The sequence below is a fragment of the Ictalurus furcatus genome, unplaced genomic scaffold (assembly GCF_023375685.1).
Source record: "Ictalurus furcatus strain D&B unplaced genomic scaffold, Billie_1.0 scf1, whole genome shotgun sequence".
Taxonomy (NCBI): Eukaryota; Metazoa; Chordata; class Actinopteri; order Siluriformes; family Ictaluridae; genus Ictalurus; species Ictalurus furcatus.
The window spans coordinates 1,820,268-1,892,356 of record NW_026521050.1 but is presented as its reverse complement, the minus strand read 5'-3'; the positions used below and the strand labels follow the sequence as shown (position 1 = coordinate 1,892,356).

The 72,089-nt window shown below is 40.6% G+C and overlaps 1 protein-coding gene, 3 long non-coding RNA genes, 1 other non-coding gene and 1 pseudogene across 16 annotated transcripts; all 6 read left to right on the top strand.

Moving 5' to 3' along the window:
• The first annotated feature begins 12,041 nt into the window (after nucleotides 1–12,041).
• On the top strand, nucleotides 12,042–30,466 carry LOC128604646 (NACHT, LRR and PYD domains-containing protein 4E-like). 12 transcript variants are annotated; one of them, XR_008385231.1, is made up of 10 exons: nucleotides 12,279–12,553; nucleotides 13,010–13,126; nucleotides 13,537–13,591; nucleotides 13,826–14,030; nucleotides 14,315–16,082; nucleotides 19,055–19,228; nucleotides 26,861–26,923; nucleotides 28,380–28,526; nucleotides 28,650–29,822; nucleotides 29,991–30,466. XR_008385231.1 is itself a non-coding variant. In XM_053619771.1 (9 exons), exons 2-9 carry the CDS (start codon nucleotides 12,501–12,503, stop codon nucleotides 20,616–20,618), a joined length of 2,586 nt encoding a protein of 861 aa, XP_053475746.1. In that variant the 5' UTR covers nucleotides 12,042–12,272; nucleotides 12,432–12,500; the 3' UTR covers nucleotides 20,619–20,720. The 12 variants fall into 12 exon arrangements, 4 of the variants coding, with proteins under 4 accessions (XP_053475746.1, XP_053475748.1, XP_053475747.1 ...); XR_008385230.1 differs by having other exon boundaries at nucleotides 29,985–30,466; XR_008385228.1 differs by having other exon boundaries at nucleotides 28,650–29,879.
• Nucleotides 30,467–31,161: 695 nt separating this feature from the next.
• On the top strand, nucleotides 31,162–38,941 carry LOC128604657 (uncharacterized). Its single transcript, XR_008385242.1, has 4 exons — nucleotides 31,162–31,300; nucleotides 37,961–38,080; nucleotides 38,234–38,332; nucleotides 38,465–38,941. It is a non-coding gene; the product is annotated as an uncharacterized LOC128604657 (long non-coding RNA).
• A 1,212-nt stretch (nucleotides 38,942–40,153) lies between these two features.
• On the top strand, nucleotides 40,154–42,064 carry LOC128604668 (E3 ubiquitin-protein ligase UBR2-like; annotated as a pseudogene).
• A 93-nt stretch (nucleotides 42,065–42,157) lies between these two features.
• On the top strand, nucleotides 42,158–45,077 carry LOC128604658 (uncharacterized). Its single transcript, XR_008385243.1, has 3 exons — nucleotides 42,158–42,509; nucleotides 42,995–43,567; nucleotides 44,875–45,077. It is a non-coding gene; the product is annotated as an uncharacterized LOC128604658 (long non-coding RNA).
• Nucleotides 45,078–46,498: 1,421 nt separating this feature from the next.
• Nucleotides 46,499–52,555, top strand: LOC128604655 (uncharacterized). The gene is made up of 3 exons (XR_008385240.1): nucleotides 46,499–46,769; nucleotides 46,898–46,952; nucleotides 51,340–52,555. It is a non-coding gene; the product is annotated as an uncharacterized LOC128604655 (long non-coding RNA).
• Nucleotides 52,556–64,291: 11,736 nt separating this feature from the next.
• trnav-cac (transfer RNA valine (anticodon CAC)) lies at nucleotides 64,292–64,364 on the top strand. The gene has a single exon. It is a non-coding gene; the product is annotated as a tRNA-Val (tRNA).
• Nucleotides 64,365–72,089: the final 7,725 nt, after the last annotated feature.

Sequence of the window (72,089 nt, the reverse complement as noted above, 5' to 3'; positions counted from 1 at the left end):
ATAGTTACTATACGGAGTCCCCACAAAGCATGTTTTATTCAGGTGTGTGAGGGAGTCTTGTGATAGCTGAATAGATATGTGAATTTAGAACAGTGTCCCCATAGGTCACTTAAACCTGAACTGTGTTATTACTGTGAATTCGTTCTGAATGCATCGTAATTATCCCAAAGTCTTCCAGAGTATCCCATTTCTAACCCTGAAATAATAAACTTAATTAATAAATAATTATTGTTTTTGTCGTATTGAACAGCATGTTTGCTTTCTGTTGCATATTCCTCTTTTAGATTTTCCAAATGTCTATTAAATATGCAGATTATGGAGGGGGACACTGCTGAGAGAAACGGCCAGGAGAAACAGCAGCCATCACAGTCTACACCTTTTCTGGATCATAAATATCAGAATTGTGTAGTTTGCTGGCACTTTTAATCCTGCCTTTCAAGCACACCTCTCCATAATTTCCAACATAAGCATCCCCTGGGACTCGGTAGGTTCCCTACTGCATCTTCTCCAAGAAAACTGAGTACTCTTAGTTACTATTTGGTACATATGCACAAACTGCAGTCAGAGTTTTCATTCTTGAGACGTGAAATGTAAGTTCCAGTCTGTAAGTTGCCAGACAATAATTTCTGTCGGGTGTAAGGGTGTGTGTTTGCTATGTAACTAATGTTTATTCTTACATTTAGGTACAACATCTACTCTGAAAAAGAGGAAGACTCGGGAAGGAAATGAGGTCCATGCAGTGGAGAGACATATGATATGTCGTGTCCCAGGGAAGTTGGTCTGTGAAAACTGCATTAGATCTGAGCCTTTAGCTCTTAAAGATAGAGACTGGCAAAGTGTCAAATTCTATGTCTATAACTCCACTGTAGCTTACAAAAGAGAGATAAACAAAGATTAAATAACACTTTGATAGTAACACTGTACATCTATATTACAGATACTGTACATCATAACATCTGTAGTAATGCTTTAATAATAAGTTACGTTACACCTCTAGCCTTTTACTTTGTAATGAACCACTCAGCATTTACTTCATCATAAACTAATCAGGAACAAATCAGGCATTTAAAATATCCATTAGAATCTTTACCTACACCGTTATATTGAATTAGATGAAATTGGTTTGGGCCGCCTTCTTCCAGTGGGTCCTTATGCAGTTGGCTGACAAGTTCATGAGTAAGCCTATTGGGCAATAAAAGCTTCAGTGTGCTACCCATTTACATGTTTAGACTGCCTGGAATGAAAATTAGCTACCTCAACATACATTATTAAGTTGTTACTGTCACTTTTTAGCTTAGTCAGTTAAGTGGATATAGAATAAAGAAAAAAATTGTGTTTATGACATTTGGTTGTGTGTCTGTGTTTGGCTAGTATCTTTATTTTTCTCAATATGTTTAACTTTGAGCTGGCTATATGTAGTAAGCAGAAGTGTTATGTCAAACTTAAATGAGTCCAAGTTCATTCATGGCACATGTGAGCTTAGTGGTTGTGCACTTTAATGGGCAAATATTTGTTGTCTTTTACAGTAAAGAAGCTCAAGACTCAAGTTGTCTTTATAATGTTGAATAGACAGGGTTTTTTCATCTGACTGACAATTTTTCACTTGATTAGAGATCCAGACCAATAAACAAATCCTTCATGCAGCTAAAATATCAAAAGGATGAGTTTCTTTGTCATTTTGACTTGCCAAAATGACTGGGGATAGTGTTAATTTGTGATGCATGCCTGTGATAAATAAGTGAGGTTCAGTACAGCTAGTACCTCTACTTTCTATTCCACAAAAAAAATTGTATACTTTGAAATGAAACGCTTCTTAGAATTATAGCCTCAAAACTAACAATAGCACTGGTACCACCTTCCTTAACAAGTTCCTAGGTTTCTCAAAGGGTTCCTCTGTTGGAAATAGAAAGCTCCAAAAAAAATGTAGTCTGTTATCTATTACGTGCAGATATTGAAATTTCTGTAAGAGAGCTTTTTGATAACCAAACTTTCACTGATTGCATATTTCACAAATAAGGCTTAAGAGTCCTTGGTATAAACAATTAAGAACAACTGTTCAATTTAATTTCATGAGAAGCTTAAACCTTCAAATAGAGAAAATACACATCATATCTGCTTTACAGACAGCCCTCTAAATTAGACATACTTAGTTTGTAATTTTGTATAAATAATTATAAAGTTAAATTGACAACTTTGTTTTTTAAAACCATGTCCCCTTGTTGTCATATAAACTACCTGATCTGTGTGTATGCAGATCTGTCTATCTAGTGATGTCTATCTAGTGATGTCCCCCCTACAACATGAAAACCAGTTAATTTGCTGTGTATGCAAATTAGGTCCCCATTAATGATGAGTTCTTGTTATGTCCACATTAGGTATGAAAAAACCAAGCACAGAAATTTTGTGATTTAAATCCAGAATTTGAGATGATATGTGTTCTCAGGCTTAAATTATACATGCCTGATTTTTTTTCACATCTGTAGGACCTCAGGAAAGTGGTGTCCCCACAATACATGGGTGGGACTACTGACCCCAGAATGTTCTAATTACAAGAATGTGTGTGTGTGTGACTGTGTGAGTGTGTGTGTTAAAGGTACAGGAGCAGTCTGGCTGTGCAGCTACAGTAAATGTTAATAATAATAATAGGACGTTATTTAAAAGCTCATACAGCTGATGTGATTTTTATTTAGTAGTTAATTTAACATGCTATGCTAACATGTAAACAATAAGATAATATTACCTGACGTACATTTTACACTCAATATTGTCTGTTTCTGTTCTAGTTCACCATCAAAAATATTTCCAAACAAAGCCACAGCAGGTCCTGCTCCTTTTTCCTCCTAATTCCCTCATTTCTCCATGCTGGGATTAATAAAGTGTTATCTTATCTCATCTTTTGTTCAAATGGGAGATTTCTTATTTATTTTATTTATTTTGTTTATTTTTAAATAGGAGACTTTTTAATACTTTTATTAAAAAATGGCTTCATGTTTCAATTATAATGAAGCATTTGTTCAAACAAAAATGTTTTCAGTCCTTTAAGGATCATTGTAACTGATAATGTTATTATTATTATTATTAATAATAATAATGCTGATGTGGTGTCATGTCCTCTGATTTCTGTGTGTGAGACAAACGCACTCACATTTCTGTTACATGGGAAACTTTAGGGTTAGGGTGCATACATACTCTGCTTTAAATAAACAGCAGGAGAGTGAGCACCAGTGACTTGACACCTACAGCTGACAAAGCTGCAAGCAGGGTTCATACCTGCGCAAGAAAACCCCGTTGGGTTTAGAGTCCGACGCCTCAGAGTGATTTAAGGAAACACTAGGCTATTCTGCTGGAGCCGACGGACGTGTTTGTCCGTGTCTTCAACAACAACTTTGCAGTCTCGTTTATATTCTCAGGTTCCGCACGTGGACGCCCTCTTCAGTACATTTACTTCAGTCAAGTAATTAGAGCCTTTACTAGTTTACATGAACACATTCGGACGACTTACTTTACGTCAAAGCATTTTCCTAGGATAGAAAATTTGTTTTGCACAAGCGTGTTTGATGAATGCCAAGGTGCTTTCCTGCTCATCTGAATAGAGTTCTCTCTGCATTACGACACAGTTTCATAACAGGCTTCAAGTTGCACAGGTGAAACCCCAGTGTAGTTCAAGTCCAGTGCCCTTTTCTCTCTGCAGTCGGCAAGATAGTGCACACGAGTTAGTTGACACAGACCGCTGACATGCCTTGAGCAGGCTTCAAGTTGTGTAGGGGAGACCCCAGTGCATTCCAAGTCCAGTGCCATTTTCTCCTGGCCATCAGAGGAAGGGAGCATGAGACAAGACTTAAGTGCATTTCCTTGGTTCATTTATGTTCTGATGGTTTATGTTTTGATCATTTCAATGTGCCAACCTTCTTTACCAGCCGTAACCGCGATGGAGAATGAGACAAGGCTTAAGAGTGACTCCAAGGCTCATTGACGTTTTGATCGCTCATGGTCTCAACAAGTGTCATGGGTCTTTTCGAATGGCTTCATGTTTCAATTATAATGAAGCATTTGTTCAAACAAAAATGTTTTCAGTCCTTTAAGGATCATTGTAACTGATGATGTTGCTATTATTATTATTATTATTATTATTATTATTATTAATAATAATAATAATAATAATAATAATGCTGATGTGGTGTCATGTCCTCTGATTTCTGTGTGTGAGACAAATGCACTCATATTTCTGTTACATGGGAAACTTTAGCTGTATTATGTCTATGTGTGTGTGTGTGATCAGTGTTCTGAGATATCTTCATTTCTCTTCCAGGCTGTGTGAGTGTGATCTGACAGATGAAAGCTGTAGAGTTCTGTCCTCAGTTCTCAGATCAAACTCCTCCAGACTGAGAGAACTGAACCTGAGTCACAATAACCTGCAGGATTCAGGAGTGACGCTGCTCTCTGCTGGACTGGAGAATCCACACTGTACACTGGACGTACACACACACACACACACACTCACATACTCACAAACACACATCCAGTTTCCATCTGTGGTGATTGTAATTGTAGTGATGTACAGTGCATCTAGAAAGTATTCACAGTGCTTCACTTTTTCTACATTTTGTTATGTTACAGTCTTATTCCAAAATGGATTAAATTCATTATTTTCCTCAAAATTCTACTAACAATACCCCATAATGACAACGTGAAAGAAGTTTGTTTGAAATCTTTGCAAATTTATTAAAAATAAAAAACAAAAAAAAGCACATGTACATAAGTATTCTCAGCCTTTGCCATGACACTCAAAATTGAGCTCAGGTGCATCCTGTTTCCACTGATCATCCTTGAGATGTTTCTACAACTCGATTGGAGTCCACCTGTGGTAAATTCAGTTGATTGGACATGATTTGGAAAGGCACACACCTGTCTATATAAGGTCCCACAGTTAACATTGCATGTCAGAGCACAAACCAAGCCATGAAGTCCAAGGAATTGTCTGTAGACCTCCGAGACAGGATTGTATCGAGGCACAGATCTGGGGAAGGGTATAGAAACATTTCTGCAGCATTGAAGGTCCCAATGAGCACAGTGGCCTCCATCATCCGTAAATGGAGGAAGTCTGGAATGATCAGGACTCTTCCTAGAGCTGGCCGCCCGGCCAAACTGAGCGATCGGGGGAGAAGGGCCTTAGTCAGGGAGGTGACCAAAAACCCGATGGTCACTCTGACAGAGCTCGAGCGTGTCTCTGTGGAGAGAGGAGAACCTTCCAGAAGAACAACCATCTCTGCAGCACTCCCCCCATTCATCCATTATTCATTTCTTTAGCTGTGCTACTGTACGAGGCCTTCAGTGCCTTATTTTGAGCTTTATAATGCGCCACACATCGGAGGCAGGTCAGGACTGCAGGCAGGTCGTGCTAGCGCCAGCACTCTCTTCTTACACAACCATGCGTTTGTGGTTTGGCGTTGTCCTGCTCTGGGTGGCAGCATGTGTAGCTCCAAAATGTGTACATATCTTTCTGCATTAATGATGCCCTCACAGATGTGTGTTACCCATACCATGGACACTGACACGCCCCCATACCATGGGCACTGGCACGCCCCCATACCATGGAGACTGACACGCCCCATACCATGGACACTGACACGCCCCCATACCATGGGCACTGGCACGCCCCATACCATGGAGACTGGCACGCCCCCATACCAACTGACACGCCCCCATACCATGGACACTGACACGCCCCCATACCATGGGCACTGGCACGCCCCATACCATGGAGACTGGCACGCCCCCATACCAACTGACATGCCCCATACCATGGACACTGACACGCCCCCATACCATGGGCACTGGCACGCCCCTATACCATGGACACTGACACGCCCCCATACCAACTGACATGCCCCATACCATGGACACTGACACGCCCCCATACCATGGACACTGACACGCCCCCATACCATGGACACTGACACGCCCCATACCATGGACACTGACACGCCCCCATACCAACTGACATGCCCCATACCATGGACACTGACACGCCCCCATACCATGGACACTGACACGCCCACATACCATGGACACTGACACGCCCCCATGCCATGACAGACGCTGGCTTTTGGACCTGACTCTGATCACAGCTTGGATGGTCCTTTTCCTCTTTGGCTCGGAGAACACGACAGTTGTTTTCCAAAAACTATTTAAAATGTCGATTCATCGGACCACAAAACAAGATTCCAATGTGCTACTGTCCATCTTAGATAAGACCGAGCCCAGAGAAGTGGTCGGAGCTTCGGGACAATGTATGGCCTCTGCTTTACATAATAAAGCCTTAACTTGCATCTTTGGATGCAGCGGCGAATGCTGTCGACTGACTGAGGTTTACCAAAGTATTCCCGAGCCCATGTCAGGATCTTCATTACAGACTCATGACGGTTTTTAAGACAGTGACATCTGAGGGAGCGGAGATCACGCGCATTCAGAAGTGGTTTTATGCCTCGCCCTTTACGCACCGAGATTTGACCGGATTCCTTGAATCTTTTAATTATATTGTGCACTGTAGAAGGTGAAATGACCAAAATCCTACCGATTTGTCTTTGGGGGATGTTCTTCTCAAAGTGTTGGATTATTTGCTGACATGTCTGTTGGCAGATTGGCGAGCTTCGACCCATCCTTACTCTTGAAGGACTCAGCCTTTTTTGAAGGCTCCTTATGTATATGATTAGACGATAATTAGACCTCACCTGTTTCACATCACCTTCTTATTTCAACTCGTCACATCGTATTGACCCCTGTCCCAACTTTTTTGGAACGTGTTGCAGCATCAATTTCAAAATGAATGTTCATCTTCCAGAAACTTTGCAGTTGATTAGGTAAAACCTCAAATACCTCGTCTTTATGTTTTTTGTTTAAATACAAGTCAAGGTACATTTACAAATTACTCCTTATTGTTTTATTAGCATTTTCCCAAACTTTTTCGGTATTGGGGTTGTCTAATGTCACTACATGATGCAGAAATACTAGTTCATGCTTTCGTCACCTCTAGACTAGATTACTGTAATGTCTTACTGTCTGGATGGTCCAGTAGGAACATAAACAAGCTCCAGTTAGTCCAGAATGCAGCTGCTAGAGTCCTAACTAGAACCAGAAGATACGACCACATCACCCCGATCTTATCCACACTGCACTGGCTCCCAGTGAAATCTCACACTGATTATAAAATACTATTATTAACCTATAAAGCACTGAATGGTCTCACGCCATGCAACTTTGATCAAAAGATGCAGGCTCTCTGATGAAACGTTGAATATTGTTTTTGTAAAATGATGTTGAAACACAGACACACACACACACACACACACACACACACAGATATTTAAAATAACAGAGAATGCCACACAAGTTATTATAATTTATGAATGTACAGTCAAAGATTGAATATTTACATTTAGACAGCTTTACCATAAAATGGCAGTTGATTTGTGTAAGTGTGTGAGGAATAGTCTGTAATATATCAGACAGACATGTGTGTGTGTGTGTGTGTGTGTGTGTGTGTGTGTGTATAAAGGCATTAAATAAATGTTATGGGTTTTTTTTTATTACACCGTACCATGTACATCAATGTGTATATATAAACTACATGTGTGTTTGGGGGGGGGGGGGGTGTAGTATGGGGTGTAGGTGGGGGGAGGGGGGGGTGGTGTAGTATGCTAGAGTACGAGGCGTATGAGTTCCACTCTCCTCTGTGAAATCCACCTTCATCTTCTGTTTCTCCATCACTGCCTCCAGCTCTGTTGCCTTTCTGACATCCTGAGAAAAAAACACTCATCATTTATACACATCATTAGCGTGTGTGTGTGTGTGTGTGCGTATGTGTGTGTTTACCTCCAGCAGTGCCTTCTGTACGGCAACTTGGCTGTACACCCTCGCTCCTTCTTCAGGAATGACAGCACAAAGTTCCTCTTTATTCAGAGAGAATATCTGAGCTCCTGTTAACACACAAAGACACTGTGTAGTCCTACACACACACACACACACACACACACACACACGCACAGAGAGATATTAATAAATTAATAGATGATAATATTTTATAAAAATTTGACAAGAGGCAGTGATTGACACAGGCCACTATAGGGAGCCGGAGCACAGACTGCCCTTTTACTAGACCATTAAAAATAAAGAGAATTAGAGTCACACCAGTAACTTTGTTCCAACAAGAGTAACATACACTTTCTGTCAAACTGTCAATCAAAGTAGTGTGTGCTGATTTATAGCCCTTTGTGCTTCTCAGCACACTTTGTGCTTCTCAGGCCGACATTTCTGTAAGTGGCCTAATTTATGACCAGGGGTGGGGTGGGGGGGGTAACCCTATCGATTGTATCAGTGGGTCAATCTAGCTCCTGTGTGTCTGGGCAGTGGTGGAGAGGGGTGTGTGGGGGAGTAGCCCCCCAACAAAGGTGTTTATGTTAATGAGACTAATTTTTTTTTTGGGGGGGGGGGTGAAATACGTCTGAAAAGAGTATCAATGGTTAACATTGGGCATGTGTTTGTGTTACTGTGTGGCGTTATTTCGTTTGTGTAAACACATTGTTAGAAAAGCATGATGTTTGAATGTGTACATATATGAGTAGAATATTTGTTTGTGAAATAAATGAAAACAATTGTTGATTTCGTTTTTAGGAGCCCGGTTTACCTTTGAATAAAAAGTGTAGGAGGTAAAGCGTTTTTAAAAAAAAAAAAAAAAAAAGAATCTGTTTAAAATAATCGTGTGTATTACATACATTCTAAACACAAACCTTTAGGATGTAAAAATGGTTAAAAGAGCTGTTTAAAAAGAATCGCACATATTACACGACTTCTAAACAAAGATCCTTACGAGGTAAAAATGTTAGTGTTGGCTAAAAGAATCTTTAAAAAGAATCTTTTAAAAGAATGTTTAAACTAGAAGACAAAAAACCGAATCACCTCTCTCTCTCTCTCTCTAAACCCCGCCCATACATACATTTCAGACACACCTCTCCCTCTCTCTCTCTCTCTCTCTCTCTCTCTCTCTCTCTAAACCCCGCCCATACATACATGTTTCAGACACACCTCTCCCTCTCTCTCTCTCTCTAAACCCCGCCCATACATACATGTTTCAGACACACCTCTCCCTCTCTCTCTCTCTCTAAACCCCGCCCATACATACATGTTTCAGACACACCTCTCCCTCTCTCTCTCTCTCTCTCTAAACCCCGCCCATACATACGTTTCAGACACCTCTCTCTCTCTCTCTCTCTCTAAACCCCGCCCATACATACATGTTTCAGACACACCTCTCTCTCTCTCTCTCTCTCTCTAAACCCCGCCCATACATACATGTTTCAGACACACCTCTCTCTCTCTCTCTCTCTCTAAACCCCGCCCATACATACATGTTTCAGACACACCTCTCCCTCTCTCTCTCTCTCTCTCTAAACCCCGCCCATACATACGTTTCAGACACCTCTCTCTCTCTCTCTCTCTCTCTAAACCCCGCCCATACATACATGTTTCAGACACACCTCTCTCTCTCTCTCTCTCTCTCTAAACCCCGCCCATACATACATGTTTCAGACACCCCTCTCTCTCTCTTTCTAAACCCCGCCCATACATACGTTTCAGACACACCTCTCCCTCTCTCTCTCTCTCTCTCTAAACCCCGCCCATACATACGTTTCAGACACCTCTCTCTCTCTCTCTCTCTAAACCCCGCCCATACATACATGTTTCAGACACACCTCTCTCTCTCTCGCTCGCTCTCTCTCTAAACCCCGCCCATACATACATGTTTCAGACGCCCCTCTCTCTCTCTTTCTAAACCCCGCCCATACATACATGTTTCAGACACACCTCTCCCTCTCTCTCTCTCTCTCTCTCTCTTTAAACCCCGCCCATACATACGTTTCAGACACCTCTCTCTCTCTCTCTCTCTCTCTCTCTAAACCCCGCCCATACATACATGTTTCAGACACACCTCTCTCTCTCTCGCTCGCTCTCTCTCTAAACCCCGCCCATACATACATGTTTCAGACACACCTCTCTCTCTCTAAACCCCGCCCATACATACATGTTTCAGACACCTCTCTCTCTCTCTCTCTCTCTCTCTCTCTAAAACCCGCCCATACATACATGTTTCAGACACACCTCTCTCTCTCTCTCTCTCTCTCTAAACCCCGCCCATACACGTGTTTCACCGGTAGACAGTACTTTCTGTCAAACTGTCATTCGAAGTAGTGTGCTAATTTATGATGTTTGTGTTTTCCTGACCAACAGTTTGTAGGTAGTCTAATTTATGATCTTTGTGTTTTCCTGAGCAACAGTTTGTAGGTAGTCTAATTTATGATCTTTGTGTTTTCCTGACCAACAGTTTGTAGGTAGACTAATTTATGATCTTTGTGTTTTCCTGACCAACAGTTTGTAGGTAGTCTAATTTATGATCTTTGTGTTTTCCTGACCAACAGTTTGTAGGTAGTCTAATTTATGATCTTTGTGTTTTCCTGAGCAACAGTTTGTAGGTAGTCTAATTTATGATCTTTGTGTTTTCCTGAGCAACAGTTTGTAGGTAGTCTAATTTATGATCTTTGTGTTTTCCTGAGCAACAGTTTGTAGGTAGTCTAATTTATGATCTTTGTGTTTTCCTGAGCAAGAGCTTTGTGTGGAGACACTTATTTTATGACCGGGGGTCGTGGTGTAATCCTATCAGTATGTTTATGATAATGAGTTGGTGTCTGGGGGTGTTAATGGCTTTACGATACCCCCAGCAATAGGTAGACTCTATGTTTAAAAGTGGAGTCAGTTACACAGCAGTTTCTAAGATCTCGGCTGTGTACCAGTGTTTGCGCTGTGTGATTTAAACGAACCTGCGGCTTCTCATTTTAGCACCGCTAAAGTTTTATTTTTATTTTGAGGAATACTTCAAAGAGGAGGTGGCTGTCTATCGTAACAGTAAGTGTTTTATTAGTGGTGCTTGAAAAGCACTACTATTGTTCTCTTGCATACTTATTATTATTATTATTATTATTATTATTATTCCACTTTTTTTGCCTCCATACACGCCCGGCTCTAAAAAGTATTGGCAACCAATCTGTCCGGCTCTCAGAAGTATTGGTGCCCTATCTGGCCGACTCTCAAAAGTATTGGCACCCCACATGGCTGGCTCTCCAAAGTATTTCCGCCCTACACGGCCAGCTCTAAAAAGTATAGCTGCACTACACGGCCGGCTCTCAGAAGTATTGGCGCCCTGTGCCTCCAGCTCTCAAAAGAATTGACGTCCATCGCGTCCAGCTCTCAAAAGTATTGGCACCCTACGCCGTCAACTGTCAAAAGTATTGGCACCCCACTCTTCTGGCTGTCAAAAGGATTGGCACTCTACGCTTCTGGCTATCGAAAGTATTGGCGCCTGATCCAAATTTTGCCATGGCAAGCAGCACACATTTTCTTCAGGAAATGTACTGGTCTAGTTTATTATTATTATTATTGTTGTGTGTGTGTGTCTGTCTTATTATTTCTGTGTCTGTGTTATTATTTCAGACATCAGATATTTCTCATCTATATTAAATGTTTTCTACACATTTGATCATTTTAGAAAATGTCTGAAGGATTTTTACACGCACCCCTGCTCTCATCAGACAGAACCTCGATTGGGAAACACTGGGTTAGTTACTCGTCTGACCAATGTGTTTAACTTACTCTCCATCATCACTTTTATTCTGAGCAACATTCATTATTCACACAAAAACTACTTACACACCAATCCTCACTAATATCAGGATACTCGCTCTCATTAAGGGAAAACCAGAAAAAATACATTTCTGCAGATATTTAAGTAAACTTACTCAGCGTATGAGTTCTGCTTCTTTATCTAATGATCTGCTGAGTGTTTCTAGCTCCTGTTATTTTATTTTAGTTTATATATTTGTATAGAGCTCTGACAGTTGTTCGTGCACAGCTGAATGAAGTCACGAGATAATAAATGAAGGTAATGAAATGATAATGTGTGTGATGTAGATTTTACCAGACTGTTAATTCTGTTCTCTGTATTTGCAGCGTTTTCAGGCTTATACTTTCAGTATTTACAGGCCTGTGCTCGATGGATCAGAAAGCTGTCTGAAAACAAACCATATCTGTGTGTGTGTGTGTGTTTATTACCCTACCTCACTGCCCCTCCCCCTCTGCAGAATAAACGGTTAGTAAGTGAAAGTGAAAGTCAGTCTCCATTTTGTGTCGAGGGGAAAATACACCATTTCAGGAGTAAAAACACAGTGAGTATCTACATCTAAAGCTATAATATATAAACACACTGAATGTACACTAGATGCAGAAGAGTTTTGTGGGTTTGTACTGAAGTTTGAATGTACACAGGTTGTTTTATGACTTGATACAGAGACTATTTCCTGTAAGTGAACTCTGTGCTGATACAGGGTTTGATTTAACACACCGATGTTGGAGTGAAGTAAACGTGTGTCCTGCTGTAATCTGGAGAAGGAGACATGACCTCCAACATGAGTGTGTCTGGAAAACAGGACTTAAAGAGAGACGAGAGGTGAGTTACTTTTCCATTCACCAGCAATAAATGCACACCGTCTCATGGGAACAGATCTGTATCTCTAAACACTCACTAGTTAACAGAGGAACTAGACTTTGGTTTAAGGTGTTTAATAGCAGTGAATATCTCACTGATCTGATCTAAGAACAGTTTAGAGAAATCATTCACTGAGAGAAGAGTAAAAAGGACTGTGTAATGTGGAGAAGAGCAGTGTAGCTTTGAGTCGGTGAACTCTACAGGCTTTAAGACCCAGCTGAGTCAGTTATCTGTGATTGGGACTCCTGACATCAGTGTAATTCCTGAGGTATGGGGCGTGTCTCCTGTTTGAATAAGTGTGCAGACTGGAGCTGAATTAAAAAGATGGAATTATTGGTGTTTAATGATGAACACATTGTGTAACAGTGCTGAGACAGCAGAGTATTAATTATTGCTGATATTTCTGTTTAATTCTAGAATGATGAAGGGAAAGAGATCAGACTCACCAGAACCCAGCTGTGTGTCCATGAAGAGTGACTGGTCAATGGATATTCCAAATCACTTCAGAGACGGAGCCAGTTCTCCTGATGTGAGGTCAGTACAGTGAGGTGTTTTACAGCAGTGTTCCACCTGATCAAACTCACTGGTCTCATTCTGAAGCCCTTCATGATCTTTATCAGGTGTTGAAGCAGTAAAACACTAAACTGTGCAGTGCTGCAGCTCTCGGACTGGCAGTGAGGAAAACTGCTTTAAGAGTTCAGTTCAGCCTGCAGTCCCTGAGCTGGAGGGTCTGTGGTGCTACACAACAACATTTACACCTGGGACATTAATGACTAGATCACTATTTTATTCATGAACATGTTAGTGTCAGTGAGAAATCCTGAAATCAGTGTATTGTGTTAAGAGGATAGTGTTAAATATCTGTCTCTGTATGTATTAGTGTGTGTTGTGCAGCTATGAATACATATAGTCTATATCACATCATGTGTTTTATTTCTTCACAGACCACAACAGAAGAAATCAAACCTCAGCAGAAATCAGCTGGACTCCATATTCAAGGTGTGTGTCTTTTTAATGTGTGTAACTCGTGTGTGAGCAGGTTGCAGGTTTTTTATTTAAGATCATGACAATTTACAGATTTATTGATGTGCAGCAGCATTATGGGTAATCAGGCAGAATTTCAGCTGTAACTGTGGGAATAGAAAGAGACTTTTCTTCTTTTCATAAAATAAAAGCATCTCTCAGTGTGTAACATTATAATATTTAGATGTGTTCCTGTGTGTTTCTAACCAGGAGCTGGAACACAAAGTCATCACCCTGATAAAGAATGAGCTGGAGAGGTTTAGGAAGCTCCTGAGTCCAGATTACCCAGCATGCACTGAGAGGGAGGTGCAGGATGAGGAGGATCTGCACAGTGTCAGAGACGGAGCGCTGAAGATCACACTGCATGTCCTGAAGAACATGAACCACACAGATCTCGCTAACACACTGCACAACAGTAAGAGCTCTGAGTCATGGCTTTATTCCATCAGGTTCACTTTAGAGAGAGGAAATAGTTTTAGATAGGAACACTTTTAGTTTGAAGTTTGAGTTTAGTATCATGTACATCTGCTGCTTTTCTGTTCTGTTCGTGGTCCAGCTTGTGGTGACTCTGTACAATGGTCCTGTTCCTTCAGGAATATTTACTACATGAATCAGGAATGAACAGCAGCATTTGAATTTGACATTTAATCCTGTGTTCAGTGATTTTACATTAAAACATCTTATTACTTTGTTTATTAGAGTCTGTGGCCTCTGTGTATCAGACAAAGCTGAAATCCAGCCTGAGAGAGAAGTTTAAAAGAATTAATGAAGGAATCTCACAGCATGGAAGCTCAGCACTTCTGAATGAGATCTACACAGAGCTCTACATCACAGAGGGTTGGAGTGGAGACGTCAATAATGAACATGAGGTGAGACAGATTGAGACAGCGTCCAGGAGACCAGCAACACAGGAGACACCCATCAAATGTAATGATCTCTTTAAAGACAAGTCCATCAGAAGTGTGCTGACTAAAGGAGTTGCTGGAATTGGAAAAACAGTCTCTGTGCAGAAGTTCATTCTGGACTGGGCTGAAGGAAACGCAAATCAGGACGTCACCTTCATGTTTCCACTTCCCTTTAGAGAGCTGAATCTGATGAAGCAGGAACATCTCAGTCTGATGGATCTTCTTCATCACTTTTTCCCTGAAATGAGAAAACAACAATTAATAGCCTCCTACAAAGTGCTGTTGATCTTTGATGGTCTGGATGAGTGTCGACTTCCTCTAAATTTCCAGAAGAATGAGAGATTGTGTGATGTGACAGAGTCAGCCTCAGTGGACGTGCTGCTGACGAACCTCATCAAGGGGAATCTGCTTCCCTCTGCTCTCCTCTGGATAACCTCTCGACCAGCAGCAGCCAATCAGATCCCTCCTGAGTGTGTAGACCAGGTAACAGAGGTACGAGGGTTCAGTGATCCTCAGAAAGAGGAGTACTTCAGGAAGAGGATCAGTGATCGGAGCCTGGCCAATAAAATCATCTCACACATGAAGTCTTCAAGAAGCCTCTACATCATGTGCCACATCCCAGTCTTCTGCTGGATCTCGGCCACTGTTCTAGAGAGAATGTTGGGTGAAGCAGAGAGTGGAGAGATCCCCAAGACTCTGACTCAAATGTTCACACACTTCCTGATCTTTCAGATCAAACACAAGGACCAAAAGTACCATCAGAAATGTGACCCTGATCCTCAGCAGACCAGAGAGAGTATCCTGGCACTGGGAAAACTGGCTTTCCAACAGCTGGAGAAAGGAAACCTGATCTTCTATGAGGAAGACCTGAGAGAGTGTGGCATTGATGTGAGAGAAGCGTCAGTGTACTCAGGAGTGTGTACCCAGATCTTCAGAGAGGAGTTTGGGCTTCACCTGGGGAAGGTGTTCAGCTTTGTACATCTGAGTGTTCAGGAGTTTCTGGCTGCTTTATACACATTTCTCTCCTTCATCAGCAGAAATGTAACAGAACAACCAACCACTGATCTGTCTGATCTTCTCAACAAGTCAGACATGTCTGATCTCCTCAGGAGTGCAGTGGACAAGGCCTTACAGAGTGAGAACGGACACCTGGACCTGTTCCTCCGCTTCCTTCTGGGTCTCTCACTGGAGTCCAGTCAGACTCTCTTACGAGGCTTAATGCCACAGACAGGAAGCAGCTCTCACAGCAAACAGGAAACAGTCGAGTACATCAAGGAGAAGATCAGGGAGAATCCATCTCCAGAGAAATCCATCAATCTGTTCCACTGTCTGAATGAACTGAATGATCATTCTCTAGTGCAGGAAGTACAACGTTACCTGAACAGAGGAGGTTACAGTCGTCTCAGTGGAACCAGACTCTCTCCTGCTCAGTGGTCAGCTCTGGTGTTTGTGTTACTGAACTCAGATCAGGAGCTGGATGTGTTTGATTTGACTAAATATGACCCATCAGAGGAATGTCTTCTGAATCTGCTGCCAGTGGTCAAAGCCTCCAGAAGAGCTGAGTGAGTATTTTTATTTATAAATGTATTACTGCATGGTTTATTATTTTAATGTAACACTGAACTGCACTGTTTGGATTAATGCTGGTTAATAATTACTCTAATCATCTTTAAACAAACCTCTGGTACTGTTACAGAAGAGTTTCACTTTTTACACCAACACGTTACGTCTGCACTGAGGGCGGGGCCATGAGGACAAAACCTATCACCATTTATTACCTTTTCTCTAAAACTGATGAAGAAATGATCTCTACAGAATAACTGCATGTATTCATCACTGCTTTTTCATCATTTTGTGATCTAAACACCAGTGAAAGGCACTTTTTCTTTTCTCCTTTCATTTGAAAGTGACATTGAACAGAACTTCACAAACGAGAAGAAGAAAAACAGAACACTGTCACCATGGGAACAATATGAATACAACATGTGACATTGGTGATATAGAGGATATAGGAAAATATCTATCAATAGACATGACTGATTATTCTATTTTCTGGTCCTATGATGTGTATCAGCGTATCACACCGCCCAATCTGCACTGAGGGACACGTGAGCGTGTCGTGGAAAACAATCTTTCCAACCTAAGTTAAACACTTCAGAGACAGAGGGTTTGTAGATGCCAAAGGTCATCAAACTTTATTGAAACAACAAAGTGAGACAGTCTGCAGAAAGTCTGGATTATACACACACACATGTCTTTATATACTTTTCTGAAGCAGTAAAATTATCCCTAGGCGGGGCATTAACCTCTTCTTTCTAAAAACAAACCAATCTCCATCGCCTTCATGAATTATTCATATCTATATGATACCTTACATTTGTGGTGCATGCGTTGTGAGTTGGATTTTCTTAAAGGTTTTATTGGGACAAGGTCATTTTTTGCAGCGTATGCGCCTTGCGTTGAATTTTCTGAAAGGTTTCATCAGGACAGGATTTTTTCCCTGTCCCAGATTTCCCCCTTATACCTTAATGACCTTCTGGCTTTAGTCCCAGCCTGGTACACTTCATCCTGGAAGTCTGATCTGTTATTGTGACACTGGTATTGAAGCTTAAAGGGCTTTGATTGGAAACACAGTTCTGGTGAATGTCTAATTGCTCATTTATTGCCAGAGTAAAGCTGCTTTAGACAAAACACACGGTTCTTCTAACTCCGTTTACACAGGACATACAGAGATGCAGAAAAACACCTGATGTTCAGTAACACATAGACGTCTTCTAGCTCACTACACACTTACAACAGAACTTGATTAACACTCTTCTGTGCTTTTTCACTTTCACACCGACCTTGTTTGGTTTGGACCGATCAGACTTTCTCTTTAGATTGGATCTGGTGTGGGATTAGTTTACAGGATGAAAGAGGATTGTCCTCGAGGACGGTTTTCCAGTTAGCAAAAACATCATCATAATCCCTCTGTGCAGATCAAGGGATACGTCCTGTTTATAACTTTAATCCCTAACGAAAAATGTGTGAATATTTACCATAAACAAACAAACAAACATAAATAATGCATGCACTGTGGGAGACGGATTTCCAGTTAGCAAATTAACTCGTCAACTTACTCCACACACACACACACACTCACTCACTCACAAACACACACACACTCTCATTCTCACACACACACACACACAGACTCTCACACACAGACTTTTTTACATGTACTTCCCTTAAAAATGGTTTCAATTATTCAAACAAAAACCCTTCTGTTTTCATTTCAATAATAATAATAATAATAATAATAATAATAATAATGCTGATGTGGTGTCCTGTCCTCTGATTTGTGTGTGTGAGAGAAACACACTCACATTTCTGTTACATGGTAAAGAGTAAGTGTATTATGGCTGTGTGTGTGTTTGAGGTCAGTGTTCTGATATTTCATCATTTCTCTTCCAGGCTGCGTGGGTGTAAACTGACAGAGGAAAGCTGTAGAGTTCTATCCTCAGTTCTCAGATCAAACTCCTCCAGACTGAGAGAACTGAACCTGAGTTACAATAACCTGCAGGATTCAGGAGTGAAGCTGCTCTCTGCTGGACTGGAGAATCCCCACTGTACACTGGAGATACTGAGGTACACACACACACACACACACACACACACACACTGTACACTGGAGATACTGAGGTATACACACACACACACACACACTGTACACTGGAGACACTGAGGTATACACACACACACACACACACTGTACACTGGAGACACTGAGGTATACACACACACACACACACACTGTACACTGGAGATACTGAGGTACACACACACACTCACACACACACACACACACTGTACACTGGAGATACTGAGGTACACACACACACACACACACTGTACACTGGAGATACTGAGGTACACACACACACACACACACACACACTGTACACTGGAGATACTGAGGTACACACACACACATATACACACACACACACTACACTGGAGATACTGAGGTACACACACACACACTCACACACACACACACACACACTGTACACTGGAGATACTGAGGTACACACACACACATATACACACACACACACACATACTCTCTCACACACACAGAAACACACACACACTCTCACACACTCACTCACACACACTCTCTCTCTCACACACACACACGTACTCTCTCACACATACAAACACTCTGTCTCTCTCTTTCTTTCTCTCACACACACAGACTTTTTTTTTTTTTTTTTTTTTACATGTACTTCCCTTAAAAATGGTTTCAATTATTATAAAGTATTTATTCAAACAAAAACCCTTCTGTTTTCATTTCAATAATAATAATAATAATAATAATAATAATAATAATATCAGTAATAATAATAATAATGCTGATGTGGTGTCCTGTCCTCTGATTTGTGTGTGTGAGAGAAACACACTCACATTTCTGTTACATGGTAAAGAGTAAGTGTATTATGGCTGTGTGTGTGTTTGAGGTCAGTGTTCTGATATTTCATCATTTCTCTTCCAGGCTGTGTGGGTGTAATCTGACAGAGGAAAGCTGTAGAGTTCTGTCCTCAGTTCTCAGATCAAACTCCTCCAGACTGAGAGAACTGGACCTGAGTTACAATAACCTGCAGGATTCAGGAGTGAAGCTGCTCTCTGCTGGACTGGAGAATCCACACTGTACACTGGAGACACTGAGGTACACACACACACACACACACACACACACACACACACACACACACACTGTACACTGGAGATACTGAGGTACACACACACACACACACACACACACACACACACACACACACACACTGTACACTGGAGATACTGAGGTACACACACACACACACACACACACACACACACTGTACACTGGAGATACTGAGGTACACACACACACACACACACACACACACACTGTACACTGGAGATACTGAGGTACACACACACACACACACACACACACACTGTACACTGGAGACACTGAGGTACACACACACACACACACTGTACACTGGAGATACTGAGGTACACACACACACACACTGTACACTGGAGACACTGAGGTACACACACACACACACACACACACACTGTACACTGGAGATACTGAGGTACACACACACACACACACTGTACACTGGAGATACTGAGGTACACACACACACACACACACACTCTCTCACACACACACACACACACACACACACTGTACACTGGAGACACTGAGGTACACACACACTCACACACACACACACACTGTACACTGGAGATACTGAGGTACACACACACACACACACACACACACACACACACTGTACGCTGGAGATACTGAGGTACACACACACACACACACTGTACACTGGAGACACTGAGGTACACACACACACACACACACTGTACACTGGAGATACTGAGGTACACACACACACACACACACACACAGACACAAACACGCACACACGCTCACACATGCACTCACATACAGTACACACTCACACTGGAGATACTGAGGTACGTACACACACACACACTCACTCACACACACACACACACACACACACACAGTTTCCCTCTGTGGTGATTGTAATTGTAGTGATGTGATATTGTCATTGTTGTGTGTGTGAGATGAGAGTAAATGTTGTGTATATAAAGATTTTGTGTAGTTGATGTTTTCAGAGCTAAAACTGAGTGTGTTAAGTGTGAAAAGGTTTTCTTTCTTGCAGGATGTGTGACTGCAGGATTACAGATGAAGGTTGTGCTGCTCTGGCTTCTGCTCTGAGGTCAAACTCCTCATCACACCTGAGAGAACTGGATCTGAAGTATAATAATCCAGGAGAATCAGGAGTGAAGCTGCTCTCTGATCTACTGAAGGATCCACACTGTAACCTGGAGACACTACAGTGAGTTACTGACTTACTGTCTCTTTACTCTACTGTATCATACTGAATAATGTGTGTGTGTGTGTGTGTGTGTGTGTGTGTGTGTGTGTGTGTGTGTGTGTTTATGCTGATGTGTGTTTACACTGATGTTCTTCTCTGTCTTACAGCATTAAGGGTAATAAACTCACCAGGACTGGCATATGACGGGAGTCTCACCTCAAACCTCTTCTCCAGGATACTGCAGTCTTGGTGAAGAGTTAGAACCCGTCCCACATTTCCAGCAGTTTGGGAGCTGAATCATTAAACTTAAAGGGGCAGAGCAGAAACAAAGTCAAGAACAGGCAGAAGGTCGTACACAGGAGAAATCAACACACGTAACCAAATATCTGCTGTACAAAGCAACGGCACCCATCTGCCCCGGGGATGGAGACTGACGAGGCTTAAGTACACGTCCGGAAATGTACAGCCAACTCATCCCAAAGGCGGGAGCAGGCGTGTACGAGATGTGATCGTCCAATGGCAAGCAGGAACATGACGCACTGCAGTGGACTGGGCTTAAAAGAGGAGGAGACAAGACACCCATCCCTCCCCCGACATAGACAGATGGAACATAGTACAAACAGAAATACAACTGAGGACGTAACAATGGCCAAGTATCAAATAAAATGTAAACTTGCATTGATGAAGGTAATGTTGTTAGTAATTGTTTATAAATTACCATGGTAACACAGAGCTCCAAGGTATAAAAATATGGAGTTTGTCATCAATCAAACAGTAACCAGTTTTAATACCTAAAAAAGTTTACGTAGCAAAATTTAGCAAAGCGCTTTACAGTAAATTAAAATGTAAAATTAAACTAATGAAATGTTGTGCAGCACATGCTTATGTTAATGTTTGTTACATTATAGGATCATATAAATAAATAAATACTCCCAAAGTCACCAGAATTGAAAGCTTTGGTGCTGTTAAACATTTAGAGATTGAGGTTGTGGTGACTCAGTAGTTCACTCAGTATATCTGGGTAAGACACAGTGAACGACTCACTGCTGGCATTCATGAAGAAGTCATAAACTCCACTGGAATAATAAATAGGATCTAATAAAACCATGAGTGGAAATTACTGGTGTAAGTTTGTTAGGATAGACTTCCTCCAACCTGGAACTATATCCTCCAGTCCACGCGGTGGCGGTAACGCGCCTAACAGCTGCGTCTCCGACCAGTAGAAATCACAGAAGAAGAAAAAGCTGCAGCGGGTATCTCCTGAGCAGTTGAGTTATTACACCGAACTAATCATCTCCAGATTAAATTATTTCTGACAGTTTTACAGTTAGATTTGATCGAGTTTAAACATAAAAGCTGGTTATTTTGTCTGGGTTTGAGGAATTAAAACTCCGTTCTGTTTTTAAACCCGAGGTAAGTTAAACGGAAGCTGTGTGGCCGAATCCCAAATTGATGTCATTTCCGGTTTAAGTGCACTACATTAGGGATGAAATAATGACAGTCTACACCCTATGTAGTGCACTATTTAACTCATGGGGAGAGATTTGTTATTCTGTTTTAGCGGCACTATTTAAGTATAACCTTACTTTATCCTAAAATCCATTGTTTGCTCCCTGCTTATAGCAACTAAAATAAACAACAGTGAGTGTAAAAGTGGCTAAGTCATTTAGCAGCTAAAATAACTATATTTCTGTAATGTTTTTAATGTATAAACTGCTAAACCTAGGTAGAGTTGGGTTTATATTGGACATTTACTGCACATTCGAGCTTCTCTCTTCTATTTCTCAAGAAAAAAACACAAAAAGGACAAAATGTGTGTGTGTGTGTGTAGCTGGCGAGGTGACTTTGTAAAGAAATACTACGCGCATGCCACGTAAGCATTCACGTCAACATGTCCGCCATATTGATGAGGGAAAGACCGCGCTGTAAACAAATACAAGTAAATGGAGCAGCTGTGGTTTTTCTGGATAATAATTTACATGATTTACCGGAGATGATAACGGCATCGTTTTCAAAAACTTGTCCTTTGAAACCCGTTTTCCAAAGTTTTCAGGCCCCGAAACGCCGTCGTCATGGAAACGAACAGCCAAACCGCATCAAAAGTTTTCGGTTTTTATTTGAAAACGTTGTGGTGTAAACGGCCCCTTTACAACTACAGCAAAATGCTGCTTTTATTGCTGAAGCCTTTGTGTAAACAAATAGAAATGAAATAGAAGTTTTATGATTCACACTATATTACACTCCATTCTTCTTCTCAAACACAACTCTATTTTGAAAATATTCAAGATGGTTTTTTTTGTTTAAAAAAACAATTTCATGATGCAGCTTATTATTAGAGCTGCAACTAACGATTATTTTCACAATCGATTAATTGGTCGATTTTTTTTTTCGATTAATCTGATGGGGGCGGGGCAAACTTTCAGTGCCTTTTTTTTGTTTATTTAAAATAAAATCCACAAACTGAGTGTTACAAATATAAATTCAGACTAAAACTTTACACAGATGTTTGTCCAAAACAGAAAAGAACCCAATACATACATATACACACACACACACACACACACACACATATATATATATATATATATATATATATATATATATATATATATATATATATATATAATTAATTTAGGACTGTAGTTTAATTCGGTGCTTTTTGTGAATCCACAAAAAAAATAATGCATAAGTACTTATATATAATATAAATGTAAACTAACTAAATAAGATAAATATATAAACATTTATAAATAGAGTTAGATAGATAGCATTATTTTTTTTATGGATGCACAAAAAGCACAGAATTAAACTCCAGTCCTGAATGAATAATAAAAACTCACTTTCACTGCACCTTGTGGTTTCTGTTCCTCGGTGTCTTTAGACATTATTTTACTTTTGATCATAATGTTTGAATTAGACATTACAGATCTTACTCGCACTACACTCTGTATCAGCGCGTCTACACCGCGCGTGACCAGCAACGCGGCCTCGTTACTAACACTTTGGGCACAGGCCACGCTAATGAAACATCCATTTCAAGTCAAGTTGCTATTGTTAAACTTTTCACTAAAACCTGTATGGAAACGTTGCTGTTCAGTTGTTCTATAAGCGCAATTTCAACCAAATACAGTGGAGTGTAAAAGTTTGTACCCCCTTTTGGTTTCTTTTGGATGGAAGGGTGTTAAATGTCCTAAACACTACAAAATTTGACTGTAAGTAGAAGTTAATTTTATTATCAGACTCAGATATCCATGTTAATATTTTTAATACTGCTCATTAGTGTTAAATGACTTGATGGTTTTGTGGTCAGTAAAGCGTTTTTGTGTTGATTTTGATGTATGTTTTGGATCACTGTCCTGCTGGAAGATCCAACCGGCCCATTTTAATCTTTCTGGCAGAGGCAGTCAGGTTTTTATTTAATATCTGTTGATATTTGGTAGAGTCCATGATGCCATGTATCCTAACAATATGTCCAGGTCCTCTGGCAGAAAAACAGTCCCAGTACATTAAAGATCCACCACCATATTTAACCGTGGGCATGAGGTACTTTTCCATATGGCTACCTATCTGTGTGCTTCAAAACCACCTCTGGTGTTTATTACCAAAAAGCTCTATTTTGGTTTCATCTGACCATAGAACCCGATCCCATTTGAAGTTCCAGTAGTGTCTGGCACACTGAAGACACCTGAGTGTGTTTTTGGATGAGAGTAGAGGCTTTTTTCTTGAAACCCTTCCAAACAACTTGTGGTGATGTAGGTGACTTCGGATTGTAGTTTTGGAGACTTTCTGACCCCAAGACACAACTAACTCCTGCAATTCTCCAGCTGTGATCCTTGGAGATGTTTTATCCACTCGAACCGTCCTCTTCCGTGTGTTGAGACGATATAGACACACGTCCAATTCCAGGTTGATTCATAACATTTCCAGTTGACTGGAACTTCTTAATTATTGCCCTGATGATGAAAATGAGCATTTTCGATGCTTGTGCTATTTTCTTATAGACACTTCCCATTTTGTGAAGCTCAACAACCTTTTACTGCACATCACAGCTACAGTGGTGCTTGAAAGTTTGTGAACCCTTTAGAGTTTTCTATATTTCTACATAAATATACACAAGATTTTCAGACAAGTCCTAAAACTACACAAAGAGAACCCATTTAAACAAATGTGACACATATTATACTTGGTCATTTATTTATTGCAGAAAATAATCCAATATTACATATCTGGGAGTGGCAAAAGTATGTGAATCTTTTGCCTTCAGTATCTGGTCTGACCCCCTTGTGCAGCAATAACTGCAGCTAATCATTTCCAGTAACTGTTGATTAGTCCTGCACATGGGCTTGGACATCAGTTTTGGCCATTCCAAACCAATAACTTCATTGTTCTTTAACCATTCTTTGTTTTGGGCCATTGTCTTATTGCATGCCCCACTTTCTCTTGAGATTCAGTTCAGTTCCTGGGTTCATTCTTGCCCTGCGTTTGGGGAACTCACCACTACATGAATTATAATCTTTCAGATAGCTTGGAGATTTAGTACGTGTAGACCTTCTCAACTCAGGGTTTTCCATCCCAAGGAAAGTTTCTGACGCAGCCACTTCAGAAGTTCCTCCCAGTTTTTGTTTGTGACTTTCCTCAGAGAATGAAGAACCTGAGTCTTTTGTAGAAGGCACTGGAATGTCAACATCTGGCCGTGAAGTGTCTAACAACTCTGGTGCTGGTGCTGCGGATGTTGCATTGTGCCTGTCTCTCACCTGATCAATATGTCAGTGCACTACTTGCCCACTTCCCAATGCTACTGTGCACCATACAGGACCAGTCTTTTTTTGAACTGTTCCTGGAATAAAAGTAGGTCCAGAGCTGAAGTTCCTAGTATACACTGGGTCACCCACCACAAGATATCTTTCCTTTGCATGTTGGTCATGGTACCATTTTTGTCTCAATTGTTTGTGTCTCAATGAGACCCTGTGTAGACCAGTTTCCTTCCACACAGCAGTTTAGCGGCTGATTTGCCAGTGGTCGACTGTGGCGTCGTTCGGTAACTGAACAGCACTCTGGCTAGCTTTTTCAACGGACTCTCCAGCACTCTCTTTCATCAGGGTTTTGAGTGTTGAACGGCCCTTTCAGCCAGACCACTGGAAGATGCATGGTAGGGTGCTGTGCTTGTGTTTAATTCCGTTTCTTTCCATAAACTCTTGGAATTCAGCACTGGTAAAAAACAAAGAAACTGCTATAGTCTGACATCACTACTTCTGGTATCCTGTGTTGGCTAAAGGTTTGTCTTAAGCACTGAATGGTAAATGTGGATGTAGACTTGTTTAACAGATAAGCCTCTATCCATTTTGAGAATGCCTCTACCACGATCAAGAACATTCTACCCATCCACGGTGCACCGTAATCAATGTGAATCCTTCTCCCGGTTGCTCTGGCAACTCTCACGCGTGCAGTGGCGCATTTGCCGGAGCGTTTCTGTTTTCCTGACAGACTGCACACGATTTGACCAATGCTTCCACCTCTGCATCCAAGTGTGGCAACCACATATAGCTACGCACCAGGCCTTTCATCCTGGTAATTCCTGGATGGGTTTCGTGTAGATGTCTTAGAAGAGCCGCACGCCGCGGATGTGGAATCACTACACGAGTCCCCCATAACACAAAGCTTCCCTGTATGCAGAGTTCATCCTATTTCCTTACATATTCGGGATGTCACGATACCAAAAATCTAGTCGTCGGTACCGATACCACCAAAAGTACACGATGCTCAATACCACGGTGTGGTTTTTATTTAAAAAAAAAAAAGAGAGAGAATTAAAAAAAATTATTAAATTAAAAACTCCTGGAGGACATCCTCCTCTGGCTGATACTGGCAGAGAGAGAGAGAGGGATATTTTAGTTCAAACACTCTGACCATGACTAATAAGTGCTAAGGTGCACTCCTAAACGCACACACACCCCTTATACTCTGAATGCAAGCATTAGTTTAAATTCACTGATATGGTGGCAGGATAAAAAGATTTATTAAAAGCATGAACATGTGAATAATTATTAGTGACATGAGGCTACATTTAGTTGACAGGACACGGGCTGAATGGAGATGCATGGTGGTCCATTAGGAGGTAGTTTATAACATTGCAATGCGTTAGCGTTTAACAAATAACTGGATATCGCAAACATTACATGGAGCATAATGTTAGCTGATTTCACGGCTACAATGCCAGCTGTCTCAAACATAATATAGGACCTGTCTTTCGACTGTAATCCTATGGCATTAATTTTGTGACCTAAAAATACCTCTACTTCTCCCATGAACTCGCACTTGCTCCTTCTTTGTCTCAGTCCACTCTTTTCTATCCTACTCAGTACCTCATCCAAGTTCTGCAGATGTTCATTATACCCTGAGACTAAAATGCCATCCAGATAAACTGTGACGCATGTGATGTCTTGCAGAATCCCTTCTATTGTGCGCTGGAAGATCGCTGGACTTGAAGCAACTCCAAATGGTGGCCTGTTGTAAGTACATAATCCCTTGTGCATGTTGATTGTAACGTACTTATTGGAATTTTTGTGCAGCATTATCTTCTGATGCGCATGGGTCATGTCCAGTTTGGAGAATTTTTCCTCCTGCCGACTGAGCAAATAATTCTTCTACCTTGGGAATTGGATACTGCTCCACACTAGAGCTGGATTTACTGCGAATTTATAATCCCTACAAATTGGGGTAGAACCATCAGTTTCCTGACTGGAACAATGGGAGCTGCCCACTCTGCAAACTGCATTGGTTCAATGATCTTGTCTTCCACCAGCCTCTGGAGTTCTCTCTCCAGCAGTGGACCCAACTCTTCTTTGAACACCTCGGATTGTCTCTCCAACACGTTAGCCAACTTATGTCCTGGTACATTTGCTACTGTATTTACCAGCTGATGCAACAAATGATTTCTGTAGGCCCCCCCACATCTTTGAATGTTGATCTTTACTGATGATCACTCCACAGCCTGCATTAACTTCAAATACCACCTCCATGCTATTCACTTCAATGGTTTGTGTGATAGGAGCAGCCCTAGGTAAGTCAAACTAAACAGAACCCTTACCTTCACTACAGTGAGAGAGAGGCCTTTAGTTGCATAGATGTTACCCTGGCTCCTTTATGACCTTACAGACTACTACTTGTCTTGCTCTTGGAGTGATCTTTGTTGGTTGATATGTTCTGGGGAGGGAAATGATGGTCTTGAATTTCCTCCATTTGTGCACAATCTGTCTGTGGCCAAATATTATCATTTTGTCTCGTTTGTTTAATTGGGATCTCTCGGTCTACTTTTAGGACTTGTGTAAAAATCTGATGTTTTGGGTCATCTTTATTCATATATATAGAAAATTCTGAAGGGTTCATAAACCTTCAAGCACCACTGAATGTATCTTGGCCTCACTTATTGTTCTGAATGAGTAAGAGAATTTGGCTTATGCGTTACCTATCCCTGTGAAACAGGAAGTCATGGTTGAACAATGTCCTGTTCCTAGTTACCCAAGTGTACAAAAAAGTAAAATATCAAGAGGAATATACTTCAAATACATTTCTCATGGATTCATAGGGGTGCCAATAATTGTTGTACACCTATTTAACAAATATTTTTTTATAAACTTGTGGTGTTTGCAATTGTTTGTCCATGAGAGCAGAGTATTTTTGTGAATTTTTTTTTTTTAACAAAAGGTTTTCTTCTTTGCTCATATTTACCAAGGGTGCCAATATTAGTGGAGGACACTGTACATGTCACTCTCAAGTGGAAACCTCATATGACACACTGTTACTTTTCAGGGAATAAAAACCTGTATTTTGAGAAGTCAGCACTGTTACAGTTGGTATTGTGGCTGTATATAAGGTCAAACCTGTATGTAAGGTTTTTTTTTTCATGTAGCTTTATTATTTAGTATAAATGAAGGTAAGTGTGTGTTCTGTTCTTTATCTCTGCAGTTGTGTGTTCCCTGATAGTCAATGATTGCTGGAGCTCTGGAAATAGCAGGTGAGATTGCAGGCCGGAGTCCCGTCGCTGTCCAGGGAACCAAAATCAACCTCCTCTACTCCTGAGACCACAGTGTGACTGAGAGCCTAGACTACATGGTAAGAATCTGCTTAAGACATGAATAGCATTTTTAGCCTCAAGGTAGACCCATGCACACACAGTATGGCCACAAACACAAAGTAGAGCGGTCGAAATCTGAGATTTCTCCTCTGCGTCTCCAGGCTACTTGGAACATGAACATGTTGCAGACACAGGATCTTATGAAGTCAGCGCAGGCAGCCCTGGAAAAGAAGAGTCCGAAAGACGTGCCCTTCTCCAAGCTTTAAAGGAGAAGATCCAGGGCTGTTGAAGCTGCGGTGGAACTGAGACTTCATCATCCACAGATCTTTAGTTCTTCTTGTTAAGTCTCAGTTTCTTTTTAGTCTTTTTATTTTTATACTGGTCAAAAGACTGATTAGTGGAAGTGAAATGATGGATGAACTTTTAATTACTTGCTTTATTATGTGCAGGTGCCTTGTACAATAAGACAGGGTAACTAATACTCAAAAGCTTGTTTTGTGTGTTAACATGTACAGTAGATGTACATATTTTTTCTGGTCCTGTGTGACTGCAGAATGTAGTGCAGTTAACACAGTAAATTTCCTTGGATGCTCACTTTTAACTCGAGGAGGTCACAGTTTGCCCAGACATCTTTTTTTAAATCCGTCAATCCGTCACCCACACGTCATTCTGGGGGACGAAGAGGAGGAAGCTGGACAGATACATTTATTTATTTATTTATCATTGCTGTGTTTCCTCAATCGAGTGCAGAAAGAAGAGAAACAAAACAACTGATTTAAAATAAAAATATAGAAAACAATCTAATGTAAGGTTCTGATCCGGTTTGCTTTCAGCAGGAAGGCTGTCCTCTTTCCTGTTGCTCTTTCTCTTCTATTAGTCCATTTGTCCAGTCTGAATCGGTTTGATTTGTTTCGAGACGATTCGGAGTCAAATAATTTTCTAGTGAGAGTCGCACACTTCCAAACGAACTAGACTGAGATGAGTATTTGATTCTCACTAGAAAGTGATTAGACTCTGAATCAACTCGAAATGAATCAGTCAAACTGATTCAGACTCTATAAAAGGACTATGAGATGTGATTAAGATATATATTCCAATGTTTTGCTTTACAATTCCACTGTGTGTGTGTGTGTGTGTGTGTGTGTGTGTGTGTGTGTGTGTGCGCGCGCGCACGTGTGTTTTTCAGGAGAACGAGAAACTCTGACACAACAGTACATCCTGACCATTGGTACTGTGTACACATCAACATACACGCACGTCTCCATGCTGGACATCTCAGGAGCTTTCACACACGGTGCTAGGAATATCCCGGGACAGAGAAACGCACCTCCTAAGTGAGCGAGTTTAGCGTCAACCGGTGAAATTTGCTGTAGCGTGAACACTTCGCCTCTGTGAGCTTCACTCTCCGTCAGGTTCACTGTAATTAGACATAAAATGTACATAATGTTTATTTTTCATACATTTAGGATTTAATGGGTTTTTTTTTACTCTTCGAGGAACAGAAATGATCTTTCGAGGCAGCTTCTTCATCACTACCTGCTCCGTTTGACTCAAAAATGTAACGACCGGTTTCAAAAAGTCACGATGTCTTCAGTTCATGTGATTTTACTGTTGAATTTAAACAGGAAATGTGAAATATTTTTGTTCCTTTGTTTCCTCTACTGTCTTTTTGCTGTGATCTTGAACACAGTTGTAATTTTTTTTTTAATAATAAATAATTGATCATTCTAGTTCTCTCACTTTCCTTGTCCTAATTGTCCTGTATCTGTTAAATCCGTTTCATCTCTGGTCTTTCTGTCTGTATGAACACTTGTAGAAATGACATGTAGTCCATATTTTTAAATGATTCATGATTTTGAATTTAAATAAAGATATTCTTTAATTCTGTATTTTGTCATTTAATTATCATTAGAAATCAGAAGATCAGATTAAAGCCACGGCTTCTTTACCTGCCGAAGCTGTAAAACTTTCAATAAACCAGTCAATAGATCAGCTGGATAAATGTAGATTTTTATTTGCTGATTAGATGTATTGATGCTGTTGATAGATTATTTGAAGATTTTTATTGATCTTGAACAATCATTCAGTTAAATATTTTTTTTTAAAACATGATAAATAGTTGATTAAATAAATGTAGTGTAATGTACTGAGTCAAATATGAAAACTACAAATAAATAAAATATATTTATATCTGTGTATAATTAAAAACCTCTCTCAATACAAGAAATTCATATCCTAAATGTTGCAATTGATTAATCTGATCATTTTATTCACCTGTTTAATTATTACTTTCTAAATAATAAACAAATGAATGTTCTGGATTCATGAGGAATGTTTACATTTTGTGTCCAAACTCAAAAGTTTAAACAAAGTGTATATTTATGATGATAAAGCACAAAGAACGTGAAACCTCAACACGACTACAATCATCGATGAATTAAATATTAATTAAAAAAATTAAATTAAACAAGTAAGATGAAGTATATTTTTACAATACATTCTTCTCTTGTCAAAAGCGTTCTTAAAGGCTATCTGGGGGGAAAAAATGAAAGTATGAGAAATTTTTTTGGAAGACATTTAGCTAAAAAAGTGTTAATTTCCCCCATGTATAATTCTGCTTTGTGGCATTGGACGTCTTTGTCTTGTTATATAAGGTGTTGGCTTTATACTCCGTTATAGGCAACTTTGCATAATAACATCATTAGTGCTTTTTTTCCCTACAGTGAAATGATCGAATGCTTTAATCAGATTGCTGAAGACTCAGAGTGCCGTGTGGTGGTGGTCTCGGGTGCAGGGAAAATCTTCACTGCAGGTACAGCAGTATGTCATTTTTTTCCCAGAATTGGAAATATGCTTTAATTTTTATGTGGGTTTGCAGTGCTTTTACTCTCATAGCTGTTCATTATTATAATAAGCAATGGCTCCATGTGCTAAAACCACAACACTAAGTGAAGTTCATTTAACAAGCATCCTTATTCGTTCCTAGTGCAGAATGTATTAAACTTCAAGTTTAATAGTTAATAGTCTTTCTAATTAGGGATGTGCCAGGTATTCGAATACACATTTAACCTTTTGAGGTGCCATTAGTTAAGTCAAGTGGGTTTTTATTGTCATTCCTCTATATAGCTTGTATACACTGGAACAAAGTGACATTCCTTCCGGACCATGATGCAACACAGTTGTGTATTTGCACTCTAACTCACCCAGTCTTGCGTACTGTTCTGTGTGAGACGAGTGCAACACAATAAAAACACAAAACAGCAAATACACAGGACAGTAGATACACAGGACATGGACTGTAACTGTAAGCTACTGTGTAATGTAGCAGCACATGTATTGCAGCAATACTGGCAGCAGAAATAGTTCCCTAGTATAAAGTGACTGATGCAGCTATGTAAAGTCTTACTGGGTTAGTGCGGTGTGCAGTGGTATGAGTCTTACTGGGTGAGGTGTTTGACTAGCCCAGGTGAGCACTGTAATCTGACTGTCTCAGGGAAGAAAGTGTTGCAGAGTCTGCTGGTGGTGGCACGGACGCTCCTGTACCTTCTGCCAGATGGCAGGAGGGTGAATAGTCTGTGAAAGGGGTCGTCCACAATACTGGTGGCTTTGTGGATGCACCGGTAGTTGAAGGAGGTGTGTGGTGGGTAGAGAGACCCGATGATCTTTCCAGCTGTCCTCACAATTCACTGTAGGGTCTTGTGGTTGGAGGCGGTGCAGTTCCCGTACTACACCGTGAGACAGCTGGTCAGGACGCTCTCGATTGTCCCACTGTCGAAGGAGCATATTATTCGAATATTCAGGTGTCTGGGTATTGATTGTACCCTTTATTGCCATGAAGTCAATGAGAAAATCCGGTCAGGTCTAGCAGAACAGTTACCCCAGACATTGTGTAAGTTATAGGTGTTCATGTGCACTAGGGCTGCACGATTATGGCCAAAATGATAATCCCGATTATTTTGATTAATATTGAGATCTCGATTATTTATCACGATTATTAATTGATTTTAGTGACAACATATTTTTTATTGCACTTTCACATTTAAGTTTTCTCATGCCACAATATAACACACAAGTAGGCATGAGAACTTGACCTGGTCAATTATGACAGAATTTAGGAACATAGTGTGAGCCATGACACATTAATTTACCTTCTGATAAACTAAATCTAATATTTTCAGTTCATTTTACAGACTGTATGCACAAAACAACCGTTAACCTGTTTACCTTGTAAATAAATACAATAAACCTCAATGTTCAGTGTTTGAAGTCTGCTCCTCTTAAATATATTTAAAGCTGCACTATTAGACATTTCCACTGTCATGGTTCTGGGCTGGAGTCAGTTCTCGAACCGCTCTGTGTGTATTGTGTAGATATCTGAATAATCTCATATAGGATGTGATTGGGTGAGTTCATTTACCCGTCAGATGCAAAGCGCTTTAGTTTAATGGTGTTCATTAGGGATGCACCGATCAGGATTTTTACAGCTGAAACCGATCCAGATACCAATCTTTTTTTTATTTAAACTTTAATCAGGAAGTCTATCATAACAGTTAAATGTTATCTCTCTGCTCATGGTCACTGTTAATTGGATAAAATAATAGCAATGAGAAATACTGTTGGTTAATTGATAAATATACAGCATAAAATATTTATTTTAAAATATCTTGAACAATAAAGAGTCCTAATTAAGAGTAGACTAACACAAAAATGATCCATATTAGGAAAAAGGCTAATAGCTTTCTAAGGAAATAGTGATCTAAGGTTAGGGTCAAATTGATATTAAATGCAACCCATAGTAATTAAACATTATTTCATTTCTCATTTTATTTATATTTTATGAAGGTATTATAATATCTATTTTATATATATATATATATATATATATATATATATATATATATATATATATATATATTAAATGATTTATTTTAACTAAGCACATTTTCTGTCTTTACATTTTAGTAGTTTTATTTTTGTTTATCAGTTTTAGATCGTTTCCCCAGTACAGTGTCCATGTCTGCTGATAATATTGTGTTTTGGGGGGATAAATCAAAACATGGAAACTGGAGTTGACTTTTCTAGAGTTAGTGAAGGAGAGCTGCAGTGTACTGTATGTTTACAGACTGAACTGTTGCTACTCTTGATTGTTATTGGTGAGGAATTATTTAATAAAGAAGTTTGAATTAAACCCACCTTGTAACGTTATTATTAATTTACTCCGCCCGAAGCCGCTGTGTCTACACGAGCAGGTGAAAGTTCAGATCATTTTGCGGGATCAATAAAAGATGGCGGTTGTGAGATCGGAGAGTTGAGAGAAGCAGATGATGTAGAGTCACTTCATCATAATGGCTTCTCTTCAGTATTTCCTCACTTGTACAGTGGACTGAGGAGATGAAAAGCAGTGTGAAAGTAACTGTTGCGCGGTGTAGATGTATTTTGGACTTCCTGTGGTTTTAATTCCGATTGTATTATACAACTCCGAACAGGTCACTCACACCGGTGTGAATAAATATTTATTCACAGTCGCACAAAGTACTTTTCAGTCACAATGCGAGTGAAATGGTTGCACCGTAGAGCCCCGAGTTTATCTGCAAAGTTTTTTTCCCACTCAGCGTGATTAGGTTTAATGTCCCCAACAACCTCTGAAGTGCTATTTAGCATCGTGCTAATTTCATGATTTCCCCTCGCTCTGGAGCTCGAAGCGAAGCTAGCAACTCGAGGGCTGAAATGCTAATTCCGTTTCGGGGTTTTGGCACTACAAAATGACGTCATCCCTGCGCCACTCTATGGTGATTGGCTGTAGTGTAGGAGCCGCTTGATTTGATCTGCAGTGGAGTTTTCTGTGAGCGGAGGACGGAATTTAAATGTCAATATCGCAGTCGATCATGTTCATTTAATCGTGGGCAGTCAAAATCGTAATCGCGATCGATATTCCATTAATTGTGCAGCCCTAATCTGCACTAAAGAAGTTTTGGGAGCAAGCAGTTCACATTTTCAACTATGAAGTCTGCAGGACAGACAAGTGCTACAGTGCATTTACAATCGCTCTCAGTATAGCTCCATTCAAATATTCAGCAACAATGGACACATCAGCCACCTTGGGTTTGCAGATTGAGCTAATTTTAAACCAGACACTAGAGAGAGACATTAGCTGAGAGACATGAGGTCATTTCCAGTAAGGGAACATCGTGAGTATCAATGCTCCCTGGTTTTTGTGGTGCGTTGTGGGATTTTTTAGGGAGCAAACGTTCCAGTGCACTGGAAGGATTTTGCAATTGAGACAACACTTAAAATGGCTGACTCCCTGGTCTCTTGAACCCATACCCTAAACCCAACAGGAAGTCAGCATTTTGATTTTTCTCTTCATTTTTTCCTCCGTTTTTTGCCATTTCCAGGCCTCGTACTTTAACGTACTCCTCCTGGAGCTTTCATCAGATCGGCATCACGTTCGGTCAGTCTCATCTACAGGCATTGACGATGCTAAATTGCGAAGCTTTTGAATTTTTTCTGCTCGCCGTGGGCGTGGCGCTGTCACAAATTTAGAAGTTTCACCATGAAAAAGGAAGTTGTTATAACTCAAACATAGAATGTCCAATCTAGGGATGTCACGATACCAAAAATCTAGTAGTCGATACTGATACCAGCAAAAATACATGATACTCGATACCACTTTGTGTATAAATAAATAATACTTTTAACTCCTTTATTTAAACACTTGAGCATTATAAAAAACAACAGTCACATAATATAAAAAGCAATTACAAAATAGATATATAATAAATATGTAGGCATAAAATGTTTTTTCTTTGAGATGTTCTGAAATGAGGTCTGGTTTCGGTGTATAGTTTGGGGATCTCTGTATACATGAAGTAATTTTTGCCTGGTATCTGGGGTTGAACGAGAGAGAGAGAGAGAGGGGCGGGGGAGAAGGTGGAGCAATCACATTTTAACCCAGAACCTTTAGCTTGCCTTTGCCAGGAGATTCAGACTTGGCTTTCAACAAGATAAAGAGCCAAGCATACTTCCAAATGAACACCAAAATGCTTCAAGAAACTCAAAATCAGTGTTTTACAGTGAGCTTAAAATGTCCTCCATGGTGGCATGGACCAGGACCCCTCGGTCTGCAGCATTACAGGAAGATTTCAGGTTAGACATTATGGGAAGAGTCTCGGTGCTGTTATTGTCTCTGGGGCAGACATCAGTTAACATAGTAACCCCTTCCCTGGAGAGAACAGCATTACAATTCTGAAAACAGTTTTTGTAAATAATCATTCACTACTTAAAGCATGTACCCGAGCTCCTGCTACGCAGTAACTAAAACTGTCTGCAACTCACGTGTTACTTCATTCTTTAGTTCCTTCTCTTAAGTGTAGAGCCTCTGTCAGTTTCTGTGTTAGTGTCTCTCATAAGAACTTCCCCAGAGTAGGACAACTGGCAAAACATTACTTGTGTATTCAAGCCACAAGCTCCCCCACTGAGAGGGTTTTTAGTACAGGTGGCAACATTGTCACATGTAAAAGGGCATCTTTGAAGCCAGATAATGTAGACCAGCTTGTATTTCTTGCTAGAAACCTCTAGAGCCTGTCATAGGGTGTCATCAACCCCCAACAATGTCCCTGCCCCAGCAACATGTGTTCTTGTTATTGCTCACACTTTTTCTGTTTTCTTCAGCAACTCTGAGCATTTTTCATAATTTTTTTATCCTGGCTGAAGCACTTTTATTTCAATCTATAAGAATAAAATAGTAATAAGTTAAAGATATTAATATTGACAAAGGTGAGAGTTTTGTTTATTTGACAGTGATTTCACATTTCTTGTTTGTATGAAGGTTAAATTCAAAATAATTTTTTTAATTTCTAAATTATTATATAGTTTTATAGGAGGAGGTTTCATAGACTTGGCGTTCATTTTACAGAAGTTTGAAGGTACAGACATCTGTTGTGGGCGTCCTTGGCAGTTTTTCTGAGGATTTACGTTGTTCATATCGATATCGGAGTTATATCGTATCGACCGAAATTAAGCAATATATCGTGATATACATTTTGGCCATATCGTCCAGCCCTACATGAAGGATGACCATGACAGGGAGTTCTCCATTACCTGTCAGTGCAAATTTTCACCGTGCCTTCGTGTCCTGACCTGTTTCTGATTGAGAAAGTGTGGTGCATTATGAAGCGCAAAAGAGTGCAACCAAGGCACTGTATAGTTGCGCAGCTGAAGAAATCTATAACGGATGAATGGTAGAAAATCCCGCTTGTTAATAAAAGAAATGGTGATGTTACACAGTGTTAAACAACTTTTTAGGAGTTTGTTGCAGTCATCAGATTTGAAATGAGTGTGAATTCAATTTATTTTTTAAATATTCAAAGTACAACATCAAATAATGTGTTTTGAATATAGTACAGGGTGAATTGAATTTTCAAATGTCTCTTTGGTTTTGGGGTTTGTTTGTTTTGGTTTTTTTTGCATTTTCCATATTGTCCCAGCCTTTTTGGAATTGTGGTTATAGATAAAGAGAACCCAATTAAACTAATGAGACAAAAATATAATACTTCATCGTTTATATATTGAGGGAAATGAACCAATATTACATATCTGTGAGTGGCAAAAGTATGTGAACCCTTGCTTTCAGGATATGGGGTGACCCCCTTGTGCAGCAATAACTGCAGCTAAACAGTTCCGGTAACTGTTGATCAGTCCTGCACATCGGCTTGGAGGAATTTTAGCTTCAACTCTGGGATGTTGGTGGGTTTCCTCACATGAACTGCATCCTTCAGGTCCTTCCACAACATTTCTAGTGGATTAAGGTCAGGACTTTGACTTGAACATTCCAAAACATTCACTTAATTCATTCTACCAAAAATGGTTAAAGAAGAAAAGTGTGTTTAAGGTTGTTTTCTTGCTGCATGACCCACTTTCTCTTGAGATTCAGGCAAATTAACTGCTAATCTTCGAGGTTCTTACTCTAAGGTTAGAAGTACAATATTTGTGCCACTCACAGATTTGTAATATTGCATCATTTTCCTCAATAAATAATTGACCAAGTATAATATTTCAGTCTGGTTTGTTTAATTGGGTTCTTGTCTACTTTTAGGACTTGTGTGAAAATCTGATGTTTTGGGTCATATTTATGCAGAAATATAGAAAACTTTCACATTTCAAGCTCCACTGTATCTGGTGTGCAGTGGCTTTGGTATCATGTACGTGTTGGGAGAAACAGTCTTCTTAGATTCATTCAATTCTGAATGTTCACACTTTAACTGTTCTTCCCCCCAGTTGTATAGTGAATATACAGCTTAATAGAATGATTAAAGATCTAGCAGCAAGGTCGTTTTCCCTATTTGGGGAAAACATTTATTATTAAAGTAGGGTTGAACGAAGTGCACTTCATTTGACTATTTATTGGAATTGTAACAAAATGTTAACTTTATCACTATTAGAAGACCGATTTGTGGTCTTATCCTCATTACAGGCACGGACGCTGATCACAGAGGAGAGCCTGATGACCACGATCGTCCGCACACTCCATGATCACCTGAGACATCCAGACCAGCAGGGACGATTTCAGTTTGAACTCTACAGTGCACAAAAGGTCTTTAAATTCCGCAGGGTCCAGAGTCTTATAGAAGACCTCAAGTACGGCTGGAAAAAAGCAGAATGTGTTACACTGTCTGTCAGAGAATATCATTATTAATGATAATTAATAGCTAATCATTCTCATTAAACTTTTTTTTTTTAAACTCAGATATGTCCTGATTAGCCGTCCAACAGAGTGGACCGACAAGCTCAGGGAGAAGTTTCTGGAAGGACTTGATGCTTTCTTGGAGCTGCTCAAGTGCATGCAGTGTGTTTACGTGTGTTTGTATAAGCAATGTTAACTTGCAGTTATAGATGTAATGATCATGTGGGGTGAAATATAGCCATGTTCTTTAATATCAGTAGTATAATTTGTGTTAGGGATTTGTGATTTCTGCAGGGTATGGACCCAGTAGTACGCGACGTGGGCCAAGACATAGAGATGGAACCATTGTGGGTGACAGCCTTCACATTGCAGATGAAGCTCACACACATTCTCAGTGATGCAAGAGTGGTGTGCCAGTGATGTGAGTACTAACACACTCACCAGTACTAGTATATTACAATGTGTGCACACTCTACAGGAGTTCTGGTAATGCGACCATAGCAGCAAATGCACATATTATTCCTGCACAAACTAAAACCAACAAGATCTGTCTGAAGATCACAGGACTTTTGTCTTTGTCATGTCTTTGAGGTGTATGGAAATGATTGGCTCCGAGTAGGGATTTCTTGAAGGTCAAAGTTCTACATGTGGTTGTAAATTTAAATCTATATATGGAAGCCTTCAAATAAGAAGGAAGTATTCGACGTGCAGGAAGTGGACAAAATAACTAACAGTACATGAAAAAGCATCTTGACAAGCACAGCTATTGTGTATGGGTGAATCGTTGTGCCAGCTAACAGCATGCAACCACTATAAAAATGGTCTGAAAATGATCCCTTAATGAGTTTTCAGAATTAACAGGCAACTGACAGAGCTCCATTTCGGCTAAATAGTGGGTGTTGTAATTGCAGGTGCATCAGTCCCCAAAATTGGCTTGATGCGTTAGTCGGTGTTCCCGGTGTTACATGGTGTTCGGCCACACAGCGATTACATCACTTGCCCGCTGCGGCATTGCCCCTACTGTCATTTTGCTTTTTTCTAGTAATAAAAATCATTTAGTTCAGTTAGGACGCTGCAATTAAAAACTGAGCGCGTTTGCTCGATTCATCATGAGCCGAAGGGTCAGAGTCGCAGCACAGATCAGATTTCATTCATCACTTGACGAGATTGAGGCGAGCTCATTGAGCTCATTATAGGCAATAGAATCAGCAGCTAACAGTAAATAGTTTGTCTAGAAAATATGACCTTTATATGAGCAATTACAAAAAAATTAGCTAATATTAATCAGTCAGTCTGGATGTTTTGTGACTGAAAAGTCAAAAACCTAATCTGTGATGTACAGGAAAGTCTTCATGGATGTGTGGTGATCGATAAGATGTAGATCCAAATTGGTTGTGTTTGGCTTAAATATGCCATCTGCAGATTTTTTTTTTTGACCCAATACAGTGAGCTGATCATCGACACAAAGCATGAAACGAAGCTTGCTATGTGCACTTGACTATTTTTCACTGTCTTAGATCAAGCCAGTGTTACTTTCAAAGTCTGTAAACTTATTGCGCCTCATGGGGAAGCAAAGAACGTTAACCTGATCTGACCTTAGGAGTAAGTGCAGTGAGTATCAAAAGCTAAAGAAATCAGGTGATGGAACTTGTTACGCTTGGTAATCAGCAATGCTCGGTTGTTGAGGACGTCAGATTCTGCCGTGTGCTGTGCGCTTCCCAATCAAAAATACTTTTCATATGTTCCCGTTCTTCAATGGAGGGGAGTGCTGTCCAACAGTTTACGCTCCTGAAGAATAAGGTTACCTCGGATAGCTTTACAAGCAGTATATGTGTTCCCACGTCAATCCTACATCCATGTCAAGCTTAACAGCTCAGTGGATCAGTTTGCTTGTCACTGCTTAATAGATCTGACCAGTTCGGTCATTTCTGTGATTGCATGGTACATATAAAGCTCATGGAAATTTGACAGGTTGTCAAATAATGGTCTCTTAATCTTCGAGTTATTTTCTCTTACAGATACTTTGAGACACTCCAGAGTCAGGATGCGCAGTGGCTGCATGAGCAAACCAGTTACGATGTAGAGAATGGGGAGTACTTGTGTCCACTCTGTAAGTGTCGCAGTAACACCGTCATTCCTCTCCTGCCCCTCACTGAGACCACCTGCAGGTACTCACATACAAACTTGTGCTTGTGATTATTCTAAGTGGAGTTGCTCTGAATCCGGACCGCTTAATATTTTAACCATTGCATTGGCGAAATAGTTGTAGTGGCTCTGTAACCAATGCAAACTTGCCTATGAAATGCCATGGAAGGGTACAGAATGACACTGTAACAGTGCATACCCCATTCCATTATTCCTCTTATTTATTTATATATTTTATAGCAAGGGAATTGATATCATTTACATTTACATTTACATTTATTCACTTAGCAGACGCTTTTATCCAAAGCGACTTACAAATGAGAAAGATACAAGCAAAGCGATATCAAGCAGAGAACAATACAAGAAGTGCTACCATACGAGATCTATTAATTGAATTCCAGAAGAAGCAAAGTGCAGAGTAGAGGTGTAAGTGCAATTTTTTTTATTATTTTTTTTATTATTATTATGAGTTTGTTAGGTGTTCATTGAAGAGGTGGGTCTTTAGTTGTTTTTTGAAGATGGTGAGAGATTCTGTGGTCCGGATTGAGATTGGAAGTGCATTCCACCGCTGAGGAACAGTTAGTGTGAAGGTTCTGGAAAGGGACCTTGCGCCACGCTGAGTTGAAACTGCTAAACGTCGGTCGCTAATCGATCGCAGATTGCGAGAGGGAACGTAGGCCTTCAGGAGAGAGTTGAGGTAGGAGGGTGCTGTTCCTGACAAGGTCTTGTAGGTGAGCATCAAGGCCTTGAACTTGATGCGGGCAGCTACAGGAAGCCAATGGAGGGAGATGAAGAGGGGTGTGACATAGGTTCTCTTGGACTGGTTGAAGACGAGGCGCGGGATATCATCTGTAGCTGAATTGCGTGTCTTGCCATGTTGAGATCAGAGTATAGAATTTCTGCTCATGTAATATGGCTAATCCACTGCTGTTGCAAGATATTTAGTCACACTGACTCAGTTTATTACAGTAAATTTGCCAGTTGTCCCACTGAGTTTGACATTTTCTCTGGTTAAATAGTAAAATGCATGCATGTTTGTAGTTACAGCAATAGTGAGCAGCCAGGTCTGGCTCATTGGCTGAATACAACGTATACAAGCAGATCAGAGCCTTGCACTCTGCTCATAAGAGAGCCAAGCCAACAAGTGAGTCTCATCATATATAGTGCGTGTGCTCCTTATTTGTGTGTGTATGTGTGCACATGCAGTCATATTGTGGTGTTTGTCTTTTAGATGCTGGTGAGACAGAGACTGTGGAGGACTCTCCTCCTCCTGAGAGTTTCAGGCTGGACCACACACCAGTGTAAGCATACCCACTGTTTCCTTTCACAACTGCATATCTGAGCGTGTCTTTAACACTGACCTGTGATGTGTTTTGATAGCACCCCTTATTCAAGCTCCATAAGGGAGATGCTGATGACATTTGGGACCGCCACTTATAAAGTTGGCCTTAAGGTGCACCCTAATGAGCAGGACCCCCGTGTGCCGATCATGTGCTGGGGCAGCTGTTCTTACACCATCCAGTCTATAGGTCAGTCTGCACCCATTTCTTACAGACTAAGAATTCATGTATAAGATTTACAATATTCACTGACCTGTGTTAAGGGGTAGTTAGTAAAAATGTTGTTCTTTTTGGTAAAGAACATTATGATATGCATTTGTTGTTTTTCTGTGCTTGTATTTTGTACAGAGAGATTATTGGTAGATGAGGAGAAGCCTTGTTTGGAAGTTTACCCTGTAGACAGGTATGACAACCCAACTTATTGTCATATCTCAGCCCAGCCAGGACTCGGTTTCCCGAGAAGAAACACCCACTTCTAACATGGCCGCTGAGGACTACACTTCCCACACACGCATGCGCTCACCTCCCCGGAGTTCTGATCTCACACACCTGCAGCCAATCACCTTGTCCACTCACCACGGCTTATTAAGAGACTTTGGATACAGAGACACTTTGTGACGTAAACGCTCAGCAGACTAGTTTCTCTGTCGTTCTCCAAGCGTTACCTGCTGTGTTTATTCCATAAGTGACTTTGACCTTTGCTTACGTCCCCGACCACGATTTCTGTCTTGCCCCGTTTGTTTTGTTTGCATGATCGCCTGACCCTCGCTTGCTTCTTGACTACGGACTGTGTTCACCCCTCTGGATTATTCTGCCTGAACCTGCCGCCCGCTTCTGCTTCTGTATTCCCCACGGTACGTGACACTTATCATGCCAGAATGAATTCTTCTTTCGAGGGATGTGTGATGATGTAATAAATTCTGTATCAGAGGTATTGTTAGTGCTGTTAAAATACTCGACGAAGCACTGTTTGCTTGCAGGATGTAGTAGTTAATTGTACACTAGAATAAATTCTTCCGATGATTTGATTTGCTTTTCACTTGTAATTCTAAATATAAAAGCATATAACTGTGTATATATAAATAAAAATAGACTGCATCTGTCAGATCATTACTCAAGCTTCTGAGCATCATTCGCACTCAAAGATATCTAGAAGATTGCTCAATTATGTTCGGGGTTCATTTTGGTAGCATTACTAAATATTCTGAATCACAAATATCTGCAGGTATTATGTTATCCTTCCTCAGTTCTAATTCCTTCTATATCCTGTGATATTTATCCATATTTTGTATCCTGAATGATAAAAAATAGAAGTGTCATAAAACGTGCCCTTGTTTAGGAGACTATTTGAGTTCCCTGGCTCGGTTTGGCTCTGCATGCTGAGTCTCCTCTCTCTCCTCTGTGCAAAATCACTTCATGCGACTGTTGGCAGGTATATTTATTTCATTATTTATTTTTCTCTCACTTGTAGTTTTTTAGTTCTATAACTGTGTGTGTGTGTGTGTGTGTGTGTGTGTGCGCGCGCGCGTGCTCCGTGCAGCACTTGTTCTTGCTCCCCAGGTGGAAAGTTCCCCTTGCATTCTGGATGTGGACATGTTCCACTTAGTGGTGAGCTGACAAGCTTGTTAAATGATACTTTAGGCACTATTAAATGTATATTCGCATCAGATTAAAGTATCATTGTTGTCCAGAATCTAAACCTGTCTATCTAACAGGTAATTGTCTGTGGTTTCTTTGGCTGTAGTCTCTGCATCATGTTTTGTGTTTGTATGTCTGGTGAGTCTGGTGCTGTCCTATTCAGCATTGTACTGCTTAGACTCCTCAGGGCTGAGTGTGGATACTGCACACCTGCATCTCTTCCACTTGGTCATTGTGGCTCACCTGGTCCAGACCCTCCTCACCTCTGTGCCAGGTTAGAGCATATTCTACTTGGAGCACGTACAACTTAACAATAGATGGTGATCTGTGTTATGTTGTCATTTGTGTGTGTTTAGTAACCCTCGTTCTTACAAATGAGTAATAACGTGTTTCAGTATGAATGTTCTTTTGGGATGTTTTTATTGAGTGTGCTGTCAGGCACAGTTGTGTGGGAGTCAATAATGGGGCTGTCAGAGTAATTCACTGCAGCCAACAGCGTTAGATTTGTGTAGGGATTTTTTATTTGGGGGGGGTTGAACACAATTTTTATAAAGTGCTTAAATTTAATCCTAAAGAAATGTTTCTATACATGCTGCAGTACACGTGGCTTTTTTAAAAAACTTTTTTTTATACTGTTTCAGTATTTAGTAGACTGTTTTGTGAACAGCAATGGTTTTGCGTCTGAGTTGGGAGTTTTGTTTTGAGTTTTGCCAAAACTTGCTGCTTATTAGAGATGCCGAGCATCCAACCAGGAACATGATTTTGGTTCAAAAATTTTCATTAATGGTGTCCAAAAAGTTGCCCAAACCTGTAGATCATTAGCTTATTATTATTATTATTATTATTAAATGGTGCACTTATATAGCGCTTTTATCCAAAGCGCTTTACACTGTGTCTCATTCACCCACACACCAATGGTAGCAGAGCTGCCATGCAAGGCACTAACTTGCCATCGGGAGCAACTTGGGGTTCAGTGTCTTGCCCAAGGACACTTCGACATGTGGAGTCACCCGGACTCGAACCGCCAACCCTACGATTAGTGGACAACCCGCTCTACCACCCGCACCACAGCTGCCCCAATTTTATTATTATTATAATCAAAATATTATTATTATTATTATATTATTAATATAATATTAATTTAATTTATTAATATATTAATAAAATTAATAATATTATTAATTATTATTATTATTATTATTATTATTATTAACACATTAATTGGACTGCCCTCGTTAACATTGGTGGTGTGTGCACAGAGGAGCTGACCATGGAGCAGGAGCGTGAAGGAGTGGAGCAGGAGCAGGAAGAGAGTGACTGTCTTCTCTATAACACATTAAGGACTCATGTAGGCTGGTGAGACAGCAAAATTATTATTATTCGTAGTCGTATATCAATCCCATGAGCTCTTTCACACCCATTCATCAAAAACTCCTTTGTGAGTCTGGGAAAATTATTGTTTTGACGTCAGTCACAGAGCTTTCATTTGCAGTGCTGTAGAAATGATCTTAACACGTGCATGTGTGTTTTAGTAGCCTGCTTGAGACTGGCTCATGTTGGCATCTCTGGCGTTGTGTAAAGGCAGGCATCCTGCCCTTCCTCAGAGGAGCCGCACTGTTCTTGCACCATCTCAATGGAGTTCCCATTCCACCTGAGCTCAACGGTAAGTGCTTCATTTGCCCCCACCCTTCCCTCCCCATCACAAACTCACTTAGCTACATTTGACCCATGGGTTCCACCACATGTTATCTGATTGAAAGTTGACCTGACCGTACACCTCTACAACTGACGTTAATTTAAACGCAGAGATTTACCATTTAATTTGTGAGGTGATTTATCAGATTGGCCACAAAGCTGAGTTGTCTCATCTAACCTGTTAAATGATTGAAACACAGTTCTGCCAAAACATGGAAACCTTGATCACTTGAACTTCACATGTACAGTGCATCCGGAAAGTAGTGACAGCGCTTCACGTTTTCCACATTTTGTTGTTACAGCCTTATTCCAAAATGGATTAAATTCATTATTTTCCTCAAAATTCTATACAATACCCCATAAACACAACATGAAAGAGTTCCCCTTTAAGCAGCGCGCTGTGGAGCATGTGAGCGCGCGTGCACGAGCAGGTGCGCAAACACCTGCTTTTCCCTTGTGGACAATCGTGACATTTCGACACGTGCATTTGTTTGTTTCTGTCATGTCTCCTCCCCGTTCTGTCATTGGTTGTAGTTTCACGTGTCTCAATTGCCCTCAGCCGTCAGCCATTACAACGCTGACTAGCTCCGCATATATACCGCACGCCTCCCAGCACTCTCAGAATATTGAATGAGTTATAGTAGATTAGTTTAGAGTCCTTACGATAGATAACCAGTCGGTCCATAGTTTCATGGTTCGTGTTTAGAGTCAGAGTCATAGCCCATGTCAAGTTTCATATTTAGGTTCGTTTGTTAAGTTCACGCTGGTTTCTCCGCTACCAGTCCCTCGCTGTTTGTTTCATGTTTGGTATATCGACCCTGTATCCTGTGACCGCAACTTTGATTCCTGCCTTGCCTCGTTTATGCCTGTTTGCTGATCGTCTGAATTTTGCATGTTACTGGATTACGTTTTTGGATCACGTTCTGGATTTACCTGCCTGCGTGTCTCTCAATAAAACTGTTCACATTGTGCTTGCATCCTACCTTGTCTCCGTTACGTCACAATACCAATTTTTTTTATTTAAACTTTAATAAGGAAGTCTGTCATAAACAGTTAAATGTAAGCTCTCTGCTCATGGTCAGTGTTAATTGTAAAATAAACAAGCATAACACATTTATTTTTAAATATCTTAAACAATAGAGCCCTAATTAAAAGTGGATTAACACAAGCATGATCCATATTAGGAAAAAGGCTAATAGCTTTCTAAGGAAATAAATTAATCAGAAATCTGAAAATGGCTGTGCACCGACGCTCCCCATCCAACCTGATGGAGCTTGAGAGGTCCTGCAAAGAAGAATGGGAGAAACTGTCCAAAAATAGGTGTGCCAAGCTTGTAGCATCATTCTCAAAAAGACTTGAAGCTGTAATTGGTGCCAAAGGTGCTTCAAAGTATTGAGCAAAGGCTGTGAATACTTATGAACATGTGCTTTTTTTGTTTTTTTATTTTTCATAAATTTCATACTCATTAAAAGATTTCAAACTTCTTTCACGTTGTCATTATGGTGTATTGTCTGTAGAATTTTGAGGAAAATAATGAATTTAATCCATGTGGGAATACGGCTGTAACATAACAATGGGGAAAAAGTGAAGTGCTGCGAATACTTTCCGGATGCACTGTATATAGTATATTGTATGTAGTGAAACTGATCTTGTTCTCTCCCTGTCTCCTATCTATCTGTAGGTGCTGGGGAATTGGGAAGTGCTGTGTGCATATGTCTGCCTCCTAACCTGCTCCAGCTCTATTATAATCACCAGGAGCTTCTGGATCCCCTGCTTCAGGGGTGAGAAACTTCATAACTGAGCCGAGAAATGACAGGTTTTCTGTGAATGCTGATGATGACATGACATATCATGTGTACACATCATTGATTTGTTTTGTAATGGGTTGTGTTGTCCATTTGTCCTGCAGGTGGTGCTCACATCCAGGCATGCAACAATGTCTCCAGTCACCTGAAACCCTTAAGGTGATCATTCTTTGTTCTTATCTATAGCCTTCTGAACTTTGCTTTGAAATGGTGGTTTTAACTCTCTCACCCCGTAAGGCCGATATAGCGGCTTTACAGTGTAAACGTTATCCCCGTGAGGCCGGTGTACTGGCATTTCTCTGCTATGATTCCTTACTTATTTAATTATTATTTTTTGACCCGGAAGGTTGATTAAGTCATGACGTCACGACGTGATTACAACATTACACTGTCATTAGAATGAAGATGATCCAAGTGTGAATATTGGTGTAATAGTAGAAGTTAACTAAAATGCCAAAGTGAAAAGCTAATTGTGTTCCAGCTAAAGTTACACCTACAGTGAACACAGGTACATCTAAAACAGTGGGGGGGGGCGTACACAGGCGAGAGCGAGGATTCTAGATAGTGACAGCAGTGAAAGTTCAGGCGATGTTGAAACCGAAACTGATAGAGACGCAAACGCTCCTGATTTTGGCCCAGGAACTCAGGGTTGGCGTGCTGTTTCTCTGGGGAATATAGGATTATGGGACATAATACTGTGGGAACTTGGGGGTAAGAGGGTTAAGACTGAATGGTTTCAATGTGTGGGTTGGTTTTTTTTTTTTTTTTTTTTGTGTGTGTGTGTAGTTTTCCTCAAGAATCCAATAAGCTAATTGATTTGCCAGAGGATTACTGTGCACTGATCAACCAGGCTTTCAGCTTCACGTGAGTGTGTGTGTACTGAGTTGCATTCATTTATACCCAGTATCTGCTTAATAGAATAGAATTCTGTTGGACTTCTCTAGTTATTGCTTTTGTGTTTATAACCTCCATTGTTTTTGTAGCTGTCCTAAGTCAGATGGAGTTAAGTCTTGAGCTCAAACTCTGTGCTTGGTGTGTGGCACGATGCTGTGTTCTCAGAGCAGCTGCTGCCAGACTGAGCTGGAGGGTGAGGACGTTGGAGCGTGTACTGCACACACCTTTGTTTGCTGAGCTGGTGTTAGCATCTTCCTCAGGTTAGAAGGAAGACATATCTGTGTTGATTGCCATGTCTTATAGGTGCCTTCAATTCAATTTTATTTGTATAGCGCTTTTTACAATAGACATTGTCTCAAAGCAGCTTTACAGAAATATCAACACGGTATACAGATATTAAAGGTGCGAATTTATCCCAACTGAGCAAGCCACTGAGTGGCGACGGTGGCAAGGAAAAACTCCCTAAGATGTTTTAAGAGGAAGAAACCTTGAGAGGAACCCGACTCAGAAGGGAACCCATCCTCATCTGGGTAACAACAGATAGTGTGAAAAAGTTCATTATGGATTTATATGAAGTCTGTATGGCCTTAGGAGCAGCCGTAGTCCCAGCAGTCTGGAATTAGAGAAGATTTGAGCTCCATCCAGAGGCAGAAAGAATCTGGATCTCTAGTATCTCCATAAATTCATGTGGGGCTCGGCGAAAGGAGAGAGGGAGAAAAAAGATTATGACTGCGAAGTAGTAGAACAGAATCTAGTCAGGGTAGGCTTGAGTAAACAAATACGTTTTAAGCCTAGACTTAAACACTGACCTTGCCTGTTTATATCAGGGCTGGGCATTGGTGTGAATTAGTCAGCATTAATCCCTCACACATGGGTTACTCATTTTGGGAAGGAAGCTGTAAAGCTACTAAATAAGAAAAATAACAGCAGCTTGCTAAAAATACTCCAAATAACACTTTAATTTGAAGTTCCATAATAAACTATTTATAAGCAAGGAATACATGGTTTATTATTGAAAGAGGATGTAATCAATTAACTGGTCAAATATTATCATGTTACATAACAAGCATTTTCCAAAATGTTTAAAAAACTATTCATTTTCTTCATTTATTAATACAGAATCAGGTTCTCTTCCTGTACCTCGATGACTATAGAGAACTGTCCACGGGCTCAGGTGAGAACTCAAACAAGATACTCGAGATGCCTTGTAAAATTTGTTTAAACCACTGTTTATATCATTCTCTTTCCCTCCCAGATGGAGGAATGGGCTACACACAGATTAAGAAGCTCTGGCGCTAGCACAGCATCACCGAGGAGATGGGTCATGCACAGGAAGCTAATCAGACTCTGGAGGACATTGACTGGGAGATCCTGGATTTTCTTGGCTAATGCCAAATCTAAACTAACCAGGGATCTGCACATTTACCTAGAAATAGTATGGAATCTTGAACATTTCCTTTTTTTTGTTTTGTTTTTTTTTTGTTTTTACATTTCAAAATTCTAAAAACTTGTTTATTTCTAATTTTAAATAAAAAAACTTCTTACTCAAAATAGACAAATGTCATATTCTTTTAGAAATATATCTCAGAAGTTCAGTGATCCATAGCTAATGGATGCTGTAATGTACAACTGTTCTGAGCACATTTTCTGTTTTTCACTTGCAGCCTACAGCCAAAATCCCCAGTAGTGACTGAACACATCAAATGCTGAGTTTACTTTTACAGTCTTGAATTAACACCTCTGCTAACTGCGTCATCACCTACAGTGCTGAATTGACAGTTTACTTAACAGCCATAATGCTCACTGTTTACAATACGAATTAAAGATTATATAAACCCTGGAATTGTGAATTAAGCACACCTTTGGTTAAAAGAGGGGAAAAAAAGAATTGGTTTATCACTCGTTGGTTTTGTAAATAAGGCTTGGTGAAAATTAGGTTTAAGCTCTGTTTGTGCCACAGGCTATATACCCTTCCTCTAATTTGTTTTCAATGGATGTGTACTGTTTTACAATCTAAGGGCTTTGTTTGCATCTATAATGATTACACGGATAAGACATGTTTACCGTTTGTCACTTTCCTTTTTTTCTCTCTCCTTTTTGGATATACCAGTTAAATGTCACGGTTTAGTCAACTGTAACTCTTTTTGTTCCTGGTTGTTTGGAATCAGTTAATAAACTGTGTTTTTAATATTGTATTTTGTTCATTAGATTATAACAGATTGTGAGGCATTTTTGCTGCGTTTGTTTCTTTAGTTTGGAAATTCTCCTTATGTCTCTCTTAATCACACACGGACAAAAACCAAATGTCAGAAATGTTTTACTAATTATTGACCAGCATGCAGGGATGCAAGGAATAAGTTGTTAGACATAACTTCAGTAAGCACTCATGCTGAATGAATAAACACAAACACGCGCATCACCGGAAAGCCTCGACCATTACAGCTCTGAGACAAACACGGAAGAAACTAAAACTCCCGCTAAAGCGCTACACCAATTAAATAGCAGCTCGTCCAGGAGCTCCACCAATTAGAGCGTAGCTGCGTTTGTTCGCGAGTTCCGTCTGGAGGTGAAAAGCAACCTTAACGCTCATTACTGCCCCCAAGCGTCACTGCAGTTACTCAACACTCCCACACATTACAGCAGGGGTGTAAAAGATTTTAATGACTTTTTTTTTGCAGTAACCTTGGCACCATTTTCAGATCCTTGATGTCAGCTCATCAAGGAACGTTACACGTAGAGCTGTATTATATGATCTAAGACTAGGTCTGCATCCCACCACACTATTTCCAATATAGCTCCACATGTGGAGCAGTGTTTAGATTTTGTGCTGATATAAAGTGGAATCAGCTCCCAGTCGATGTTAAATGTGCCACAGATGTAAATATCTTTAAATCTAGATTAAATACATTTTTTTCATGTACACATAATTTAGGCTTGCACTTTATGTTCATATTGCACTATATTCTTTGCACTATGACTTATGAATTGTATTTGATTTCATTTAGACCTTTAAGGAGTATTACTAATTTTTTAAATTCCACACTCCTTTCAGTCTAACTTCGCATTTGCTTCACTCTCGGTTTACACTCACATCACTTTCGCTTCTCTTTTGTTGCTGTCAGATCCTAATGCGACTGAGATCGTTAAAAGTGTCTAATTAAAGTCAGAATGATTTCCCCATTTTCCAATAAAATAAAAAGTCACATATACTTGTTCAATCATCTTAAAAAAACAGTTTCGCCCCAGAGGGCAGGGCATTTCCCACAAACTGAAACTGACTTTTCACCAAAGAGCTGCTGCTTCTCATCCTTCTGCTACTAAAAGAAAGCAGTTTTTAGTGTGAAATATGAGCTCATTAGGTTTAAAACCATCCTGATGACAAAAACATCTCAGAATGAGAGTCACACTCAATGACAAACCAGCGGAAAGCATTGAGTGATCAACTTTACACCAAACATAATGGAGAGTTTCATATTTTTAATATTAAACATTTGGATATTTTAACATTTTGAATGGTTGTATTTTGTCTCTTCATTATTAAACAAACATACATTGTGTTTCAAACATATGCAGTTTTGCAAAACATATGTCTTATTCACTGCATGACTTTTTATTACGTAATAGTAAATTCATGATCTTGTTTTTGGTTTAGAAGTTTCCAAATTCTGATGTCACCCTGGTAACTCTGCTGTTCAACCAACCTTCTCCATTGTTCTTGTTCATGTTTTTTTGCCTGGTGATTTGGATGTGTTTGCCACCTACACTTACATGCAACTGGCCTTTGCGTGTGAGGCAAACAGGATATCCACTACACTACAGAAACCACGGACAGTGAAGCTCTTTGGCTGTTGACCATGGTCTGCTGATGAGAAACGCACATAGTTAAACTTTTGTTCACCAGAGTTGACTTGCACAACACGGCATTGGTGGTATAGTGGTGAGCATAGCTGTCTTCCAAGCAGCTGACCTGGGCTCGATACCCGGCCCATGCACGGATTGAAACCGGTAGCTACTTGCGGTACTTTATGGTAGTTGGCACAGAATGAAGGAATCACCTACCTGAAAATAAATTGGTCAACAGAATGTGCCATAGGCTTCTCTGCAGGCCTCCTAGAACTCTTCCTGCTTCCCACTTGTATTGTTAGTGGTTCTTTGCTGTTTGTTAACACATCATTATCCATCAGGGCACGTTTGACCTGTGAACAGGGGCGAAAATGTAAGAACATGAGGTCTCTCCGTGTCTGTCTTTTGTTAGCGACAAGCTAGCATGCAAACTGTGATGAGAGGTGTACATTTTCCACAATCAGCCATCTATATAGTCAATGTTTTATATTTAATAAGCAATTATGTCTATATGCTGATTGGTCTTAAGCAGCGTTGTCCAATCTTCAGGTTTTCATTCCAATCTAGCAGGAGCCACACCTGATTCCAACTGTTTGATCTGCTGATCTTGGCTTTCAATAGACTAAAGTGTGGCTTCTGCTTGGTTAGAATGAAAACCTGCAACCACACCGGCCCATTCTGGATAAGACTGGACAACCCTGATCTAAAGCAAATAACCACTAAGGTAAGTGCCACTTTGTGAGTTCTGAATCTGTCATGCTGACTTGACGTCACTCGATGAACAGGGAAGGAACTGGTAGATGAGAAGATGTTGTATATAAAATATACATGAAAAACACAAGGGAGACCTAGTATGAGTAATATGTAATTTTATTGAAAATTCACTGGGCTGACGTTCACCTAAGACACAACACACACAGATAAGCAAGGCGCAAACCATACATGTATTTGATTAAGTGCGGCAGGCCTCAGAGCGTGGGCGAATGGTCAACTAAGAGACACACACACACACACACACACACACACACACACACACACACACGCCTATGCCACCACGCATAAAAGGAGTGTTAGGATATTATGAGGATAATAAGGATTATAAGGATATTATAATGATATTGTGAAGTATGGAGTACAGAAAAGGGGGTAAAATACTTGCAAGCAGAATAACCAGATATAAAACAGAAATGTAGAGCAAATATGAAAAGAAAAAAGCATTATAAAACAGAAATACAGAAAAATGTGAAAGAAACTTACTCATAATGCACTTGAAGGTGTGGAGGATTATTTTCTCATGAGAAAAAGTCAGGAGTAACACAGACGAAGGCCTTAATTTTAAGAGAGAACCAAGACGGGCCGTTTATAAGGGTAGTTGAGCCAAGTTGCACCTGTGAGATAACCGTCGATGGGAACAGCCGACCCCGTGAGACCAAGGTCTCTCCAAAATGTTGAGTCTCGTACCTATTGGTATTATGGGAAAGCCCTTTCGAAAACCTAATGGTGTTCGGGGAAGCCTCTTTCTAAAACATAATGGTATTGCGGGAAGGCTCTTTCTAAAACATATTGATGTCTGGGTCATCCTGACCCTAAGAAAACCGTATAAATAGAAGAGCTTCAGCTCTGTTTTTTTTAGATCGCATTTTGGGACGTCTCAAACTGTGTGGATCTCGTGTGGTGGAATGGAACGAATAAACCTGGACCCTTGCTTCTTCTCACTCACTGCTGGTGTCTTATTTTTCTTTCTCCAATTGAATATGTGAGTATCTGTTTCTATGTTAAGTGTCTTCAGGTAATAGGCAAAATTTGGACCTTCCCACTGTTGACGAATGGCAATTTCAAGTTGAGGGTTCGTTTTCTTTGCGTTTTCCCGCTTGGAGGTGGGGAATTACAAGCTGCAACCTCGAGTCAAGCGCATCATTACTCTTGTCTTCTTGATGAAGGAAAGAGCCAGGCTTCCACGTTCAGTGGAAAAGCAGAGACTGCCTGTGATTTTGCAAGCAGCTGATATCTGCCTTGCTACAAAAGGCTCAATGGAAGGGAAACCGCTCCCAGCCTTTTCCGGGCGTAGACCTCTTGCTGATAGGTGAACTTGGTGACCAGTACTTTACGGAAATTTTTCAGTCACGTTCAGAGTCTTATTGAGCAACAAAAGAGCCAGGCTTCCACTTTCTGTGGAAAACCAGAGACTCCCTTTCATTTCGTAAGCAAATGTTATCTGCTTTGCTACAAAAGCCCAAAAAAAGGAAATCTGCTCTGTTCAAGGTCTCGCTTTCTGGCTGTTCCTGGAGGACCTGATCCTACAGCGATGACAACCGGTCAGTTATTAAAGCAAAGTTCAAAACTTCCAGCTTGTTTCTGCCCGGTCTCGGACCAGGGACCTTTCGCGCAGGAGCCGAAAATAGTTATGCTTAACTTTCCTTAACTTTTCCCATTCATTCTCAATGGTAGTCCTTATCACTACAGATGCAATATATTTTTGGCCACATGTTGAATCCATGGCGTTGTTCCGAGGGTTGGTTTTTATCACTACAGATGCAATATATTTTTGGACACATGTTGATTCCATGGCGTTGTTCTGAGGGTTGGTTCTTATCACTACAGATCACTATATTTTTATCTCGCGAATAAACTATACTTTATCGGCTTTATTTTTTCGGCTTTCATCTCTTTTTGTTTAGGTCTTTTTTTCTTCCAGATGTCGAATTAACATTCATCGTTTTACCTGAGAAAAAAAGCGCAATTAGGGGGCAGGTAAAGTGAACTGTGCACTTACATTTACATTCATTCATTGAGCAGACGCTTTTATCCAAAGCGACTTACAAATGACAAAATGACTTATTTACTCAAAAGAAACATCGGTATATTATGAATATCATTTGAATGGTTTAAACTATATAATAAAATGCTTTTATATATTTATTTATGTCAATTGTTCGTGTCTATGGGTACTATTCAGGCTATCAGCATGAAGAAAAAAAAATTCCCTGGGAGAATCAACGTGTCCTTCAGGAGAGGCCCATCAGGTAATTTACGTCGGGACCCATCTGAAGAGGCAAGAAGCATTAAAGACAATCCTTCATTGCAAGTCAAGTCAACACCTCAAAGAGAAGATGTGGTCAGGAACAATGCCCGTTCTATTGTTTTACAGAGGGGAGGGCATGTTTCAGACAAGCAAGAAGTGTTAGGAGAATACATTCTTCAGTTTGGGAAGTACAAAGGGAGGTCCTTCTGGTGGATAGTGGAGAATGATATTGGCTACACTTTGTACTTGTCCAGTAAGGTTGATGAGGAAGAACAGGCTGGGCAGTTCAACCCAGATGGTCATTGCAAGGAGAGCCTCCTTTCCTTTCTTGAATATTCAAGATGCTTTAAGGAAATTGAGGATCTCCGGCGATATCTTTCAGAGAGGCCAGACCCAGTGCCAGTTTTGTCAGATGATGACAATGTTGTTGGATTTGGGGCACGAGCACAAGACACCTAAAGGAAGATCTGGAATACCAGGGCTGATGGGTATGCTGCCTTTTTAATGGGGAAGAGCTGTGTTCCTGGAAGTAAAATGTACCGCTTGCAGCAATATCTTTTAAAGCAGAAAAAACAGGTGACCACAGCCCCTTCTGCTACACCTTCACCCTCACCATCAACTCCCTCTGCAACATCCACTTCACGCCTTTCCTCTGATTATCCAGGTGAGTAAACCACATTTATATTTGTTTATATTGATTCTTACAGTCTACTGATGTATTTGTTTCATTTCACAGTAATGGAGGAGGATGAGGAACTGGAGAAGATGATGCTGAGTCTGTCTCCACCCAAAAGTCCTACACAGCAGAGTAAGTGAACCAAGAGGCTGCATTAATGTCATGTCTGTTATGTCCAGAATTATCTAGTTCAACCTGTTTATGGCATATTAAATTGCACATACTAGAGTTATACTAAACAAATTCTATTGTATATTTCAGAGTTACCTGCAGCCACTGGGTGTCCAGTCTTGTTCACAACAAGAGGGTATTTTCCACAGCAGTTTTGGAGGAGTATCCTATTACCCACAGATTTATCCTTCATAACTCTTTTCACACCTTTTTTATTGTTTTGGCAGTGTTCTTGCCTGTTCTAAAACTTGTGTTCTTTTGTTATACTAACTATTGGTAAAGGTTGAACATACCAGTGATGAGGGTGAGTGCACTTCATGAATATTATGCATGCTGTTTAACATGTTTGTATTGTCTACTCAAAGCTTTACCTGTTTTTAAAGAGTAAACTTTCAAATTAGGGTCAATTTGTGATCATTTTAAGTTTTTAAATAATCTGTACAACTCAATCATATAGGTGAACATTATTTGAACTTGCATTAATGGAATTTTTAAATAAATATTCTATTGATGTAAGTTCTAACTGATCTAACAAAAGAAAAGACAGGTAAAGACATCTCATTCATGTCATTTACATGAATGTTTTATTAATTTTTTAACTTATTGTTCCATGCAGTTCTGCCACAGCCAACACCACATGTGGTCTGCCATCCTCACATACCACCACCTCCTGTGCCTAACACTTCCTCACAGAGTAAAGCCCCTGCATCACTTGCCAGAGTACCACCACTAGCTGCACAGTCAGTACCTACAGCACCTCCAACAGCTGCTGTGAAGTCAGTACCTGCTGAACATGCACCAGTGCCCTCCACACAGACAGACGCCCCTGTATCCAGTTGCATCCAAGATATTAACTGCTGGAACTGCTCCCTCCAGCAAAAAAGCTGGATGAAAACAGCGATAGAAGCCATGGGACTCTAGCCAGGATCACGACCCGTGAGACATCTTATGAACATGCTTTCCTTGTGGCGTTATCCTCCTCAGCCTGAGCTTATAGAAACCAACACAGGCCTGCCATCACCAAAATACTTCCAGCTCCATCCATTCTTCATCTGGAAACCGGAGCACAGTATTATGGAAAGGCTCAGGAACAATTTCATCCTGCCTTGTCTTTACAGCTGTCCACATCCTCAGGTTGTTTCCTCTGGTGTGGGAAGACCCAGAGTGATTCTTGGTACCAGTGGGCAATATTAGATCCTTTCATCTCGTCTGTGCTGTAAAGCATGCAAAAAATACTGGTTCGCTGATAAACCCCAGTGGCTAGACATGCTACCAAAGCGTTTTACAAACATCTTGCCAGTGATGGATGAACTGCGGCGCTCTGGAAAATCACCAAATGATATGGCCAACCAGCTGTCTGAGGTGCTTCACCTGAAGTATGAAAGAGCCCACCTAGCCTACCTGCTCAGCGTACAGAACACCAGGGATGCTGAAGCAGGGCTGTATGGACAGAGGACCATCACTGGGGCACTGAGGAAGGATGACACACCAGCACCGTTTGGGGGTTATGAGGACACTGATGGGTGGTATGGGGTGTCTGTGACTGCACACTATGTGGTGGAGTGTCTTCTTCAAGAATATCAGCGGCAGGAGGCAGCTCTCACTCAGGTCCTACAAGGCACTTTTGGACAGGTGTTCAGTTCAGATCACACACGCAAAGTTGCTAGAAAAGTGACTCTGTCATCTGGCACAATGTCATCCTACGCTGTGATGAATGAGAACTGGATGACCCTTTCCTGGGTGATGCTGCAATCTAAAAGTGAGCGGTCCTTAGAGTCAGTGTACTGTGGGCTGGCCAATCGCTACAGTGCTGCTGGCATCCCCAAGACCAAGTACCAGTGGGTGGACAGGTATGTATCATCACATCACGCATCACATCAAGTGTATGCGAAGGTAATGAATATACTTAACTGATTTTTTTTTATTTCCCTTTTGTGTACTTAGGGACTGCTGTGCCACTTTCAGAGTCATGGACCCAGCACCTTATGAGCACCTGCAGTGGGATGCCTGGAGGACCACTGAAGCTATCGTGGCAGAGGTTACCTCAGAGAACCTCAAGAATTTGTGTGCCGCTTGCCTGAAGTACAATGAGAACATCACTGTTAAATTGGACTTATTTCACTGTATGCGGCGGTTCACCAGGGATTGTGTGTCGGAGCACCATCCTCTGTATAGCTCCTTCTGTCAGTTCCTCTCTGCTGCCTTCTCTGTAGTGGATCAGAGCGACCTGGTGAAACTGAATAATGCATACATATTCTGTGGTATTGTGCCTGCTAATCCCACCAAGCAGCACATCAGACAGCACTGCAGGACAAAAGTGCCAAATCCCAGAGAGCTGGTCCAGAGAGTGGAAGAAGTGCTTCAACATTTCCACCTTGCTAAGGATCCCAACAACATCTTCCTTTTTAAACCCTCAATGCTAAAGGTGTGGTGGATTCAGCGTGTACACATCCTTAGAGGCTGCCTGAGTGACCCTGAGGTGGAGGAAGGAATCCTCTACAGACACGTGGGTACCTTACAGCTCAATCATGTAAAGGGTGATGGAGCTGCTGGATCCCTGGATCCCTGTCAGAGGCACTTCACAGCAGGAGGGGTTTCATTTCCACCAGGCCCATTGGGTAATAGACAATCGTTTCTCTCCAGAGCTGTTCCAGGCACAGGGAATGACTGGTGTGGCACGCTGGAATTATCAGCAGCTAGTGGACCTGAAGCAGCCTGGGGTCATCCTACCTGCAGTGTTTGACCCTGTGTTAATGATGAATTTAAACAGTGCCTCTGTGAGCGTGACAGGACAGCCCAAATATCCAGCCTTGCATATATCCAGCAGGGACACAGGAGAGCGATTTGGCCTACGGTATGTGGAGCCAGGCTGTCGACCAGTGCCTCTTGACTTTGCCAAACATAAGTGCAGGAAGTCAGCTTTAGGAGATGTGGAGATTCCAGAAGAGTGTTCATCTAGCTTTGAATCCTCAATTCCATCTAAGGTACTCCTTTACACTTTGTTTTTATTTGATAATGGACAAAAAGATTTGTATTACTTCATAATTGATTGTTTTTCTCACTTGCATACTCATTTTGCTCAATTTCAGGAATGGTTGGATGATTCCTCTTCTGCTGAGACCCCTCTTGCTGCAGAACCAGAGGCCAGCCCACAGACTGTCATCTTTCATCAGTTTTCCAGTCCAAATGACTGTGACAGTAAAGGAACAAAAGTCTGACGAATTTCTGTTAGATGCAGGTAATTGCATTATTCATACAGGCACTAATGTGTGTAATCTGTCTGTCTCATATATGTACACAAAGACTCAAATACTTTAGTTAAGTAATTTTGTGAATCTCCTCGTCCCTCTGACACAGGCAGCAGTTGAGAAGATGGTTAAAGACATCCTAGAGGTATGAACCCTGCTTGCAGCTTTGTCAGCTGTAGGTGTCAAGTCACTGGTGCTCAATCTCCTGCTGTTTAATTAAAGCAAGTGGCACATACAGAGTGTTTAATTGGCAAAACTTTGAATCCACTTGCAAGGCCTGCTTTCTTCATGGCACAGTGTCCCAACACTGATACCGACACGCACCCTGTGGTGAAGAATGTATTGTTTTCCCCTCTGTAATACAACCACATAAAGCCCGCTTTATGTTACAATTAAACACGGGAGAGCTGTCTATTAGCGGAGTGATTTAATCTGGTGTGGTAAGAGCAGAAAAATCTGAAAAAAAGTAGAGTATATGTGTCGCATGGAAACCATGGCTCACGACAGACAGAATCGCACTCGGCTGAGCAAACAAGCCCCATGGCTTTCATACAGTCGGGCCTAATGAAAAACAAACTCCCTATCAGGGAATCGAACCCCAGTCTTCCGCGTGACAGGCAGAAATACTGTCCATTATACTAACGAGGAAAGCCTGGCAGCGTGTGAGAAGACCCATGACACCTTGGAATGTTGAGACCATGAGTGACCAAAACATAAATGAGCCTTGGAGTCACTCTTAAGCCTTGTCTCATTCGCCATCGTGGTTATGGCTGGTAAAGAAGGTTGGCACATTGAAACGATCAAAACATAAACCATCAGAACATAAATTAACCAAGGAAATGCACTTAAGTCTTGTCTCATGCTCCCTTCCTCTGATGGCCAAGAGAAAATGGCACTGGACTTGGAATGCACTGGGGTCTCCCCTACACAACTTCAAGCCTGCTCAAGGCATGTCAACGGTCTGTGTCGACTAACTCGTGTGCACTTTCTTGCCAACTGCAGAGAGAAAAGGGCACTGGACTTGAACTACACTGGTGTTTCACCTGTGCAACTTGAAGCCTGTTATGAAATATAAACGAGACTGCAAAGTTGTTGTTGAAGAAGAGTCTAACATCAGACCATAAATGAACCAAGGAAATGTATTTAATGCCCCAACCCTAACCACTTTAGTGGTTAGGGTTGGGGTTAGGGGTAAGGGTTAGGGTTGGGGTTATGGTTAGCGGTTAGGGTTAAGGTTAGGGGGTTAGGGTTAAGGTTAGGGTTAGCGGTTAGGGTTGGGGTCAGGGTAGGCGCTAACCTGTATGCACTGGCCATCTTATGTCGCTCACTCCACTGGGTTTCTACCCCATGTCAGCCGGTCCATTCCCACCATTCTTTTTCTCTTTTGTTCTTTTCTCCAGGAACTACACCGGCATGGGTTGGCCTACGGAACAGCGACACGGAAAGAGTTCCATCGGACTCAGTGAGTGTATTCTTAGGGTCATGTCGTGTTTGCATGCCGTGTGTCTTTTTTCTTGTGTGTCTGTTTTCAGCAGTTCATCCATCACTGGCAAGATGTTTGTAAAACGCTTTGGTAGCATGTCTAGCCACTGGGGTTTATCAGCGAACCAGTATTTTTTGCATGCTTTACAGCACAGACGAGATGAAAGGATATAATATTGCCCACTGGTACCAAGAATCACTCTGGGTCTTCCCACACCAGAGGAAACAACCTGAGGATGTGGACAGCTGTAAAGACAAGGCAGGATGAAATTGTTCCTGAGCCTTTCCATAATACTGTGCTCCGGTTTCCAGATGAAGAATGGATGGAGCTGGAAGTATTTTGGTGATGGCAGGCCTGTGTTGGTTTCTATAAGCTCAGGCTGAGGAGGATAACGCCACAAGGAAAGCATGTTCATAAGATGTCTCACGGGTCGTGATCCTGGCTAGAGTCCCATGGCTTCTATCACTGTTTTCATCCAGCTTTTTTGCTGGAGGGAGCAGTTCCAGCAGTTAATATCTTGGATGCAACTGGATACAGGGGCGTCTGTCTGTGTGGAGGGCACTGGTGCATGTTCAGCAGGTACTGACTTCACAGCAGCTGTTGGAGGTGCTGTAGGTACTGACTGTGCAGCTAGTGGTGGTACTCTGGCAAGTGATGCAGGGGCCTCACTCTGTGAGGAAGTGTTAGGCACAGAAGGTGGTGGTATGTGAGGATGGCAGACCACATGTGGTGTTGGCTGTGGCAGAACTGCATGGAACAATAAGTTAAAAAATTAATAAAACATTCATGTAAATGACGTGAATGAGATGTCTTTACCTGTCTTTTCTTTTGTTAGATCAGTTAGAACTTACATCAATAGAATATTTATTTAAAAATTCCATTAATGCAAGTTCAAATAATGTTCACCTATATGATTGAGTTGTACAGATTATTTAAAAACTTAAAATGATCGCAAATTGACCCTAATTTGAAAGTTTACTCTTTGAAAACAGGTAAAGCTTTGAGTAGACAATACAAACATGTTAAACAGCATGCATAATATTCATGAAGTGCCCTCACCCTCATCACTGGTATGGTCAACCTTTACCAATAGTTAGTATAACAAAAGAACACAAGTTTTAGAACAGGCAAGAACACTGCCAAAACAATAAAAAAGGTGTGAAAAAGAGTTATGAAGGATAAATCTGTGGGTAATAGGATACTCCTCCAAAACTGCTGTGGAAAATACCCTCTTGTTGTGAACAAGACTGGACACCCAGTGGCTGCAGGTGACTCTGAAATATACAATAGAATTTGTTTAGTATAACTCTAGTATGTGCAATTTAATATGCCATAAACAGGTTGAACTAGATAATTCTGGACATAACAGACATGACATTAATGCAGCCTCTTGGTTCACTTACTCTGCTGTGTAGGACTTTTGGGTGGAGACAGACTCAGCATCATCTTCTCCAGTTCCTCATCCTCCTCCATTACTGTGAAATGAAACAAATACATCAGTAGACTGTAAGAATCTATATAAACAAATATAAATGTGGTTTACTCACCTGGATAATCAGAGGAAAGGTGTGAAGTGGATGTTGCAGAGGGAGTTGATGGTGAGGGTGAAGGTGTAGCAGAAGGGGCTGTGGTCACCTGTTTTTTCTGCTTTAAAAGATATTGCTGCAAGCGGTACATTTTACTTCCAGGAACACAGCTCTTCCCCATTATAAAGGCAGCATACCCATCAGCCCTGGTATTCCAGATCTTCCTCCAGGTGTCTTGTGCTCGTGCCCCAAATCCAACAACATTGTCATCATCTGACAAAACTGGCACTGGGTCTGGTCTCTCTGAAAGATATCGCCGGAGATCCTCAATTTCCTTAAAGCATCTTGAATATTCAAGAAAGGAAAGGAGGCTCTCCTTGCAATGACCATCTGGGTTGAACTGCCCAGCCTGTTCTTCCTCATCAACCTTACTGGACAAGTACAAAGTGTAGCCAATATCATTCTCCACTATCCACCGGAAGGACCTCCCTTTGTACTTCCCAAACTGAAGAATGTATTCTCCTAACACTTCTTGCTTGTCTGAAACATCCCCTCCCCTCTGTAAAACAATAGAATGGGCATTGTTCCTGACCACATCTTCTCTTTGAGGTGTTGACTTGACTTGCAATGAAGGATTGTCTTTAATGCTTCTTGCCTCTTCAGATGGGTCCCGACGTAAATTACCTGATGGGCCTCTCCTGAAGGACACGTTGATTCTCCCAGGGAATTTTTTTTTCTTCATGCTGATAGCCTGAATAGTACCCATAGACACGAACAATTGACATAAATAAATATATAAAAGCATTTTATTATATAGTTTAAACCATTCAAATGATATTCATAATATACCGATGTTTCTTTTGAGTAAATAAGTCATTTTTATCATTTGTAAGTCGCTTTGGATAAAAGCGTCTGCTCAATGAATGAATGTAAATGTAAGTGCACAGTTCACTTTACCTGCCCCCTAATTGCGCTTTTTTTCTCAGGTAAAACGATGAATGTTAATTCGACGTCTGGAAGAAAAAAAAGACCTAAACAAAAAGAGATGAAAGCCGAAAAAATAAAGCCGATAAAGTATAGTTTATTCGCGAGATAAAAATATAGTGATCTGTAGTGATAAGAACCAAGCCTCGAAACAGCGCCATGGAATCAACATGTGTCCAAAAATATACTGCATCTGTAGTGATAAAAACCAACCCTCGGAACAACGCCATGGATTCAACATATGTCCAAAAATATATTGCATCTGTAGTGATAAGGACTACCATTGAGAATGAATGGGAAAAGTTAAGGAAAGTTAAGCGTAACTATTTTCGGCTCCTGCGCGAAAGGTCCCTGGTTCGAGACCGGGCAGAAACAAGCTGGAAGTTTTGAACTTTGCTTTAATAACTGACCGGTCGTCATCACGGTAGGATCAGGTCCTCCAGGAACAGCCAGAAAGCGAGACCTTGAACAGAGCAGATTTCCTTCTTTTGTGCTTTTGTAGCAAAGCAGATAACATTTGCTTATGAAATGAAAGGGAGTCTCTGGTTTTCCACAGAAAGTGGAAGCCTGGCTCTTTCGTTGCTCAATAAGACTCTGAACGTGACTGAAAAATTTTCCGTAATATACTGGTCACCAAGTTCGCCAATCAGCAAGAGGTCTACGCCCGGAAAAGGCTGGGAGCGGTTTCCCTTCCATTGAGCCTTTTGTAGCAAGGCAGATATCAGCTGCTTGCAAAATCACAGGCAGTCTCTGCTTTTCCACTGAACGTGGAAGCCTGGCTCTTTCCTTCATCAAGAAGACAAGAGTAATGATGCGCTTGACTCGAGGTTGCAGCTTGTAATTCCCCACCTCCAAGCAGGAAAACGCAAAGAAAACGAACCCTCAACTTGAAATTGCCATTCGTCAACAGTGGGAAGTCTTCTCATCTACCAGTTCCTTCCCTGTTCATCGAGTGACGTCGAGTCAGCATGACAGATTCTGATCTCACAAAGTGGCACTTACCTTAGTGGTTATTTGCTTTAGATCAGGGTTGTCCAGTCTTATCCAGAATGGGCCGGTGTGGTTGCAGGTTTTCATTCTAACCAAGCAGAAGCCACACTTTAGTCTATTGAAAGCCAAGATCGGCGGATCCAGCAATTGGAATCAGGTGTGGCTCCTGCTAGATTGGAACGAAAAGCTGAAGATTGGACAGCGTTGTTTAAGACCAATCAGCATATAGACATATTTGCTTATTAAATATAAAACATTGACTATATAGATGGCTGATCGCGGAAAATGTACACCTCTCATCACAGTTTGCATGCTAGCTCTCTTTGCACTAATTCTTAGTGCAAAGAGAGCACTAAGAATTCAAGTGGGAAGCAGAAAGAGTTGTTGGAGGCCTGCGGCACATTCTGTTGACCAATTTATTATCAGGCAGGTGATTCCTTCCTTTTGTGCCAACTACCATGAAATACCACAAGAAGCTCCAAGTTTCAATCCACGCATTGGCCGGGAAACAAACCCAGGTCAACTGCTTGGAAGGCAGCTATGCTCACCACTATACCACCAAAGCCACACTAGGCAATTCAACTCTGGTGAACAAAAGTTTAAAGATGTGCTCTTCTCATCAGAAGACCATAGGCAACAGCCAAAGGGCACTCTTGTCCTGGTTTCTGTAGTGTAGTGGTTATCACGTTTGCTCCACGCGCAAAAGGTCCCTGGTTCGAGACCGGTCAGAAACAAGCTGGAAATTTTGAACTTTGCTTTAATGACTGAGCGGTTGTCATCACCGTAGGTTCAGGTCCTCTAGGAACAGCCGGAAAGCGAGACCTTGGACAGAGCAGATTTCCTGCTTTTGTAGCACAGCAGTTAACATTTGCTTACAAAATGAAAGGGAGACTCTGGTTTTCCCAAGAAAGTGGAAGCCTGGCTCTTTCGTTGCTCAGTAAGGCTCTGTGCGTGACTGGAAAATTTTCCGTAACGTAGCGGTCGCCAAGTTCACCTATCAGCAAGAGGTCTACGCCCGAAAAAGGCTGGGAGCGGTTTCCCTTCCATTGAGCTTTTGTAGCAAGGCAGATAACAGCTGCTTGCAAAATCACAGGCAGTCTCTGCTTTTCCACTGAATGTGGAAGCCTGGCTCTTTCCTTCATCAAGAAGACAAGAGTAATGATGCGCTTGATTTGAGGGGTAGGGGTAGACATGGCCAGGGAAGAAGAGAAACAATACAGAGCAGCAAGTAGTTACACAGACTCCTGAATGTTCTCAATAACCATACATTTCATGTAAACATCAACCAGAAAAACTGAAAATATATGTACACACTGTATTTCACAATAATTAACAATGGTCAAGTCCATCAATAACGCAAATGTCCAAGTCTGTTAAGTTCAGTACCCCAACTAAACTTTCTAAATCTTACGGTTCGGTCCCCATTTGGGCGCCACTCTGTAGCGTGGTACCTTATGGGGTTTGGACGCCAGACAGTTCAAATTAACAGTCACTTATAACTTATAATTTGGACATCACTCAGAAGAAGAAAATCAGTAGGTTACTCAATTCTTACAAAATAAGATTATTATTATTTATGCAGTAAACATAGGAAATACAGATCGTTTCAGTCATAGAAACCGAAATAATGAAAACCAAAAAGTTCCCCTACGTGGGATTAATAAACGCACCTATAAGGAAACAAGGCTCTATTCATAAAAGAAAATTTTCACACACAAAAGGCAGAAAAAAAAACATTTAACCCCAAAATAATTCTTAACCAAAACAAAAAAGTTGTTCACTTTAAAAGTTGCACTTCAATGGCGGTGATTTAGGCGTACGGGAGTTCGTGAACCCGAAAGCATGGGAAACCGGCAGTCAGATTCCGCTTAACACTCGGAGTTCTTTACAGACAGTAACATCCAACGATTTAAACATACTGGTTCTCCACAAAAGTATTAAAGAAAGGATCTCAAACCCGTGATGTGCCTCCGAACCCTCAAAACTCCGCTCGCTCGTTTATTCACCTTGGCAGAATATTCCCGAAGTGCCAGCCTCCTGAATCAATATCCACAAGGTTATAATCCACAGTAAGAGCATTAGCATGGTCCTTGGCAAACGCACACCATCAGTTCCGCCATTCCCACCTGGCTCTCATTTCCGCGTCCCGCTTTCTCTCACCTAGTCACCTGTTCTTTTTATTGCTTCCTAAGACCCCACCCTTCTTTCTCTTCATCTCTTTTTTTACTTCCGTTAATTAAAACACCACGGAATGGAACGGACTCCGCTTCTGCGTCACTAAATAGTAAATGGCGCACTTATATAGCGCTTTTATCCAAAGCGCTTTACACCGTGTCTCATTCACCCATTCACACACCAATGGTAGCAGAGCTGCCATGCAAGGCGCTAACTTGCCATCGGGAGCAACTTGGGGTTCAGTGTCTTACCCAAGGACACTTCGGCATGTGGAGCCTTGCTGGCCGGGAATCGAACGGCCAACCCTACGATTACTACGATTAGTGGACAACCCGCTCTACCACCTGATCCACAGCCGCCCCGTCACTGTTCAGCTATCTGTTTCAAATGAATGGGAAAATATCCTTGGCATCCATGCAATTCAAGGATGTTGTAATTGGTAAGTTGTGATGTCAAAAGTATCTGTACCAAGTTGATACTAAAATTTTAAAAAGAATGATACGATAAGTTTTTTTTTCAGTACCGGCAGTACCAAGTATTCTCCTGCTTTCTGATTGACTTTCTTTTGTAGGTATTAATTAACCGTGATTTCCACTCAGCCATCTTACTGGAATTTGTGTAGGTTAGGAATAAGACTGAGGATGGAGTTGTACAGTTTTGTAGTGTGTATCGTTTGTAAATATTGTTAACTTCTTTACCATAGCCATGCTGAGGGAGGTGTTGACTAAATTAGAGATGGTGCTGGACCAACAAACCAATGAGCTTGCTTCAACTCAGGTGTTCCAGGTGCAGTCTTTGGATATTGATGAAGATTTACTGCCCTGCAAGACCTTCCTCAACTGCATAGTCTGGAGCAAAGGATGCAACAGAGCCCAGATTGCAAGCAAAAACTGGTGAGAATTTTTTTCTTTTTTTGTTAACAATTGCTTGCACAATTACACAGCTACTGAGAGTGTTTGTTTTCTCAAGGTGACACACTCGTACTCAAAGCACAACATTCAACACCACTTTGATATAAGGGAACAGTTATGACCTAATCTTTGGTAGAGGAGCAAAACATGGAAAGCACACAGGGCAGGGTAACTGCAGGAGTAGTGAGAAGCACTGACACAGTTGACAAGGCAATACATGCTTATTAATTATTTATATTTTATATTATATTATTGTTTTAAAAATCATAGGTTTCAGGTAAACTGGTTGGCACTTATTGACAGGGCGGATGTGCTCGACTGCACCTGGCGCATATTGAAGAGGGTGACTGCTAATTCCCTGGCAAAGAACCTCAATTGGAGGGGAGTCAATGGAAAGACTTCACTGGCCACTCTCGAACTTGGAGAGGTCATGATTGGTAAGTATATCTGTTTACATACAGAATTAGCTGTCTCTCTCAGATGATATGTAAGGGGTAATCCACGGCTAGATGTGCATTAAACGATTTTAGTGCATGATGTGGAGGAAAAGAACCACTCGTTCAAATCGTCACCTAGCCATGGATTACCCCGCTTATACCATGGTCTTTCCACAATTAATAACGTTAAAGCTGTCATTGATTTTAGAAGCACAAACTTTGATTAGAAGTTTAAAATAACCGTTAATTTCTATTAGTTAGGTCGTTAGATCTGGAATTTTGCCCGATATAAATCAGACACAGAGATAAAGTAGTGTGATGAGATTAAATTTATTTGAATGAATTGACAGATATCTATCAGAGACAGAGAGATTAAGCATGTATGAATTTCCTGCATCATGTGCCTCTCAGCAGTCAGTCAGTGCGTTTACATGGACAACAACAATCCACTGTTAACCCGATTAAGACGATACTTTGATTAAGAAACTACCATGTAAACAGCAATTTTTAATTACCTTAATCTGATTAAAGTCAAGTTACTCGAAGTAAGCACTAATCGAATTAAGACATGTCGAGTACTCCTGTTTTAGTCGCATTATCAACGTGTATTACAGACATGTAAACACCTGAATCACATTATTAACGTCGTGTGAGTTTTCACCGCATTTTAGGACAGGACATGTACACACACGGCAGTGCTCAACATTTTATGGCGAACAAGAGAGCACGGCTGCGTCCCAAACCGCATACTTGCCTACTATAGGCCTGTAGTGGGGAAAATACATCTATCTCGGCTACTATATAGACGCTAAGTGCACGGTTTGGGATGCAGCCCACGGCTTCAAGCAGTTGTCTATTTGCACGTACAGCATGACAAATAAATAACTGCGCTTAAAGCGTTCATAAAAAAATTAAATAAATTGAATGAAATAAATTCAATTGATACGTGAAATTCTGGAGGGACGTCGGATGGCGTGGCGCGGTGACGTAATGACGCGGGCTGTTAATCTAATTATGTTCTATAACATGTAAAATGGGAACATGACAGGAGTATTCTAAAAGCGACACATGTAAACACCTTAATCACATTATTATCTTACTCAGAGTAAGGTCAATAATTAGATTACTGCTGTCCATGTAAACATAGTCAGTGTTGCGCAGCAGTAGTGTAGTAAAACTGAGAGTTGAATTACTTCACAAACAGTGATGGTAACACCTCATTGCTGAGAAATATAATGTAACTTTTTACCAGCAAAGCTATTTTTTTTGTTAAAGTTGCAGACAGCGCCGGCAAGAAGTGTCTGTGTGTACGAATGTGTGTTCATGAATGTCTCTGTATGCTCGAGTGTCTGTGCGTGTGTGTGTGTTTGTGTGTGCACGTAGGCAGCACGTTGATTTAGAAATGCTCACAGTGATCAAACTGACTGGAACTACCTGTGCAATAAACGGTTATAATGCACACCTTCCAGCCAATCAGAATCCAATATTCACACTGACCATGGTATAAACGTAATTAATGCTTAAGATTCATAATAACCTTACGATATGTATTGCTTTCTTCCAATGTTCATAGAAACCTCTTCACGGCTAAAGCTGCAGAGATGGAGGTTGAGGGGACCATGAAGAGGTGGCTCCAGCTGGCATCAGATCGAGAGTGCGGGCGCAAGAGAAGACTTTTGAAAACTTTTGCAAAAAGAAGGTATTTAGAGTGTTTTAACTGTGGTGTCTTTGTTAATTTGTTAAAATGTTCATATTATAGTCTATTTTTGATTGTTTATAAAAGTCCTTGCTGTTTTTAAATGGTTGAATTTGTGTGTGTGTGTGTGTTGGTAGCTGGGTGGCTATACAGTTGCGGTCGGAAGTTTACATACCCCTTGCAGTATCTACAAAATCTTAATACTCTTTACAAAATAAGATTGATCATAAAAATCCTAAGTTTCTTATTTAGTACCGCCATGAATAAACTATTTCACATAACAGATGTTTACATATAGTCCACAAGATAATAGCTGAATTAATCAAAATTACCCCATTCAAAAGTTTACACACGTTTGATTCTTAATACTGTGTGTCGTTACCTGAATGATCTAGGACTCTTTGTATGTGTTATGATAGTTGTTCATGAGTCCCTTGTTTGTCCTGAGCAGTTAAACTGCCCACTGTTCTTCAGAAAAATCCTCCAGGTCCTTCACATACTTTGCTTTTCCTGCATATTTTAGCCCTTTCCAGTAGAGGTTATATGATGTTCCGATCCATCTTTTCACACTGAGGACAACCGAGGGACTCGTACACGACTATTCCAAAAGGTGCAAACATTCACTGATGCTCAAGAAGGTAACAGCATGCATTAAGATCCTGGCTGTAAACGTTGTAAACAGGATGATCATGTAAATTTTTTTGTCTTCTGGGATACTTCTTCTATGCTGTATTAACCATCTTTCTGTAATAAACCTTTTTCACCTCAGAGGACGAGTCTGCAAGTGTTGTCTAATTTCCACGACACAACTCAGTTTTTACATTTTTTAATTTTATTTTTAAAAAAATAATTAAAATTCAATAACCTTTTGACTGTATGAGGTACCGGTAAATGAGAAAAAACATAGTACTACTTTCATAAAATGTCATGTGCAGCTTGATGCTAATTATAGTAATGTATAGTAATTCTGAGTCTTGAACAGTAAACTCTCAAGTGTCATTGTCATGTCACAGCAAACCAGCGACTCCGTTTCCCAGAATGCACCTCAGACTACAAACATGGCAAACACAAACTACAACTCCGAACCAACACACCGACATTGTTAACCTTCTCCAGAATACTAATCAGACAAACCTGTTACCAATGAACCCACTACATTAGAGAAGGAAATACTGGATGTGAAGTGTATTAGTGCTAGTGTGTGTGAATAGACTATCAGTTTAGATACTGACCCTGAACACTCCTAACATGCAGTGCTTTCTTGGGGTGGTGCTGAAGTTGGAGTTGAACCGGTAAGAAAGATATTAGAGAGAGGCTTCCTTACACTCCTGAGGATGTTCAATTAGAACCTGCACCAAACTCACCTGATTCAAGTCATCAGCTAATTAAGCGGCCTGCACGAGCTGAGGTGGGTGCTTTAGAGCAGATAAAACATCAAATGTGTTAGATAAGAGTTCAGAGCCTGTGTTCTAGACACATGATTTAGAGTGGAGACTTAGGCTTAGACCTGAGCTTTGGAGTTATTCTGATTATAGGTTTCAGTGAGGAAGTGACTGAAGTTAAGGAGAGGAACTGAAAATAAAGTTATAGTCTTTCTGAGTAAACAGAATAAGGCTATGTTATTGTTCCCGGGGGAAAAAAAAAGAAACTTGTAGCAGCGCTGATGAAATACATATACATAACAAAAACTGCTAGGAAAAAAAAACTCAGAACATTTGCTTAGCCTAATACGTTTTTTTCCATCTGCACAAAATTATTTTAGCAGCCGCTTTTGCAATAAAAAGACTTAAAGTCGAGGGTCCCTGTAAGTATCTACGGTGAGAGAGAGAGAGAGGAGCAGTGAACCATTGACATCATGTACAGAGTTAGCATGAAGGTGTGATTGACAGTTTTTAGAAATCACTTCCTAATCCTATGCTAAGATGAATACTACTAGGCTACTACTATTATAATAATAATAATAATAATAATAATAATAATAATAATAATAATGAGAAGAAGAAAGATAGATTAAAGGGTGAGGAGTAAAATCAATATAAAGTGGGGCTGTTTTATCTTCAGCAAGAATACCTAGTGCTAATAAGTAATTTGTCAACAACATTGTATATATCTAGTGCCTGGTAATCAACCTCCTCACCTGGTGAGAGGACAGTCCACTCATCCTCACATTTCACACAGTATGAATAATAATGATAACAAAAGGAAGTAAAGCTAAATGAATGTTTTAACTGAGAGCAATACTTTGTACCCATATTTCCAATTGTATAGTAGATTGCACGCGGTTTTTGCTTGTTACGTTCAGACCCGAGGGGATTGCAAACTTCAAAAGCACCATCGTCATTATGACATTCTTCCTCAACTTCCTCAAGCAGATGCTGAGGATCATCAGCCACAGTCTGTTGTAACACAGTGTGTTTATGCTTTTGGTAAATATGACATCTAAAGGACTCATACTTTGAAAAGGTCCTCTGACAGTCATTAAGACCACAAGTTATTGAAAAATTTGCCTCATGTGCATGAATGAGACCAATGTGCTGGATTAATTTGACAATCGCTCTCCGAGAGCATTTAGGACAACAGAATAGGCGAGGCATTTTTGGCAGATATTACTGTAAGAGGTTGATTACTCTGGTAACTGGAGTAGGTAGAGGCTTGTCACCATCCACAGTAAGTTTCAATACATATTGCTGAAGAGAAATCAGAGTGTTCTTCAAATGAGATGGATATGTTGAATTGAAGACAAAATAAGCACAAAATGAAGCAAGAGCCCTTTCATCCACACCGCTAGCCCAGCAGATCTCTATCCCATCGACTTTGATGACTGCAGTGACTCTTCTTGTAAACACAGTTTTGCAGTCAGTGACTTCTGGTACTTGCAGCGGTAACAGCAGACTTTCTATGCCAGCGACCCGCCTTCGAGCCTCAGCTTCATTAACTGTTTTTTTTAAGTATTGGGTTTTTTCACTGTAGAAGTTCACTACAACTGTAGAAGTTGTACAATAAATTCCCCATGAACAACACTGACTGGAGCACATGACCATTAGAAAGATTCAGGTGATGGACTATTAGCAAGTTATTGTCATTCATTCATATAAATTCAACAATTATTATGTTTTTCACTATTTAGCTGTCTTTTTACTTTAAGGATCTAATAAATTGCATATATGAAATGATTTTATTTACAAGTATCAGGTTTGTGATTTTAGGTTATTCGTCATTTAGTACAGCTTCTGACCATTA

Coding starts and splice junctions, on each gene's coding strand:
- LOC128604646 (XM_053619774.1), top strand. CDS start 12,501: ATGACCTCCAACATGAGTGTGTCTGGAAAACAGGACTTAAAGAGAGAC. Junction 19,229..20,258: donor TGTACACTGGAGACACTGAG/GTACACACACAC, acceptor TCTTTCTTGCAG/GATGTGTGACTGCAGGATTA. Junction 20,436..20,581: donor TGTAACCTGGAGACACTACA/GTGAGTTACTGA, acceptor TCTGTCTTACAG/CATTAAGGGTAATAAACTCA.